General features: G+C 36.9%; 2 protein-coding genes and 2 non-coding genes across 4 annotated transcripts; 2 read left to right on the forward strand and 2 right to left on the reverse strand.

Moving 5' to 3' along the window:
- Positions 1 to 12,792: 12,792 nt before the first annotated feature.
- On the reverse strand, positions 12,793 to 12,899 carry LOC120577789 (small nucleolar RNA R71). Its single transcript, XR_005643771.1, has one exon. It is a non-coding gene; the product is annotated as a small nucleolar RNA R71 (small nucleolar RNA).
- An 8,696-nt stretch (positions 12,900 to 21,595) lies between these two features.
- On the reverse strand, positions 21,596 to 21,702 carry LOC112422257 (small nucleolar RNA R71). The gene has a single exon (XR_003012624.1). It is a non-coding gene; the product is annotated as a small nucleolar RNA R71 (small nucleolar RNA).
- An 11,911-nt stretch (positions 21,703 to 33,613) lies between these two features.
- Positions 33,614 to 40,434, forward strand: LOC120577280 (glucose-6-phosphate 1-dehydrogenase, chloroplastic-like). Its single transcript, XM_039828383.1, is given in 10 exon segments — positions 33,614 to 33,767; positions 34,472 to 35,144; positions 36,884 to 36,998; positions 37,821 to 38,025; positions 38,121 to 38,271; positions 38,362 to 38,482; positions 39,074 to 39,303; positions 39,410 to 39,427; positions 39,429 to 39,605; positions 39,922 to 40,434. Coding segments are annotated over 8 exon segments (1,248 nt in total). The 5' UTR covers positions 33,614 to 33,767; positions 34,472 to 35,144; positions 36,884 to 36,902; the 3' UTR covers positions 40,172 to 40,434.
- Positions 40,435 to 43,493: 3,059 nt separating this feature from the next.
- LOC25480788 (uncharacterized) lies at positions 43,494 to 45,081 on the forward strand. Its single transcript, XM_013586738.3, has 4 exons — positions 43,494 to 43,603; positions 43,938 to 44,019; positions 44,253 to 44,308; positions 44,430 to 45,081. Exons 2-4 carry the CDS (start codon positions 43,980 to 43,982, stop codon positions 44,820 to 44,822), a joined length of 489 nt encoding a protein of 162 aa, XP_013442192.3. The 5' UTR covers positions 43,494 to 43,603; positions 43,938 to 43,979; the 3' UTR covers positions 44,823 to 45,081.
- Positions 45,082 to 72,089: the final 27,008 nt, after the last annotated feature.

Consider the following 72,089-nt stretch of genomic DNA (forward strand, 5'->3'; position numbering starts at 1 on the left):
TTTTATAATTTTGCAAACTTCATCGGCTTAAATTGCAACAATACAATGATCTCTAATGTTGAGTATTATTTGAAATTTGGTGGTACTTACTACAACAAGTTTTGAACCAGGGTTGGTGGGGAGCTTTGAACCAACAAAAGAAATCCAATCTGGGTGATATATATAGCCCTGATGGGATAAAACTGCAAGTGCACGGTCTTACCGAAGTAGTAATAAAAGAGTATCGTTCCGATAGGGAGTTGGTTAATTCAATTAACTTTTGTTGGTGATTAGGAGAGAATCAAGATGTAAAGTTGGGGTTTTGAAACAGTTAAAAGATAATAATATAAAAGAGCCTTGGGATCATTGGTTCATCTTCATGACAAGTCCTTCTCAAACCAAACTATTAAACTTATAACCTTATGTTAGACCTAACTTCTAAAGTCAGTTTCTCTTTTGTTCCTCTAGCCACCAAGCCTATTTCGCTGACTTGATGACTATTAGATTTTGGTTCCTTTAATAACCAAGCCTATTTCGCTGACTTGATTACTATTAGTTCCCTTGAAGATCGAAACTATATGTCTCAAGGATTGCAAAGACTATTTCACTGCCTTTGCAATCCTTGTCTAAATTCACTTGTTCGAATATCAATGCTCCACTTTCGTTTTATGAATTGATATTTGAGATGATGGACGAACAATTATCAAACCCTCCACTTTCGTTTCCACAGTTTGATAATGGTTAATCCATGTTAAGGCGGTGAATTTAGATTAGAGATTAGGGTTACATAAGATTAAGGTTTAAAGCTTGGTTTGATTAGGATTATGTCATTTAGACTTATCCAACAATCCCAAGACAAAGAGAAGTCAACTCACTCATGTTCATCGTAGACATCGGGAAGAAGAGAGAAAGCATAAAAGTAAATGACAAGAAAGTAAAGGAAAAGAAAAGAACTTTTATTAGAAAGACAATTGTCACTTATTGAATTCCAAGAAAAGATGAATATTTGTGATGGCTAGCTACTCTATTTATAGTTTATATTCGACTTAAAATCTAAGCAATTACAAAGGGTTCTTTTGTAAACTAAAACAGAGTAGCTTAGAATCTAAGCAAAAGCAGCAAAAGTGAGTCTTGGAGGCGGCACGGCCGTGCCACCCTTAGCACGGGCCGTGCCAAGCTTATGACTTGGGGGAGATATATTTTTGTCTCCGAATCTTCGTAGTTTTGCTCCAAATCAGCTCCAAACCCCTTTCTTTTGCTCTAAGACTCAATCCATCAAATATTTGTTCTTGAAATATAACAATACGCAATTAAAGTAAAATAATTCAAAAAGGAAATAATACTAATATAAAATAAACTTAAATCTAATTAAAACGAAACTAAATAACATATTAAAATAGATAATAAATGACTCATCAAACTCCCCCATACTTGTATCTTTGCTTGTCCTCAAGCAAAAAACATAAACATGGTAGCACAAAACAATATTATCATATGACAATTTAATTAAAACACATGTCTCCTCAAGGGCTTTAATTTCAAGCGTACATTAATCACAAACTCAAGCATTTCTTGTAAACCTTATTCAACCCAACAATCAAATTTCAAGTGAGTGTGTGTGTGTAGTCCAACCCTTTTCTTGCTCCTGTATAAGATAGATATTATGAGGAAACATGTTCTAATCCTAGTGCTAAACCAACCAAGAAAAACTCTTTCTTCATTTCATATAAGAGAGATGAGAGTATTTGCGATCCTTTGATCTTTGCCGTTTACACATTTCAACATACTTTATTTAAGGAAACAACACCTTCACGTAGGAAGTCGGAGGGCCTACCCCCTTCCCCAATCTAGATTCAATGGTGCCCCTTAAAACATCATCTTCACATAGGAAGTCGGAGGGCCTACCCCCTTCCCCAATCTAGAGTCAATGACGCTTTTTAAAGTTTCTCAAGATAACATCACCTTCACGTAGGAAGTCGAAGGGCCTACCCCCTTCCCCAATCTAGATCCAACGATGCAACCTTGAAATCAATTTTGGCTTTCTAAAAAACTCCCTTATACTAACTTATACTACTTTTACTTTGAGAATTTTTAAAGGTCAACGTACCACTAAAATTAGAACGCATTTTCTTAAAATACCTATTCATACATTTACTCAAGGGAAGAAACTTGTGCATTTCTCATTGGAGAATTTATTCACTTTAAAACAAGATGTGGGTATATCAGGAAAACTTAAAACACAAGAGTTTACTTTCATGTACAAGAAATAACGAATTAAGAGGAGACAATAAAAAATTATGTCATGATATTTTTTTCAACAAAAACAAGCTACTTACCCATGCCTTTTACAATAAAACAAAACAAAAGAATAAAGTTCAAGGGAGTTTGGAAACACTACGACTCAAGACACTTTATTAGGCTTCCCCCCCCCCCCCCCCCCCCCACACTTAGGAGAAGCATTGTCCTCAATGATTCAAAAGAAGAAAAATAAAAGAGAAGAAGGAGAAGAAGAACAAGAAGAAGAAAAAGGGAAGAAAGAGAGGAAGAGGAAGGCTCACATTTTTCATTGAGGTCCATAGGGAGGACCTTGGAGGTTGAGGTGTTGCATCATGGTCCGAAGCATTTGATTATTCTCTTCGGCGATGTGGTTGCCCCTTAGGACATCATTTCGGAGCCTGGATAATTCAACATCTTGCCTTTGTTGCTCGGTGCTTATCCTTTCAACCTCGGTTTGCATCCATGTCCATCTTTCTTTATCATTATTTCCTCCGATATCATGGTCATGGTGCTCCTCCTCATAGTGCAAGTGTGCACCTTCCGCTTCTTTAACAATATGCTCTTCATGTACCTGCGAATCATCACCAACATACAACAAATTTTCTTCCACCTCGGTGTTAGTCCGAGATGGGTTAGGAAGTATAATCAAAACAGGCACATTGAGTTTGAGTGTATAAGCCATGGGGGGTCGAGCTTTCATGAAGTTCATAGACAAGGGTCTCTATGTGAAGCCTATTGTTTCCCTCAATCTTGTTTATCCCTTGGTCTTCACCCACTCCCAATTGCCTAGCTATGTATGTGATGATACCACCTACTACTATCTCTCCCTTACCATTAGACCTATTACCTATATGGGAAAGGTAGTCAAGCAAGTAAAAGCAAGTGTTAACGGGGTGGTTGTTCAGCATAGCCCACAACATGAAGCGTTCATCTGTCCTAGTGTTCCCCAATTCAGTCCTACCCCAAATGGTGCAAGTCATAACCCTTTGAAGGTATCTAAGCACAGGGTTGTGAATGTTGCTAGCTTTGTTGGCACGTGTTATAAATTGCCTAAGGCCGGTAATGCGTTCCCAATAGAACTTAAAAACTCATAGGTGAAATTCTCATACCCTCTCATAGGTCTCAACATAGCAACCCACCCTAATCTTCCTACTAATTGAAACACATTGTCTCTAAGGCCTAGCGTAATCAAGTCATAATTATCATGTGTCGCGTCATTTTTTGGAGATCAAGGCTATTTGATTAACTTTTGACTCACTAATTTATTTCACGACTGAACATTTAATTTTTAAGAAAAAGGGGAAAAAAGTTCAAACTACCCCATTTTGAAAAGATTAAGGGTTCGGGGGTTAGTTACATAAAGGGAAGGTATTAGCACCCTTTATGTTCGTAGTACTCTACGGGAACCTCTTGATTTTATTTAATTAATGTGCTATAAATTTGCTTGCTTAAAAAGAAATTAAAGTGATGATTAAAACAAAAAGAAAGTGAGACCTAATTTATCTACATTTTTTATGATTTGGAAGGACGAGTGTCCTTTGCCTACGTACCCGTAAGGTGTAACACCCCATTAACCCAAAGCAATTAAATAATAAATAATTCATCAGAGTATTGACCCCAACGGGCATGTCACACTTCATTTTCAAAATTTCTTAAATAGAAATATAAAACTGTTTAATAAAACCTCCATAAAAAATATCATTAATCTGCAGCGGAATATTTGTATCGAAACAACAACATTAACCGTTTAAAACTCCATAAAATATCTTGGCATAAAAGCCTAATCGAAATAAATTCAACAAATCAAGCATAGGGCTACATCAGCAACTTCCAACAATTGATACATAAGGAAATGAAAAATAAATAAGAATTCCCCATCCCGTACGTATCAGAGCCCTAGACACTTGAGCCACCACCTACTACTGAGGATCACCTGCAAGTTACCCATAGGAAGGGCAACATTTTCAAGCAGAAGGGGTGAGATTCTTGATGAGATAAAACCGCAAGTGCACGGTCTTACCGAAGTAGTATGAAAAGAGTATCGTTCCGACAGGGAGTAGTTCAATTTAATTAACCTTTAAAGATGATTAGAAGAGAAGAGAATTGTAAGTTGGGGGTTTTCAAACGGTTGAAAATTAATATAATAAAAGGAGCCTTGGGATCGTTGGTTTCATCTAAATAACAAGTCCTTCTCAAACCAAAACTATAAGCTTATAATGTTATGTTAGACCTAATTCCTCAAGACAGTTTCTCTTATGTTCTTCTAGCAACCAAGCCTATTTCGCTGACTTGATTACTATCAGATTTTGGTTCCTCTAACAACCAAGCCTATTTCGCTGACTTGATTGTTATTAGTTCCCTTGAAGATCGAAACTATATGTCTCAAAGATTGCAAAGCCTATTTCGCTGACTTTGCAATCCTTGTCTAAATTCACTTGTTCGAATATCAAAGCTCCACTTTCGTTTTATGAATTGATATTTGGAATAATGGATAAACAATTATCAAACCCTCCACTTTCGTTTCCACAGTTTGATAATGGTTGATCCATGTTAAAACGGTGAATTTAGATAAGAAATTAAGGTTACATAAGATTAAGGCTTAGAGCTTGGTTCGATTAAGATTATGTCATTTAGACTTATCCAACAATCCCAAGACAAGGAGAAGTCTACTCACTCATGTTCATCGTAGACATGGGGGAGAAGAGAGAAAGCATAAAAGTAAATGACAAGAAAATAAAGGAAAAGAAAAGAACTTTAATTAGAAAAGCAATTGTCACTTATTGAATTCCAAGTAAAGATGAATATTTGTGATGGATGGCTACTCTATTTATAGCATTCGATCGACTTAAAATCTAAGCTATTACATTTGGGCTAAAAATAGAGTAGCTTAAAATCTAAGCAAAAGCAGTAAAAGGCACTCTGGAGGGTGGCACGGTTGTGCCAAGGCTAGCATGGGCCGTGGCAAGCTTCTGACTTGTGGGAGACATATTTTTGCCTCTCAATCTTCGTATTTTTGCATCCAATCAGCTCCAAGTCCCTTTCTTTTGCTCCAAGATTCAATCCATCCAATATTCTTTCATGAAATATAATAAAATGCAATTTAAAGTAAACTATCCTAAAAAGGAAATAATACTAATATAAAATCATATAAAATCTAAATAAAACTAAACTAAAAAGCATATTAAAATAGTCAATAAATGACTCATCAATTCTCAGTCAATAAAAATAATATATAATAACTTCAATTGAATCTAACACCCTACAATAACAATGATTATTCAATAAGCATAAGTATTTCATAATCAACAACAATCATCCAGATATAGCATTTCAATCAACAATATTAACTCATGAAATGACATGACACCCCACTAAGACTCCTCGATAAATGCAACTATGCATGTGGTACCATAATCAGGGCTGTGACCCACACCGCTGTCGAATGGTTAAAGCATTCTCATCAGGACATAAGTCCTCACCGCTCAACTCCGCTTTGAACAACTAGTGTTCCACCGCTTTGAACGACAAGGCGTTCCAGAGCCGAAGCTCTCCCACTTTGATGCTTATGCAACTAACCCAACCTGTGTATATCTACATACAACTCAACCATACATATGTTTCATATGACTTACAACCCCACACTTCCAACAATCCAGAACATGCCCAATTAATTATAATTATGCACATACATCAATTTCATTCAATGTAATATATAATCACTTGATTTCATACCCAGTCATCTCCAAAATTTACTAACATCAACCAAATTCGATCATCAGAGCATTTAGGAGGGTTCTGCTACCTATACAAGGATTATATAAGTTGAAAGAGATATTTTAGAATGCTCAAAAGGTCCCCTCAATGCACAAAGCAAAGTTCAGAAAGTGGCTGACTAAGGTCCACTTCGCTTAAGCGACGGCTAGTTCGCTTGAGCGACCGGCTTACAGTAAGTCTGGGTTCAGCTCGCTTACGGTTCGCTCACGATTCGCTTGAGCGAACTTCTGACATAATCAAAATGGTTTTTCGCTCACAGGGTCGCTTACAGTTCGCTTGAGCGAATCCTTGGCAGAATCAAATTTAATTTTCGCTTACCAGTTCGCTCATTGTTCGCTTAAGCGAACGGGTAAAATCGCATTCTGGTCAACTTGCTTGAATGCTCGCTTAAGCGACGGCTACTTCGCTTAAGCGACCAATCATCTGGGCAGTGCAAAAACCTACGGTTTCAGACCTCTTCTCACTCCAAAAACCCAATTTTAATCCCCTGATCACCCAAAATGTTTTCCAGCAGATGTTTACAGGTCCTATATACAACTAGGCATCTAAAGGAACACAAAACAGCCATCAACAACAACAATTACAGCTCATTCCACCATCATACACAAATTCATCAATTCATCCAATCACTCATAATTCTCAATCAATTTATGATCACAGCAACAACATAGATTAAGTTTTCATTCTGAACATTATATTACAACAGAATTAACATGATTATTACCCATTTCCCTTCAGAATCATCATCAAACCCTAACCCTCAATTTATCTTCCAAAACTATGCAATTAGGTCAATTTTCAGAAATTATAGATTATGATTATCGAGAGATAGTCTCACCCTTACCTTAGTTTTGCAGAATGATTACACAGCACAATCGGTTCCTAGGCTCTCCTCTCTTGTTCTTGCTCTTCTTCTCCCTTTTCTCCCAAAAGCTAGTTTTCTTACGTAAAAACGTTCGGACTGTTTTTCTTTCTTTTTCTAACTCCCAAAACTATAACTTCCCCTATTTTATTAAACTCCCTTAATTTTTATTAAATCCCAATTAACTCCCTAATTTCTAAAATAATAATAATTCCTCTTATTTTAGTTATTATTATAATAAACTATATAATAAAATGCACACACCACATAAATCACCAAAAATCATATAAAATCACATATGAGACTCCAAATAAATCAAAATCAAATAAAATAACAACTAGGGCGTTACATAAGGGATCAAAACCTCGTAGTTCGGGGTAGAAATTGATGTTTGATTGGTTGTGTGTTTTTTATTAGTTTTGAAAAAGATTTTAAAATGAAAAGCCAAGTGGCAAATAATAATTTGTTTGTGTTTTTTAATTTAAATGAAAATAGAGTCGAAGTAGAATTAAATTGATTAATGTTTGACTTAAGAAAATAAAATAAAATGACAGTCACTTGATTTAAGATCAAGGTTTATTGTAAAAAGTTTTTATTTTTATTTTTTGTTATTTGCATGTTTTTGTTGTTTTTGAATAATAAATAAAAATAACGTAGCAATGAAATAAAAGCATGAGAATTTTGTAGTGAGAGAATTCTGTAGTGACGTTGGATCACCACAAAATATATTTTTTTTTTTTTTGCATTTTTTATGACATAAAGGAAAAAAAAAACCTTGAAACCGAAAGGGACAGAAAGGAGTAGAAAAAGAAGAAAGACTCGTCAACACAAGTCAAAAGAGGGAGATGAGAACTTTATACCTATCCTTTTGATTGTTGTCATTGAATATTATGCCATGGTTCTTTGCCTGCACTTTCTTCTTTGGGGGAGGTCCTCCCAAAGAGCTTGCAACTTATTTTCCACTTCTCTTTGAAGCCATTGCCTTGACCTTGGTTGGATTTGGTGTGGTTTTGGTGAAGGTTGGATTTTGGGGATGTTTATTTTTGTAACACTCCTATTTCTATTAAAGCAATTAAACATGTGAATACTACATTTATTCAAGAAATAAAGGCTATGCCACATTCAAAATCCAAAAATCAATAAACATGTATATAAACCTCAACAGTTGCAGCGGAATATAAACAAGAGTAATCAACATATACATGTTATGAATAAATAATTACATCAACATAGATGCATCTCAAAAATCCCAAACATACGGGTAATCTCCAAACATAATAAAATCCAAAATAAACTAATCTAGACCGACACAACAAGCCTAGATCAGAGCCGACTAAACTCAACACCGATATCAGAGAAAGCTCCCGATATCACCAAACACAAACTCATCAAGCACTACTCCTGCACAACGTCTACCCATCCATACAGACAGGTAGGCGGTTAAAACCACTGGGGGTAAGTATTACATCATCATAATCAAAATAACAGTTAACATGAATATTTCAATATAAACATCATGCATTTGATCAATAGTAAACACAAATTAATACTTACATCACACCCCAATATCTTACATCAATAATCATCAATCACATGTATCATGAACATATATCAATTCACAATTATTCATTCACAATCACCAAATCACATATATCAATGGACGATCATTAATCACATTTCATGAACAATATCAATTTCCAATTATTCACACACAATCACCAAACACAAATATCAATAAGACTCATGTCATGATATGCACCTATTGACACATATATGCATGTGGTACAAAATCACCTCAGGGTCGTCACCCATATCCAGATCTCAAAAGATCTCTGCCATGCCGAAGCCCAATAACGAATAAAACTTCGTATCCAGATCTCAAAAGATCTCTGCCAGGCCGAAGCCCTAAAACTAGACATCAAAAGATCTCTGCTAGGCCAGAGCCCAATAATGAATAAAACATCATCTCAACACGACTATGATGCATGGACATGTATAAGGACTCGATAATGCGACAACAATCACAATTTTCTCCACAATATATAGGACAACACCCAATTATATTGTTCATCTCCACATCATTTGCATTATCAAGAAAACATGGCCATACACAATTAAATCATAGTATTCATCATCACACAACAACATGATTATCAACAATGTTATTCAACATCAACTATCACATATAGTTTCACTCATTCAAGCATTTCCTACATCATAAGTATGATAGCATATACATCTCATGATAAATATCATATCATTCATTCATACAACTTCACTTAGTTATACAGACATAGTCACCACAATTCTTAAGACAATTGGTTCAAGAAACGTTTTTGACCAAAAACCATATCAAGTGGCCACCGGCCAACATGGATAAATCTCAAGACAAAACGACACAAAGATCCACTAGACCCCTTTTACACAAGGTTAAATCTTTCATAAAAACACCCCTAGATGATTAGGATAAAGTCCCTATACTTAGAAATAAGTTTGGAAACAATTGGATCAAAGAAAATTGCATTTTTAAGGTTTTTGAAAAGACAGCATCGTGGCACGTTGGTTTCCCATCGTGGCACGATTTTTCCAGCATCAGAAGGACTGAAATTCTGGTCAAAATTGTGGCACGATGGCCCCGAATCGTGGCACGATCCTGGTGTGACAGACAACACCAGATATTTTGCTTTCACGTTTTCGCGCATAAAAATCAAACCGTTAATCTGTTTTCGATGCCGTTTTCACCTACGTGTTCATGACACTTAGCCCCATCTTAATGTACAAAAAATTCAAGTTTCAACATTCCCAAATTCATTTTCCAAAGCCTTACACAACACTAATTTTTTTCAAAACAGTTAACAATTGGATTTTCACCCGAAACCCCCAATTTTCCCCAAACGACTCGACTATCACAACTACAACATAAAAACAGAAATTCCATCAAGTTTAACTCATCCAACCACATAGACAACTCAGTCAACAACTTTGTATATCAAATTTCACTTTGGTCCTTCACATGATCATCTGGCACAACTTCACCAATACAAACAACTTATTTCATAAAATGGAATACCCATGATATTATTCAACAACAACAACATATCTACTTCAACAACACTTCATTTAGACATGAATTCAACCATAATTCAACAACACAATATCCCAATCCAACAATTTAGCAAAACACATAAGTATCCATTTTCACCAAACCAACAACAATAACAACTTATTTCACAAAAACAAAATTATGAATCATGCATACCCAAGCCATGAATTAGCATCCATAACATCACTTAACAACAACAACATCTATTGATCATGAAACTTGTCACAATTCATCAACAACCATGCATAATTCACCAATTGAGCATAATTTACAAACTACCCATTGAGCATAATCTTACTAACCACTAAAAGTAACTCTCACCAAAACTTATAATTTTACCCGTTCTCACAAAATGACCAAAATACCCCTAAGTCCAAAATGACTAAAATACCCTTCTAACACGGAAACCCATGAAAATGCACCCAATGATGAATAATCACACACAAACACATATAAACACATAATAAAAATAATTAAAATAAATCTAGCTAAAAATCGGGCTGTTACATTTTTGGTGGAAAAGGTTGGTTTAGTGATGTGGTGAAGGTTTAATTGAGTTTTAAGAGTTGGGGTGTGGAATTTGGTGATGAATTTGTGGTTTTAGGGTTAGGTTAATGGGGGCTACGAATTTGGTTGATTTTAGTTTTGATGGAGGAAAGTTGTTTTTGATTGGAGGGTTATGATTGGAGGGTTTTGAATTTGAGGGAGATATGAAGGTTTGAGGTTTTGTGGTTATGGAGGTTTTAGAGAGAAGTTTGAAGGTAGAGAGATGTTTATGGTTGAGAATGAAGGAAGAAGAAGGTCAAAAGTGTGGTTATACCTACCTGTTGATCGGGCACGACCGTGCCAACCCTAGCACGGGTCGTGCCAACTTCCAGGAATTTTGATTGTTTTTGGAATGGCAAGGTCTGGCACGGCCGTGCCAAGGTTCTGGGCTACAGGGCTTCAAATTTTTTCATTTTTTCGAATATTGCTTGGACAATTACCTACAAAACAACTTAAAACAACGAAAAACAAACAAAACAAAAGAACTTAAATGCGTGGGTTGCCTCCCACGAAGCGTGATGAGTCATTTATTGCTTACTTTTATATGCTTTTTAGTTTAGTTTTAATTAGATTTTATTTTATTTTATATTAGCATTATTTCCTTTTTAGGATAGTTTACTACAAATTGCATTTTATTTTATTTCAGGAATGAATATTGGATGGATTCAGTCTTGGAGTAAAAGAAAGGGACTTGGAGCCGATTGGATGCAAAAATATGAAGATTGAGAGACAAAAATATGTCTCCCCACAGTCAGAAGCTTGGCACGGCCCGTGCTAGCCTTGGCACGGCCGTGCCACCATCCAGAGTGCCTTTTGCTGCTTTTGCTTAGATTTTAAGCTACTCTATTTTTAGCCCGAATGTAATAGCTTAGATTTTAAGTCGAATGAATGCTATAAATAGAGTAGCCATCCATCACAAATATTCATCTTTACTTGGAATTCAATAAGTGACAATTGCTTTTCTAATTAAAGTTCTTTTCTTTTCCTTTATTTTCTTGTCATTTACCTTTATGCTTTCTCTCTTCTCCCTCATGTCTACGATGAACATGAGTGAGTAGACTTCTTCTTGTCTTGGGATTGTTGGATAAGTCTAAATGACATAATCCTAATCAAACCAAGCTCTAAGCCTTAATCTTATGTAACCCTAATTTCTTATCTAAATTCACCGTTTTAACATGGATCAACCATTATCAAACTGTGGAAACGAAAGTGGAGGGTTTGATAATTGTTTATCCATCATTCCAAATATCAATTCATAAAACGAAAGTGGAGTTTTGATATTCGAACAAGTGAATTTAGACAAGGATTGCAAAGTCAGGGAAATAGGCTTTGCAATCTTTGAGACATATAGTTTCCATCTTCAAGGGAACTAATAACAATCAAGTCAGCGAAATAGGCTTGGTTGTTAGAGGAACCAAAATCTAATAGTAATCAAGTCAGCGAAATAGGCTTGGTTGCTAGAGGAACATAAGAGAAACTGTCTTGAGAAATTAGGTCTAACATAACATTATAAGCTTATGGTTTTGGTTTGAGAAGGACTTGTTATTTAGATGAAACCAACGATCCCAAGGCTCTTTTTATATTATTAATTTTCAATCGCTTGAAAACCCCCAACATACAATTCTTTTCTCTTCTAATCATTTCCAATGGTTAATTTAATTGAACTACTCCCTGTCGGAACGATACTCTTTTCATACTACTTCGGTAAGACCGTGCACTTGCGGTTTTATCTCATTAAGTTTTTGGCGCCGCTGCCGGGGAGTAAACTAATTTGATTAACTCTTTCTTTGTGATTAGAACTCTTTTCTCTCCCCCTCTTCTTCCCTTCTTCTTTCTTTCTTTTCCTACACTTGACTTCTTGGGTAGCATAAAAATAATAGATAACATGGCTGAGGAACGCACTCTTAAGGAGTATTCAATCCCTTCTTCGGATGAGCCATGCACTATTATAGTTTACCCAACGGTTGAAGGTAGCAACTTCAAAATAAAACCTGCGCTACTAATTCTGGTACAACAAAACCAGTTTTCTGGATCACCCTCTGAAGATCCAAATTTACATATCTCAACCTTTTGGAGACTTAGTGTAACTTGCAAAGACGACCAAGAAGTCGTTAGGCTACATCTCTTCCCCTTTTCTCTAAAAGATAGGGACAGCAATTGGTTCAATTCTTTAAAGCCCGGTTCCATCACCTCATGGGACCAACTGAGACGAGAATTCCTTTGCCGCTTCTTTCCCCCATCAAAAACCGCCCAACTTAGGGGAAAGCTTTACCAATTTACTCAAAAAAACGGGGAATCTCTTTTCGATGTGTGGGAGCGTTTTAAAGAATTACTTAGACGTTGTCCACATCACGGTTTGGAGAAATGGTTAATCATCCACACCTTTTATAACGGTCTAACATCTAACACTAAATTGACTGTTGATGCAGCTGCAGGTGGTGCCCTAATGAACAAGGATTTCACAACAGCTTATGCCTTGATTGAGGACATGGCTCTAAACCTTTTTCAATGGACGGAAGAGAAAGCAATCATCAATCCTTCACCCTCTAAAAAAGAGGCAGGTATGGACGAAACCTCTTCCTTTGACTATCTATCTACCAGGGTGAATGCATTATCTCAAAGACTTGATCGCATGAGTACTTATGTTATCACACCTACCTTCTCACCTCCATGTGAAGCATGTGGCCTATCTAGTCACTCTAGCATCGATTGCAAACTAAGTAGTATTGAGCAGTTAAACTTTGTTCAGAATGGCCAAAGAGTTGTTCAAAAATCTCACATTGAACTTTTAATGGAAAACTATTTTCTTAAACAATCCGAACAGCTCCAAGAGCTTAAGGACCAAACTAGACTTTTGAGCAACTCTCTTGCTACTCTCACAACAAAGATAGACTCCATCTCCTCTCACAACAAAACTTCTGAAACTCAGCTCTCCCAAGTAGTTCATAAGGTTGACCACCCCAACAAAATGAATGCTGTTACACTTAGGAGTGGTAAGCCACTCGAAGACCCCATAAGGAGAACCAAATCCAATGACAGTGAGAAAGAGATCTGTGAACCACCATCTAGGGAAACTAGGGCAGAAAGAGAGGAACCACGAGTTGAGGAAAACACACCACCTCCCTTTAAGCCAAAAATTCCCTTCCCACAAAGGTTTGCCAAATCTAAGCTAGATGAGCAATTTAAAAAGTTCATAGAAATGATGAACAAAATATACATTGATGTGCCTTTCACCGAAGTCTTAACCCAAATGCCTACCTATGCTAAATTTTTGAAAGAAATCCTTTCTAAAAAGAGAAAAATTGAGGAAGGTGAGACGGTTAACCTTACAGAAGAATGCAGTGCCATCATCCAAAATAAATTGCCACCAAAGCTTAAAGACCCAGGCAGTTTTTCCATACCTTGTGTCATAGGGTCAGAAGTAGTGAAGAAAGCTATGTGTGATCTAGGAGCCAGTGTCAGCCTAATGCCTTTATCCCTTTACGAGAGGTTAGGAATAGGGGAACCTAAATCGACAAGGATGACCCTACAACTAGCGGACCGTTCTGTTAAGTATCCAGCTGGAATCATAGAAGATGTCCCCGTTAAGGTAGGAGAGGTATACATCCCCGCTGATTTTGTTGTAATGGAAATGGAGGAAGACAACCAAGTACCAATTCTTTTAGGAAGACCTTTTCTTGCTACTGCAGGAGCCATCATTGATGTAAAAAAGGGTAAGCTTGCTTTTAATGTCGGTAAAGAGACTGTTGAATTTGAACTTGCTAAACTAATGAAAAGTTCTTCCATTAAAGACTCTTGTTGCATGATAGATATAGTCGACCATTGCGTGAAAGAGTGCTCTTTAGCATCAACTACACATGATGGTTTGGAAGTATGCTTGGTAAACAATGCAGGTACAAAACTGGAAGGTGAGGCAAAAGCTTATGAAGAGCTGTTGAATAGAACTCCTCCAATGGAAGGTCTAAGTGTGGAGGAGTTAGTAAAAGAAGAACCAGCACTTCTACCCAAGGAGGCACCGAAAGTAGAGCTTAAACCGCTTCCATCAAATCTAAGGTATGAATTCTTGGGCCCTAACTCTACCTACCCTGTTATTGTAAATGCAAGCCTCGATGAAGTAGAAACTGAAAAGTTACTTTATGTCCTCAAGAAGTATCCTAAAGCTATAGGGTACACCATTGACGACATTAAAGGAATAAATCCTTCATTATGCATGCATAGGATACTTCTTGAAGAAGACTATAAACCCTCCATTGAACATCAAAGAAGGCTAAATCCTAATATGAAAGAAGTTGTGAAAAAAGAAGTTTTAAAACTCCTAGATGCAGGTGTTATTTATCCAATTTCTGATTCCAAATGGGTTAGCCCCGTGCAAGTTGTACCTAAAAAGGGTGGTCTCACAGTTATTAAAAATGATAAAAATGAATCCATTGCCACTAGGACCGTCACCGGTTGGAGAATGTGTATTGATTATTGGAAGCTTAATAAAGCAACCCGTAAAGATCACTTCCCTCTCCCTTTTATAGATCAAATGTTAGAAAGGTTAGCTAAGCATTCACATTTTTGCTACTTAGATGGTTATTCCGGATTTTTCCAAATACCCATTCACCCTAATGACCAAGAAAAGACGACTTTTACATGCCCCTTTGGGACCTTTGCCTATAGAAGGATGCCTTTTGGTCTTTGTAATGCCCCTGCTACTTTTCAAAGATGCATGATGTCAATTTTTTCTGACTTTGTTGAAAAAATAATGGAAGTTTTTATGGATGATTTTTCTGTGCATGGATCTAGTTTTGATGATTGTCTGACTAACCTTGAAAAAGTTTTGGAAAGATGTGAACAGTTGAACCTAGTCTTAAATTGGGAGAAATGTCACTTCATGGTAAGAGAAGGAATTGTCCTAGGACACTTGGTCTTCGACAGAGGTATAGAGGTAGATAAAGCAAAAATCGAAATTATTGAAAAAATGCTACCTCCTACCTCAGTCAAAGAAATTAGAAGTTTCCTAGGACATGCAGGGTTCTACTGCCGTTTCATTAAAGATTTTTCATCAATCACTAAACCACTAACAAGCCTCCTTCTTAAGGACACAGACTTTGTGTTCGATGATGCTTGTTTGCAGGCATTATGCAGGTTGAAAGAAGCACTAATCACTGCCCCAATCATACAACCACCATATTGGAGTTTGCCCTTTGAAATAATGTGTGACGCAAGTGACTATGCGGTTGGAGCGGTGTTAGGTCAGAGAAAGGAAAAAAAGATGCATGCCATATACTACGCCAGTAAGACCCTAGATGGGGCACAGGTAAATTATGCCACAACAGAAAAATTATGCCAAAAATCATTGTTTACACAGATCACTCGGCCATAAAATACTTGCTAAACAAAAAAGATGCCAAACCGAGATTGATCCGATGGATTTTGCTCCTCCAAGAATTTGACCTTGAAATAAAAGATAAAAAAGGTATAGAAAATGTTGTCGCTGACCACTTGTCCCGACTTCGGGAGACCAATGATGATGAGTTACCCTTGGATGATTCCTTCCCGGATGACCAACTCTTCTTATTGGCACAAACTGACGCACCTTGGTATGCAAATTTTGTTAATTTTCTTGCAGCAGGAGTGCTACCGCCTGAGTTAAGCTACCAACAAAAGAAGAAGTTCTTCAATGATCTCAAGCACTACTATTGGGATGAGCCCTACCTCTTCAGAAGAGGCTCAGATGGGATTTTCAGGAGATGAATTCCTGAAAACGAGGTAAGTAGTATTCTAACTCATTGCCACTCCTCTTCTTATGGTGGCCACACCAGTACACAAAAGACTTCTTTCAAAATTCTTCATTCTGGTTTCTGGTGGCCATCACTTTTCAAAGATGTGCATTCCTTTATTTCTAAATGTGACAAATGTCAACGCACCGGTAGTATTACTAAAAGAAATGAAATGCCTTTGAACAACATCCTTGAAGTCGAAATTTTTGATGTTTGGGGTATTGACTTTATGGGACCATTCCCCTCCTCTTTTGGGAATCAATACATATTAGTAGCAGTTGACTATGTGTCCAAATGGGTTGAGGCCATTGCTTCCCCCACTAATGATGCACAAATTGTTATAAAACTGTTTAAAAAAGTCATCTTTCCTAGGTTCGGAGTGCCAAGGGTTGTAATAAGCGATGGAGGGTCTCACTTCATTTCAAGACATTTTGAAAAACTTTTGCAAAAACTTGGAGTGAGGCACAAAATTGCGACACCTTATCACCCCCAAACTAGCGGACAAGTGGAGGTCTCAAATAGACAAATCAAAGCTATCCTTGAAAAAACTGTTTCAACCTCTAGGAAAGATTGGTCAAGTAAGCTTGACGATGCCCTTTGGGCCTATCGAATGGCTTATAAAACTCCCATTGGAATGACCCCTTTTAAACTTGTCTATGGGAAATCTTGTCACCTTCCCGTTGAGCTCGAGCATAAGGCCTATTGGGCAATTAGAAACCTCAACTTAGACTCCAATTTAGCCGGTGAAAAAAGAAAGCTTCAATTAAACGAGCTAGAAGAACTTAGGATAGATGCATATGAGAATGCCCGCATTTATAAGGAAAGAACTAAGAATTGGCATGACAAGAAAATCGTCAAGAATCACTTCAAAAGCGGTGACCTTGTGCTACTCTTTAATTCTAGGCTAAAGCTCTTTCCCGGTAAACTAAGGTCACGATGGTCCGGTCCTTTTCAAGTTCGCACGGTCTACCCTTATGGGGCGATTGAAATATTTTCTGAAGAAACAGGATCCTTCACGGTTAATGGGCAAAGGCTTAAAATCTATAATACCGGAGAAGTAAATGAAGTAGTGGCTGATTTCACTCTGAGTGACCCACCTTAAGGATTTTTATCCTTATTTTCGTCAAGCTAGTGACGATAAAAGAGCGCTTCGTGGGAGGCAACCCACTAATTTAATTGCTTTCTTTGTTTTCTGTTATTTTTTCCTTGTTTTGTAGGTAAATGTCCGAGATTGACTAGGAAACGCAAGAAAAATCAAAGTTACAAGAACCAGAAAGGTGGCACGGCCCGTGCTTAAGTTGGCACGGCCGTGCCAGGAATCACAACACCACCTCAACCAAAATTGGCAGAATGATGGCACGGCCCGTGCTAAAGCTGGCACGGCCGTGCCAACCTAACAGGCCTCCGGGGTTCAAAATTTTCGGCAAATTGTGAGCTTTCCGCATCCTTTCTCACTTTTTCCTTGTTTCTTTCGTTTTTAATCTTAAATCATTGAGGACAATGCTTCTCCTAAGTGTGGGGGGAGCCTAATAAAGTGTCATTAGTCGTAGTGTTTCCAAACTCCCTTGAACTTTATTCTTTTGTTTTGTTTTATTGTAAAAGGCATGAATAAGCAGCTTGTTTTTATTGTTTTATTATGACATAAATTTTTTGTTGTCTCTTCAATGGTCGTTACTTGTACATGAAAGTGATTTCTTGTGTTATAAGTATTCTTGCTATACCCACATCAAGTTTTATTGTGAAATAAATTCTCCAATGAGAAAAGCACCTAGTTGCAATCCTTGAGTAAGTGTATGAGTAGGTATTTTAAGGAACATGTTCTAGCTTTAATGGTAACCTGGACCCTTAAAAAATCTTCAGAGTAAAAGTAGTATAAGTTTATGTGGGAATAATTCTAATGTGATGAAATGTGTAAACCGAAATGGGGCGGAAGGATATCACCACACGTGGAGGAAAGGATACCCTCTCACTGACTTCCTAAATGTGGTGATGACTTCTCAAACAAATTGTGCTTGAATTAAACCCTCTAAAAAGAGGAACTTCCTAAGTGAAGTAAACAAGTTGTAGCACTACTTAGGGTGATCATAGAAACTTGGAGGAAAGGATACCCTCTCACGGACTTCCAATGTGAAATGATAGCCCCTAGGCATCTACAAGCCCCCAAATGTATAAATTCATCAAGTCTATCTTAACTCTCCCACTTCTCTTATATGAAATGAAGAAAAGATTTTTCTCGGTCATTTTAGTGTTAAGGTTAGAACCTGTTCCTCATAATATCTATCTTATACTGGAGCAAGAAAAGGGTTGGACTACACACACACACTCACTTGAGATTTGTTGTCGGGTTGAATAAGTTTACAAGGAATGCTTGAAGTTATGATTAGTGTACATTGAAATGAAACATCGAGGGAGACATAAGCTTTTATTTAAAGTGTCATATATTAATCCTTTTGTTGCTGCCATGTCTATGCCTTTTGCTTGAGGACAAGCAAAGATTCAAGTGTGGGGGAGTTTGATGAGTCATTTATTGCTTACTTTTATAAGCTTTTTAGTTTAGTTTTAATTAGATTTTATTTTATTTTATATTAGCATTATTTCCTTTTTAGGATAGTTTACTACAAATTGCATTTTATTTTATTTCAGGAATGAATATTGGATGGATTGAGTCTTGGAGCAAAAGAAAGGGACTTGGAACCGATTGGATGCAAAAATATGAAGATTGAGAGACAAAAATATGTCTCCCCACAGTCAGAAGCTTGGCACGGCCCGTGCTAGCCTTGGCACGACCGTGCCACCATCCAGAGTGCCTTTTGCTGCTTTTGCTTAGATTTTAAGCTACTCTATTTTTAGCCCGAATGTAATAGCTTAGATTTTAAGTCGAATGAATGCTATAAATAGAGTAGCCATCCATCACAAATATTCATCTTTACTTGGAATTCAATAAGTGACAATTGCTTTTCTAATTAAAGTTCTTTTCTTTTCCTTTATTTTCTTGTCATTTACCTTTATGCTTTCTCTCTTCTCCCCCATGTCTACGATGAACATGAGTGAGTAGACTTCTTCTTGTCTTGGGATTGTTGGATAAGTCTAAATGACATAATCCTAATCAAACCAAGCTCTAAGCCTTAATCTTATGTAACCCTAATTTCTTATCTAAATTCACCGTTTTAACATGGATCAACCATTATCAAACTGTGGAAACGAAAGTGGAGGGTTTGATAATTGTTTATCCATCATTCCAAATATCAATTCATAAAACGAAAGTGGAGTTTTGATATTCGAACAAGTGAATTTAGACAAGGATTGCAAAGTCAGGGAAATAGGCTTTGCAATCTTTGAGACATATAGTTTCCATCTTCAAGGGAACTAATAACAATCAAGTCAGCGAAATAGGCTTGGTTGTTAGAGGAACCAAAATCTAATAGTAATCAAGTCAGCGAAATAGGCTTGGTTGCTAGAGGAACATAAGAGAAACTGTCTTGAGAAATTAGGTCTAACATAACATTATAAGCTTATGGTTTTGGTTTGAGAAGGACTTGTTATTTAGATGAAACCAACGATCCCAAGGCTCTTTTTATATTATTAATTTTCAATCGCTTGAAAACCCCCAACTTACAATTCTTTTCTCTTCTAATCATTTCTAAAGGTTAATTTAATTGAACTACTCTCTGTCGGAACGATACTCTTTTCATACTACTTCGGTAAGACCGTGCACTTTGCGGTTTTATCTCATCAATTACATTGTTGAGATTTGAAGGATAATTATTTAATTATTCCATTTATGATTTTAAGAAAATAAGTGTAACATTCCATTTAAGGTGTTTTACTCTGATTAATTTATGAAATTTTTATGTTGGGAAAACGGAGTGTTACACATTACTTAAGATATTATTGAATGATTAAGATGTTGTTGAAATGAATTTAATATTATGAAGTCATGCTGCTGTTGTGATCTGCCTATGTTGCTATTGTTATTTAACTAAGTTGCATGAGTCGATATAAGATGAATAAGATGATGTTGAACCTCCAAATATTGGATACATAAGAGATGATGATTAAGATGTTTTAAGAGATCGAGTCCATGCATTAGCATACATATGTTGGGGGCTCATGCCCTGGAGCTTAGTACTCAACACGATGGAGCATTAACTCAAATTAGCGATGGGGGCTTATGCCCTGGAAGTATATTAATACTCAATAACGATGGGGGCTCATGCCCTGTATTGGTACCACATGCATATAAGAGGTCTAAGTTGCATTGTCCCATAGTCGAGTCAAATAATGAAAGATGTTAAGATGCATGTGAATTACGATGCTTTAATGAAGTGTTTACTTGATATATTATTATCTAGGCTAAACTTCACTTTTCGCCCCCTATGTTTCAAAATGTTGCAATTTTGGCCCCTTATTAAAAAAAATAGCAATTTTGGCCCCTTTCATCCAAAAATTGCTGAGAAGACGCGATGTGTCCCAAAAAAGGGGCCATCATCGCAACTTTTTGTAAAGATAAGGGGTCAAAAAACATATTTTTCTTATGTTAGGAGGTCAAAAGAGCATATTTCCCTAAACATAGGGGTCACTTTTGCCAGTTTTTTTTAATAGGGGGCCAAAATCGTAACATTTTGAAACTTAGAGGGCGAAAAGTGAAGTTTAGCCTATTATCTATGACACTATGATGTTTAAGATGCTTTTGTTGAAGATTTATGATGTTAATTACGATTGTTGAATTATATTGATTAATAATGTTGTTTTGTGAAATCTCACCCCTTCTGCTTGAAAATGTTGCTCTTTGTATGAGTAACTTGCAGGTAATCAAGAGTAGGTTGTTGTTGTGCTGTCGTGAGAGGCCTTGCCTCAGTGAGTCTTAAGTTGCTCTGATACGTAATGGGAGGGGATCTTTAGTGGTTGTTTCTCTTTCCTTTACGTATTCGATATGTTTTCATGTTGTTTAACTAAATTTTTGAGATGACATTTATGAGGCCTGCGTGCCAAGACTTTATTAATGATGATGAACTTATCCGCTGCGAGTTTGAAATAATTATGTTGAAAGATAATTTGTTAATTATCTCATTTATGATTTTAAGAAGTGTAATATCCCGTTTCATGATGTTTTACTCTGATAATTGAAATGAAATTTTTATATTGGGAAATCGGGGTGTTACACTTTCCCTTTTCCTTAAGGGATAGAGCAAGCGCTTGGTTCCATTTCGTAGAAGTCAGTTCCATCACTTCATGGGATCATATGAGGCAAGCATTCCTTGCCCGATTCTTTCCCCATTTAAAACCGCTAAACTAAGAGATCAAATCACGCGGTTCAACCAAAAAGATGGGGAATCTCTATATGATGCATGTGAACATTTCAAGGAAATGCTTAGACTTTGTCCCCACCATGGTTTAGAAAAGTGGCTCATAGTACACACTTTTTATAATGACCTAACATATACCACTAAGATGTCTGTTGATGCAGCTGCAGGTGGAGCCTTGATGAACAATAACTATACGGAGGCTTATGCATTGATTGAAGACATGGCTCAAAATCACTACCAATGGACCAACGAAAGAGCCATCACCGCCTCTACACCCTCCAAAAAGGAGGCAGGTATTTACGAGGTCTCTAATTGTGACCACCTTACTGCTAAGGTTGATGCCTTAACTCAAAAATTTGAAAAACTTAATGTTAATGTTGTCATACCTTCTACTACATCTCCTCCTTGTGAAATTTGTGGTGTTTTTGGTCATATAGGTGTTGATTGTCACTTAGGTAGTGCTGCCAATGGTATTGAACAAATAAACTACGCTCAATACAACCAAGGAACTAGACCCAACCAAAATTTTTATAAAAATCCTCAAGGTTCCTATGGACAAGTAGCACCGCCAGGCTATACAAACAACCAGAGAATGGCTCAGAAATCAAGTTTGGAAATTTTGTTAGAAAATTGCATGATGAATCAAAATAAACAACTTCAAGAACTCAAAAACCAAACGGGATTTCTAAACGATTCTCTCTCCAAACTCAATACCAAGGTAGATTCTATCGCCACACACACCAAAATGCTTGAGACCCAAATCTCCCAAGTGGCCCAACAAGTGGCCACCTCTTCTCAAACATCGGGAGTCTTTCCCGGTCAAACCGAAACAAACCCCAAAGCTCATGTCAATTATATTTCTTTTGGGGGTAGTAAGTTAGAAAAGACCGTTGCTGAAGCCAAAAGTATTAAGGGAGAGAGTGTTATGCTTTTAGGTAAGAGATGTGATAGAAAGTGAGAAACCACTTGATAAGAACAAAGCTCCTTCCCCATTAAGGTTTACTAAGCTTAACTTGGAGGCACAATTCAATAAATTTATTAACATCCTTAAGAAGATTTGCATTAAAATTCCCTTTGCGGAAGCTTTGTCTCGAATGCCTCTATATGCCAAGTTTTTAAAAGAAATTTTTTCAAAGAAAAAGGCTATAGATTTCAAAGAGACAATAGCTTTGACTAGGGAGAGTAGTGCAATTATCAAGAAGCAACCCCCAAAGCTTAGAGACCCAGGTAGTTTTGCCATCCCTTGTGTCATAGGGAAAGAAACCATAGACAAAGCCTTGTGTGACTTAGGAGCTAGTGTTAGTTTGCTTCCTCTATCCCTCTTTACAAAGATGAGAATAGGAGAGTTAAAACCTACCGAGATGACATTGAAGTTAGCCGATCAAACCCAATAGTTGGATATGTTGAAGACATTCCCGTTAAGATAGAAGGGATATACATCCCGACTGATTTTGTAGTAGTTGACATAGAAGAGGATCGTGATTGCCCTATGATTCTAGGAAGACCTTTTCTCGCTATTGCGGGTGCTATCGTTGATGTTAAATATGGTAGGATTGCTTTTCAAGTGAGTGATGATATGGTAGGATTTGAGTTAGAGAATGTTATGAAAGGTCCTGCTCTTTATTATTGCAACATGATTAAAGATCACGATGTGAAAGAACGCTTCTTAGCGTCATCTACACAATATGATCTCTTTGATCCTTTCTAAGGACACTTTCTAACGGTCAAGCTAATGACTATAAAGGAGCGCTTCGTGGGAGGCAACCCACGCATTTAACTTCTTTTGTTTTGTTTGTTTTTCGTTGTTTTAAGTTGTTTTGTAGGTAATTGTCCAAGCAATATTCGAAAAAATTAAAAATTTTGAAGCCCCGTAGCCCAGAACCTTGGCACGGCCCGTGCTCACACTGGCACGACCGTGCCAGACCTTACCATTACAAAAACAATCAAAATTCCAGGAAGTTTGCACGACCCGTGCTAGGGTTGGCACGGCCGTGCCCGATCAACAGGTAGGTATAACCACACTTTTGGCCTGCTTCTTCCTTCATTCTCAACCACAAACATCTCTCTACCTTCAAACTTCTCTCTAAAACCTCCATAACCACAAAACCTCAAACCTTCATATCTCCCTCAAAACTTCACCAATTCAAACAATTTCTCCACCCAATGCATCACAAACACCATTCCAATCATAACCCTCCAATCAAAAACAACTTTCCTCCATCCAAACTAAAATCAACCAAATTCGTAGCCCCCATTAACCTAACCCTAAAGCCACAAATTCATCACCAAATTCCACACCCCAACTCTTAAAACTCAATTAAACCTTCACCACATCACTAAACCAACCTTTTCCACCAAAAATGTAACAGCCCGATTTTTAGCTAGATTTATTTTAATTACTTTTATTACGTGTTTATATGTGTTTGTGTGTGATTATTCATCATTGGGTGCATTTTCATGGGTTTCCGTGTTAGAAGGGTATTTTAGTCATTTTGGACTTAGGGGTATTTTGGTCATTTTGTGAGAATGGGTAAAATTATAAGTTTTGGTGAGAGTTACTTTTAGTGGTTAGTAAGAATAGTTGTTTTACTAATTTACTAGAGTAAAACTAAGATTTTACTATTATTAGTTAATTACCTTTTTGAGTGTAGAAACATTTTGGTTTGAATAGAAAATGGGTTAAGTCCATTAGGTTTTGGGTTAGGCCCATTAGAGGGTTATACCACAAAACAATTGTTTTAGAGGAAAACCTCATTCATTTCATAAGATATTTTCTAGAGAGAGGTAGAGAGAGAAAGTGGAAGAAGAGAAGAACAAGGGTTAGAGGGAAGAGGAACTTGAAGAATTCAAGGGTTTGAAGAATCATAGGAGCAAAAGTGAAACTTGAGCTAATAGTTGGAGATAATTAAGGTAAGGGGGTTAGTTTTTATCATAATCATTTAGTTAATTCTTTTTCTCTTGTTCTATGCATAATTGATTATGGGAATAAGTGATTATCATGAACCCAATCTTTGAAATTCGTGCTTATGTTGTAGAGATATGTTTGAATATGTTAATTTGATGTTAAATGAATTGTTCATGATGAAATTGCAAGTTCATGATCTATGAAAATGGATAGTTTGTAAATTATGCTCAATTGGTGAATTATGCATGGTTGTTGATGAATTGTGACAAGTTTTATGATCAATAGATGTTGTTGTTGTTAAGTGATGTTATGGATGCTAATTCATGGCTTGGGTATGCATGATTCATAATTTTGTTGTTGTGAAATAAGTTGTTGTTGTTGTTGGTTTGGTGAAAATGGATACTTATGTGTTTTGCTCAATTGTTGGATTGGGATATTGTGTTGTTGAATTATGGTTGAATTCATGTCTAAATAAAATGTTGTTGAAGTAGATATGCTGTTGTTGTTGTTGAATGATATCATGGGTATTCCATTTTATAAAATAAGTTGTTTGTATTGGTGAAGTTGTGCTAGATGATCATGTGAAGGACCAAAGTAAAATTTGATATACAAAGTTGTTGACTGAGTTGTCTATGTGGTTGGATGAGTTAAACTTGATGAAATTTCTGTTTTTATGTTGTAGTTGTGATAGTCGAGTCGTTTGGGGGAAATTGGGGGTTTCGGGTGAAAATCCAATTGTTAACCGTTTTGAAAAAAATGAGTGTTGTGTAAGGATTTGGAAAATGAATTTGGGAATGTTGAAACTTGAATTTTTTTGTACATTAAGATAGGGCTAAGTGTCATGAACACGTAGGTGAAAACGGCATCGAAAACAGATTAACGGTTTGACTTTTATGCGTGAAAACGTGAAAGCAAAAAATCTGGTGTTGTCTGTCACACCAGGACCGTGCCACGATTCGGGGCCATCGTGCCACGATTTTGACCAGAATTTCAGTCCTTCTGATGCTGGAAAAATCGTGCCACGATGCTGTCTTTTAAAAAACCTTAAAAATGCAATTTTCTTTGATCCAATTGTTTCCAAACTTATTTCTAAGTATAGGGACTTTATCCTAATCATCTAGGGGTATTTTTATGAAAGATTTAACCTTTTGTAAAAGGGGTCTAGTGGATCTTTGTGTCGTTTTGTCTTGAGATTTATCCATGTTGGCCGGTGGCCACTTGATATGGTTTTTGGTCAAAAACGTTTCTTGAACCAATTGTCTTAAGAATTGTGGTGACTATGTCTCTATAACTAAGTGAAGTTGTATGAATGAATGATATGATATTTATCATGAGATGTATATGCTATCTTACTTATGATGTAGGAAATGCTTGAATGAGTGAAACTATATGTGATAGTTGATGTTGAATAACATTCTTCATAATCATGTTGTTGTGTGATGATGAATACTATGATTTAATTGTGTATCGCCATGTTTTCTTGATAATGCAAATGATGTGGAGATGAACAATATAATTGGGTGTTGTCCTATATATTGTGGAGAAAATTGTGATTGTTGTCGCATTATCGAGTCCTTATACATGTCCATGCATCATAGTCGTGTTGAGATGATGTTTTATTCATTATTGGGCTCTGGCCTAGCAGAGATCTTTTGAGGTCTAGTTTTAGGGCTTCGGCCTGGCAGAGATCTTTTGAGATCTGGATACGATGTTTTATTCGTTATTGGGCTTCGGCATGGTAGAGATCTTTTGAGATCTGGATATGGGTGACGACCCTGAGGTGATTTGGTACCACATGCATATATGTGTCAATAGGTGCATATCATGACATGAGTCTTATTGATATTTGTGTTTGGTGATTGTGTGTGAATAATTGGAAATTGATATTGTTCATGAAATGTGATTAATGATCGTCCGTTGATATATGTGATTTGGTGATTGTGAATGAATAATTGTGAATTGATAATTGTTCATGATACATGTGATTGATGATTATTGATGTGAGATATTGCGGTGTGATGCAAGTATTAATTTGTGTTTACTATTGATCAAATGCATGATGTTTATATTGAAATATTCATGTTAACTGTTATTTTGATTATGATGATGTAATACTTACACCCAGTGGTTTTAACCGCCTACCTGTCTGTATGAATGGGTAGACGTTTTGCAGGAGTAGTGCTTGATGAGTTTGTGCTTGGTGATATCGGGAGCTTTCTCCGATATCGGTGTTGAGTTTAGTCGGCTCTGATCTAGGCTCGTTGTGTCGGTCTAGATTAGTTTATTTTGGATTTTATTATGTTTGGAGATTACCCGTATGTTTGGGATTTTTGAGATGCATCTATGTTGATGTAATTATTTATTCATAACATGTATATGTTGATTACTCTGGTTTATATTCCGCTGCAACTGTTGAGGTTTATATACATGTTTATATGTTTTTGGATTATGAATGTGGCGTAGCCTCTATTTCTTGAATAAAGGTAGTATTCACATGTTTAATTGTTTTAATAGAAATAGGAGTGTTACAAAAAAAAAAAAAAAACATCCCCAAAATCCAACCTTCACCAAAACCACACCAAATCCAACCAAGGTCAAGGCAATGGCTTTAAAGAGAAGTGGAAAATAAGTTGCAAGCTCTTCGGGAGGACCTCCCCCAAAGAAGAAAGTGCAGGCAAAGAACCATGACATAATATTCAAGGACAACAAGCAAAAGGATAGGTATAAAGTTCTCATCTCCCTCTTTTTACTTGTGTTGACGAGTCTTTCTTCTTTTTCTACTCCTTTCTGTCCCTTTCGGTTTCAAGGTATTTTTTTTTCCTTTATGTCATAAAAAATGCAAAAAAAAAAAAAAAAGATTTTGTGGTGATCCAACGTCACTACAGAATTCTCTCACTACAAAATTCTCATGTTTTTATTTCATTGCTACGTTAGTTTTATTTATTATTCAAAAACATGCAAATAACAAAAAATAAAAATAAAAACTTTTTACAATAAACCTTGATCTTAAATCAAGTGACCGTCATTTTATTTTATTTTCTTAAATCAAACATTAATCAATTTAATTCTACTTCGAGTCTATTTTCATTTAAATTAAAAAACACAAACAAATTATTATTTGCCACTTGGCTTTTCATTTTAAAATCTTTTTCAAAACTAATAAAAAACACACAACCAATCAAACGTCAATTTCTACCCCAAACTACGAGGTTTTGATCCCTTACGGGTACGTAGGCAAAGGACAATCGTCCTTCCAAATCATAAAAAATGTAGATAAATTAGGTCTCACTTTCTTTTTCTTTTAATCATCACTTTAATTTCTTTTCAAGCAAGCAAATTTATAGCACATTAATTAAATAAAATCAAGAGGTTCTCAAAGAGTACTACGGACATAAAGGGTGATGATACCTTCCCTTTATGTAACTAAGCCCCGAACCCTAAATCTTTTCAAAATGGGGTAGTTTGAACTTTTTTCCCCTTTTTCTTAAAAATTAAATGTTCAGTCGTGAAATAAATTAGTGAGTCAAAAGCTAATCAAATAGCCTTGATCTCCAAAAAATGACGCGACACCTGATAATTATGACTTGATTACGCTAGGCCTTAGAGACAATGTGTTTCAATTGCTAGGAAGATTAGGGTGGGTTGCTATGTTGAGACCTATGAGAGGGTATGAGAATTTCACCTATGAGTTTTTAAGTTCTATTGGGAACGCATTACCGGCCTTAGGCAATTTAACACACGTGCCAACAAAGCTAGCAACATTCACAACCCTGTGCTTAGATACCTTCAAAGGGTTATGGCTTGCACCATTTGGGGTAGGACTGAATTGGGGAACACTAGGACAGATGAACTCTTCATGTTATGGGCTATGCTGAACAACCACCCTGTTAACATTTTCTTTTACTTGCTTGACTACCTTTCCCATATAGGTAATAGGTCTAATGATAAGGGAGAGATAGTAGTAGGTGGTATCATCACATACATAGCTAGGCAATTGGGAGTGGGTGAGGACCAAGGGATAAACAAGATTGAGGGAAACAATAGGCTTAACATAGAGACCCTTGTCTATGAACTTCATAAAACCTCGACCCCCCATGGCTTATACACTCAAACTCAATGTGTCTGTTTTGATTATACTTCCTAACCCATCTCGGACTAACACCGAGGTGGAAGAAAATTTGTTGTATGTTGGTGATGATTCGCAGGTACATGAAGAGCATATTGTTGAAGAAGCGGAAGGTGCACACTTGCACTATGAGAAGGAGCACCACGACCATGATACCGGAGGAAATAATGATAAAGAAAGATGGACATGGATGCAAACCGAGGTTGAAAGGATAAGCACCGAGCAACAAAGGCAAGATGTTGAATTATCCGGGCTCCGAAATGATGTCCTAAGGGGCAACCACATCGCCGAAGAGAATAATCAAATGATTTGGAACATGATGCAACACCTCAACCTCCAAGGTCCTCCCTATGGACCTCAATGAAAAATGTGAGCCTTCCTCTTCCTCTCTTCCCTCTTTCTTCTTCTTCTTCTTCTTCTTCTTCTTCTTCTTCTTCTTCTTCTTCTTCTTCTTCTTCTTCTTCTTCTTCTTCTTCTCCTTCTTCTCTTTTAAGGTTGCATTGTTGGATCTAGATTGGGGAAGGGGGTAGGCCCTTCGACTTCCTACGTGAAGGTGATGTTATCTTGAGAAACTTTAAAAAGCGTCATTGACTCTAGATTGGGGAAGGGGGTAGGCCCTCCGACTTCCTATGTGAAGATGATATTTTAAGGGGAACCATTGAATCAAGATTGGGGAAGGGGGTAGGCCCTCAGACTTCCTACGTGAAGGTGTTGTTTCCTTAAATAAAGTATGTTGAAATGTGTAAACGGAAAAGATCAAAGGATCGCAAATACTCCCATCTCTCTTATATGAAATGAAGAAAGAGTTTTTTCTTGGTTGGTTTAGCACTAGGATTAGAACATGTTTTCTTATAATATCTATCTTATACAGGAGCAAGAAAAGGGTTGACTACACACACACACTCACTTGAAACTTGATTGTTGGGTTGAATAAGGTTTACAAGAAATGCTTGAGTTTGTAATTAATGTACGCTTGAAATTAAAGCCCTTGAGGAGACATGTGTTTTAATTAAATTGTCATATGATAATATTGTTTTGTGCTACCATGTTTATGCTTTTTGCTTGAGGACAAGCAAAGATTCAAGTGTGGGGGAGTTTGATGAGTCATTTATTATCTATTTTAATATGTTATTTAGTTTCGTTTTAATTAGATTTAAGTTTATTTTATATTAGTATTATTTCCTTTTTGAATTATTTTACTTTAATTGCGTATTGTTATATTTCAAGAACGAATATTTGATGGATTGAGTCTTGGAGCAAAAGAAAGGGGTTTGGAGCTGATTTGGAGCAAAACTACGAAGATTCGGAGACAAAAATATATCTCCCCCAAGTCATAAGATTAGCATGGCCCGTGCTAAGGGTGGCACGGCCGTGCCGCCTCCAAGACCCAGTTTTGCTGCTTTTGCTTAGATTCTAAGCTACTCTGTTTTAGTTTACAAAAGAACCCTTTGTAATTGCTTAGATTTTAAGTCGAATGTAAACTATAAATAGAGTAGCTAGCCATCACAAATATTCATCTATTCTTGGAATTCAATAAGTGACAATTGTCTTTCTAATAAAATTTCTTTTCTTTTCCTTTACTTTCTTGTCATTTACTTTTATGCTTTCTCTCTTCTTCCCCATGTCTACGATGAACATGAGTGAGTAGACTTCTCTTTGTCTTGGGATTTTTGGATAAGACTAAATGACATAATCCTAATCAAACCAAGCTTTAAACCTTAATCTTATGTAACCCTAATCTCTAATCTAAATTCACCGCCTTAACATGGATTAACCATTATCAAAATGTGGAAACGAAAGTGGAGGGTTTGATAATTGTTCGTCCATCATCTCAAATATCAATTCATAAAACGAAAGTGGAGCTTTGATATTCGAACAAGTGAATTTAGACAAGGATTGCAAAGGCAACGAAATAGTCTTTGCAATCCTTGAGACATATAGTTTCGATCTTCAAGGGAACTAATAGTAATCAAGTCAGCGAAATAGGCTTGGTTATTAGAGGAACCAAAATCTAATAGTCATCAAGTCAGCGAAATAGGCTTGATGGCTAGAGGAACAAAAGAGAAACTGACTTTAGAAGTTAGGTCTAACATAAGGTTATAAGTTTAATAGTTTGGTTTAAGAAGGACTTGTCATGAAGATGAACCAATGATCCCAAGGCTCTTTTATATTATTATCTTTTAACCGTTTCAAAACCCCAACTTTACATCTTGATTCTCTCCTAATCACCAACAAAAGTTAATTGAATTAACCAACTCCCTATCGGAACGATACTCTTTTATTACTACTTCGGTAAGACCGTGCACTTGCAGTTTTATCCCATCAGGGCTATATATATCACCCAGATTGGATTTCTTTTGTTGGTTCAAAGCTCCCCACCAACCCTGGTTCAAAACTTGTTGTAGTAAGTACCACCAAATTTCAAATAATACTCAACATTAGAGATCATTGTATTGTTGCAATTTAAGCCGATGAAGTTTGCAAAATTATAAAATTACAAATCTTTATAACTTTGGCCTTAACATCCTTGATAAACAAAATTCTAATAAACATTAATGACCTTTTCAATGAATACAAAGTTCAAAATACACTTCTATAAAAAGAAAAAATAAAAATTTAAAACATTCTTAAATGAACTAATTGACACACATTCTGCTTCCAAACAATGCCCTTCACTTCTGTCCAAAAAAAAAAAACAATGTCCTTGAGAAACCCTAAACTAAGAATATTAGTTTTGCAAAGATACAAAGAAGGAAAGTGAAGGAAATTGTGAAGTTAAAAATTTGTTGACATGCGATCAAAATCATTGAGTATTTACCATGATTTACAAATTATTAACTCAACAATAGCTTGTATACAATGTCTTAAAATTTGACAAAAAGAAACAAACCTGTTTTACCAAAGACAACCCCAAACAATTTCTCAATCTAATGAGGAATGTTATTTATAAGATCTGAAAAAGAAAAAAAAAACAAATCAGCAAGAACAGACAAAACCAAACAAACATCAATGATTCGGCTGCTCTCAAGAATAATATGATACGATATAAGGAGCAGATCTAAGTGTTACCTCAACTTTCGAATTTGAATCGTCGCCGAAATTCTCTGCAATTACATCATTCATTGGATTAGAGTAACCCATCATAACAGGTTTGCCTCGTAGTGGCTGCCGCAACTCATAACTATGGACCAACCGCTGAGTTCACCACCGCCACCTTGGAGAAAACGGAACAAACACATCTAAAAACACAAAAATTTAGTATTTATTTGGTATTAGTTAATCAAATCAATTAAATAAAATAGTGATATTGAGTAAAAGAGCGATAACAAGGGAATCGTCGCGGCGAGTGCGAGGGAAAGAGCGACCAGCACGACGACGATCGGCAACATTGGACTCATCAGAGAGTTCATCGTACTGGCACATGGTGTTGGTGTTGAATGAACGGGAAGCGGAAGAGGCAACGGGACAGGGAGATCTAGAGAGGAGGCCGCAAGAGAAAATTCACCGCTGACGGAACTCAGTAAAATTTCCTAAAAAAAAAAAAACTCAGGAAAATATCAAACCGGATGTCGATAATTTTTTTCTCTTTTTTGTTTTTGTTTGAAAAGGAACAATACTACACCAACGCTCATTTGAGATAGGAATAACAACGTAATGTATGAAAGGAAAAGGTTCAGAAAGTTTGATGTAACTTGTGAATATGGAATGTCAACTGTGATTAAATATCTCACATGAAAAGAAGAATATTAAATATCATATATGTGAGATCATTCATATACTTAATGTCTTGATATTTGAGTAGAAATATGGTGTCAAAATCAATTATATAATTGCTCATAACCCCAATGTATTGATCCCATAGTGTTTTATACTTCTCTCATGATGCAACACTAACTTTGTGCAACTCCATGTATGTTTATGAGTTTTTTTTTTCCACCCTCTAAATCTAGTTCAAATTTTGAAATATGAATTGTTAGTGTTGGAGGTTTTTTTAATATGTTTTTTTACAATTATATTCAGATATTATCCAAATGTTGTAAGGCGCGCGAGAAGCCCGGATGGTGGGAAAAGAAAATCTCCATCTTTTTGGGTGTTGAGAGTGACGCCTCATTGAACTCTTAAATTATAATGGTAAATTTTTGAAGTGTTATTCCTCGAACTCGAATTCCTTCCTTCTTTGTAGTCCCTTTTTAAGAAAACATACAATTATTTACGTTTAATGCAAAGATTGGACGACAATTTTTTTTATAAAGATTAACTCTCCAACCATTTGAGTGCAGGGAATTCAAATCCTTTATTTCACTACTAAAATGACCCAACCACTGTATCCGGAAGAGGCAACGAGACAGAGAGATCTAGAGAGGAGGCCGTATGAGAAAATTCACCGCTGACGGTGGCGGTCGAGTCGACGACGACCAGGGATGAGAGGAGAAATACGACTGTGGAGACACTCTACCCCTGCCATGCATTCCTTTGCGTCCTTCTGATGAGTCAATAATTAGTCGTTTTAGTATAATATTTAGTTTCGTTTTAGTAATGAAACATTATTGAATTACATTAGGATGGAGGTTTTGTTAGTTCAAAGCTACAAATTTGAGAATATCAACTACGTTCTATATAGTTGAATGTATAGTGTACAATTCTATGATTTTTATTGGTGACTACGTACTTAAATAAGAACATAATACTCTATACTAGAGATTTAGATTGAAGAAGAAATCATTGTTTTGTTGCATTCATATGTATATTTAAACAAATGAAGTTTCAAAATTACAATTTTTTATAACTTAGCCTTAAAAACCTTGATAAACATTTATCTCTTTTAATTTCAGGTCACAGCGGTAATTAATTACCACCAGTTTTATGCAGCGGTATTTAACTACGGCTAGAGGTATTTCAATAATTTTCATGTGTGTTTAGAAAAGAATTGATGTGAGAAAAGTAATTTTCCTTGGCAATAGCAGTTACATGGGCCAATGAAGCATATATCCGGAATTTGGCTGGGCCGGGTGACCAACCGGTTTTGTTATATTTATTTAGATACTCGCTGATCGCGTTTTCAGAGTTCATTTTCTATCCCTTCCCTTGTTTTTCACAGTCCTCTCGTCTTGCTTTTGCTTGCTGGTATTTATTTTTATTCTTTTGCAATTCTACTTCATTCATAGCTTTTCATCATTCTCTTCTGTTCATTTCAATTCAATTGTTGCTTCTTTTTTATAAATTATATTATTCGAATCTGTTCTATATTTTTTTTGGGGGTATTATTAGGGTTTAAAACCTTAAATTAGGCTGTCAGAAATTTTCATGAAATTAAAACCCTCAATCACACTATATTATTATTTTAATCTGTTCTGGATTTTTTTTTTTGAGGGATTTGGGATTAGGTTTAAAACCTTAAATTCGATTTTTTTTTTTTTTTTTTTTAAGGATGTCGGAGATTTTCATGAAATTAAAACCTCTTGCTGTGCTCGAGTAGGGCCAGAATCTGGATTTATTTATTTATTAATTGATAAATCGTTCCACTATATTTAAATACCATGTTTTTTTATACAAAAATACACCCTGTTCTGTTTTCTCTTTCTTTCTTTTTTTTTTTTTTTTTTTTTTTTTTTTTTTTTTTTTCCACTCACTTGTTCTGCAACCTTTCCCTTTGGGGGTTTAGATATTTTTAGTTGTGATTTGCTAATATTTCAGGGGTTTTAAAATGTTTTTTTATTATTATTATTTTTTTGTGTTATGCTACTGTTTTGAATGTTTGAGTTGTTCTATGATCCTGATTTCAGTGTTAAGTTAAACCCTCACTCACATATCAATCTTTAAATTTGCAGGTGAATCTCCAGACATGCTGTCACAGACGCCTTTTGTCATGAGGCCGGTCAGGCCAAGGCCGCCTTTTGCTGAAACACTGAGCCTGGTCACGGAAACGCCACCTTATGAAAGGTTCATGAGCCCGACCATGGGAACGATACAGATTGCTGTCTTGGCTGCATTTCATAAATCTCATAAGCCTTTAGCGGCTGAGCCTTTAGCTTTAAAAGAGTTGGAGGCTGCTATTTTGGCTGCCATTCAAAAAGGTCGAGACGAGGCTTTAGCTTTACAGAAGAAGGAAAAGTTGGAAGCTGATATGGCTGAGGCTTCCATTCAGAAGGGTCGAGACGAGGCTTTAGCTTTACAGAAGAAGGAAGAGTCGGAAGCTGATAGGGCTTTGCCTACTGATATGGTCCGAGGAGCTGATGAAAGAAGAAAGAAAAAGAATGGGATGAGGAAAAGAAAGAGAAAGAAGTGGATGATGTATCATGAAAGAAGAGGGAAAAAGAATGTGATGAACGGGGTAAAGAGAAAGGAGCGCAGCCCAGGAGCTGATGAAAGAAGAGGGAAAAAGAATGCAATGAACGGGAGAAAGAGAAAGAAGCGCAGCCCAGAAGCTGATGAAAGAAGAGGGAGAAAGAATGTGATGGCCGAGAGAAAGAGAAAGAAGCTCAGTGACTGATGTTGGAGCAGGTACTGAAGTAATTAATTAGTTATAGGTTTGAAATTTGAGGAGTGCTAAAAACACTCAAATTGTGTAAAATTGATGTGAGTCTTGGACTTTAGAAATTGATTCCATATAAAGTGGTAGAACCTATGCATTGATTGTAGCCAATGAAAGAGCGACTGTTAGAGAGTATATCACTGTTAGAGAGTATATCATAAAGAGAGTCTTCATAGGATTTTTCTTGAAATTTACGTTAGTGGGTTATTTGTAGTGTGTAGCTTATGTTGGCTATTGAAGAGAATTGTATTGTAGAACTAATGTATGCATGTTTATTATTGTGGACCTGCTTGTGTTGTTGGCTATAAGAGAACTGTATTGAAGGACTAATTTATGCATGCTTATTATTGTCGACCTGCTTAGTTGATATTTAGCATGCACAGATCACAAATTTATGCACCATGCACAAGTTGTTTTATTTGGATTCCAGTTATGTATTATCACCATGAATCCCATCTTTTTTCTTCCCCTTAAATTAAAAAATTGATCATCATAATAAATTTGTTAAATTTCTTTCCCTTTCCTGAAGTTTGAAGATTTGTCACACTTTGTTCTGTAGATCTGGATTTATGAACCCATGTTGGTTAATTTCTGCAATTTTTAATCTGAAGAGTATGCATATAAAATCATAAATCAAAAATTTCTTCTACTCAATAGCATCGTCCACTTGGTAAGTATAATCGTTCTGTTCTGAAAGATCTGGATTTTTGAGACTTTACTTAAGCTAATGGAGGACTTGGATTTAATGTTGTATTAGATATTCAAATTACGTTCAGTTACGGCAATACGGCAGTATAATTCACAATTTTTTGTTCCATAAATCTCCGATTTTCTTGGTTGCTATGATTTCGCACAGTAGAAAAACACTTCATTATCTGCTACTTTTTATTATTAAAAATGCATCGACAAAAATACAAACGATTTTTTATTGCATAAAGATATCATTGCTAACCATAAAATTTCCTAAAAAAAAACTTAGTAAAATATCAAACCAGATGTCGATAATTTTTTTTCTCTTTTTTGTTTTTGTTTGAAAAGGAACAATACTACACCAACGCTCATTTGAGATAGGAATAACAGCGTAATGTATGAAAGGAAAAGGTTGAGAAAGTTTGATGTAACTTGTAAATATGGTATGTCAACTGTGATTAAATATCTAACATGAAAAGAAGAATATTAAATATCATATATGTGAGATCATTCATATTCTTAATGTCTTGATATTTGAGTAGAAATATGGTGTCAAAATCAATTATATAATTGCTCATAACCCCAATGTATTGATCGCATAGTGTTTTATACTTCTCTCATGATGCAACACTAAAAAGGTCATATAACTAACAATTCATGATAGTAGAGGGAAAAAAGATTTCAGGTTTGAAAATAAGAGTTGTTATTTTGACACAATCTTGACACCAAATTGTAATATTCATGAACCATGCACAGAACATGATTGATCACATATTTGAACATTGCTAACCATCCAAATTGATGTCGAAATTTGATATTAAATTTGTGTGTCATAATGTCATTTCATGAAAAATTAATAGGTAATTGGCAAATATTTAACGAAATTCTTTCACCTTTTCTTAAGTCATTAGTAAAACTCATCGCTATCAATTCACATTTTTCATGTTATTGTGGCAGCATGATGTAAAACCTTTTTTCTTACTTTTCCCCTATACTGATGAGTTCTTTTGAATTGTAGGGCAAATTGTGCAGATATAATGGATTATTTCTTGAAAAGATGCTTTTACCATTCTGGTTTGTACAACTCTGAGGAAGACTTTCTAGATTTGGATTCCAAGTTAAAAGAGAAAGAGGTAATGCTCGAGGAAAAAAAAAACATATTTGATCTTTTATGCTATTTGATCCACAAATTTGACATAAATGATAAAAAAAACTGAGATAACACTAAACAATAATTGCTTTCTCAAAATAGTCCCTGTATGTAATATTCTTTCAAAAAGTGCTGGACCATGTAGATCTTTTAGCATAAGGTGAAAAAGGCTCTAGAGCATATGATAATATGTAAATCAAAACTGGCTGTTACAAAAGCATTCTATTATCAACAGAAAAAGTAGGTGTATGCCCGAGCATTGGTCTTGATACATATTTTGTGAATGGCTCATGGCAGGGTGAGTACATATTTTGTTTTTGGTGGGTATGGTCCTAATAAGTGGACAAGTTGCTCGAGCAGGGTGAGTACGGTTCAGGGGTAACTTGATTAATAGAAAGGTATTGCAACTGCTCTGCAGTTGGAGATGTTGGCACAATTGACCGAACTACATGATCAAATATCATGTGCTCTCTCATTGGTTTTTTTTGTATAATTTACTTTTTGTTGAGATAACTAGAGTTAGTGTTGAGATAATTAGAGTTAGTTAAGGCAGTTAGAGTTGGTTAAATGTTAGTTAGAACTATAGTTAGTAACACATGTGGTTAAGTGTAATCGAGGTCTATAAAAGACCATCCATGTACTCATTACTCTTAATCTTTTTCAATATAGGGTTTTCCCTATGTTTCTTACTATCAATCATACTTCTCCTATGAAGCTAATCTACATCTATTCGATCCTATTATTCTAATACTTTCTAACCAACATTGCTGTTCTAAAAGTTTCAGTTGACAATGGTCTCTTATAGGGTGGAAGACTTTCAAACAGGTTGTTTTATTTGTCAATACCTCCAAACATATTTGTGGATGTGGTGAGATGTGCTAGCCTCAAAGCTTCTTCAAAAAATGGCTGGACAAGGGTAATTGTCGAAAAGCCGTTTGGTCGTGATTCTGAATCCTCTAGTGAGCTAACAAGAAGGTTGAAGCAATACCTCACTGAAGACCAAATATTCAGGTTTATTTTTTATTTTTTATTTTTTATTTTATGTTTTCTTCACAACAAGCTAGAGAAGAAAGTTTGAAATTATTGAAACTCGTTTACTATCTAGGATTTGACCATTACTTGGGTAAGGAGCTTGTGGAGAATCTCTCCGTGCTTCGTTTTTCAAATCTTGTTTTTGAGCCTCTATGGTCCCGGAATTACATTCGTAATGTGCAGCTAATATTTTCTGAAGATTTTGGAACAGAAGCAAGAGGAGGGTGAGTCATATTTTCTTAGATCTTTCTTTATGATATTAAAGAAAAGTGGTAATTCACAAACTAATCAAAATGATTTCTTTCTTTTATTAGTTATTTTGATAACTACGGAATCATTCGTGATATAATGCAAAATCACCTTGTACAAATACTAGCATTGTTTGCAATAGAGCCACCTGTCAGCTTGGATGCCGAGGACATCAGAAATGAGAAGGTATATCTCTTCCGGCTATCAGTTGTGTTATGATCGATATTATCGGGCTACCTGTAATTATCCACTCTTCAGATGTCCAATCTTGGACATGATGGGATGTATTGAGATTTCATATCGACTAGAGCTATGACCGAATTAGAGTCTGTTTGGATTGACTTATGTTAGCTTATCTATTGTCATAAATACATGTGAGTCTGTTTGGAAGAGCTTATGAAAACAGTGTACATGTTCATAAGTTGTTTTTAGCTTACTCTCATGACCTCTCCAGGATAGCTTATAAAGCATTTTTATGGCTTATATGAGAATAGTTTGACTTTATTTTATCTTTTGTTATAGAAATAGCTTATACATAAGCACTTATATGATAGACGTTTATGCTATAAGTACTTAATTAAGTTGTTTATCCACACAGAGACTTAGTCCTTAATTAAGCTTTGCTTCTAGGGTTGAAGTAGGTCTAACAAAATTTTCAAAATATAGTGTACCTTACCCAGGATATTTTATTTTTTAATTGGTCCTTGTAAATGTCGTTTAATCTTAACAAATCATCATGGACTGGATTGCTGAAAATAGTTTTAAGTTTTAACTCAGGTGAAGGTTCTGAGATCAATGAGACCAATACAGCTTGAAGATGTTGTAGTTGGTCAATATAAGGGCCACAGTAAGGGTGGTAGATCATATCCTGCTTATATAGACGACTCAACTGTTCCAATGGGTAGTCTTACTCCAACATTTGCTGCAGCAGCTCTGTTTATTGGCAATGCCAGATGGGACGGAGTTCCTTTTCTCATGAAAGCTGGCAAGGCCCTTCATACTAAACGGTATGGAACATTTAGTCTTTGTTTAGAAAAACTGCGACTTTTGAATTAGCTTTGCATTCTTTGGAATCATGAATTAAAAAACACTCCACACACAAAAATGTATCAGTGCAGAAATCAGAGTACAAACATGTCCCAGGTAACTTGTACAAACGGAACTTTGGAACTGATTTGGACAAAGCTACAAATGAGGTTGTGCTTCGTGTACAACCTGATGAAGCTATATATTTGAAGATCAATAACAAAGTTCCTGGTCTGGGAATGAGATTAGACAGAAGTGACCTCAATTTGCTTTACAGATCAAGGTATTAAGATCTTCTAGATATATTCTTCATGGAATTGGCTAATTAATCTAAATTCAAATGTGAAAGTTAACACAGTAGTCTTGTTAATTCAGTGGAAGCAAGGAATTTTTTTTTCTTCATTATAATGTATGTATGCTAGAAAATACTATATGCAAATGATGTTACACTTACTGCAATATGGAGTGATAGTTTTCCATAAAAGTCACTGTGTTGACCCTAGTTAATCTCTTTGTCTTTGTTGTTTTGACATTTTACTCTTCATAATTATAATTGAACATAAAATAACATGTTTTGGTGACTTTCAATTTCTGTGAAGGTATGCAAGAGAAATACCAGATGCATATGAGAGGTTACTCTTAGATGCTATTGAAGGCGAACGAAGACTGTTTATCAGAAGTGATGAACTTGATGCAGCTTGGGCACTATTCACTCCATTGCTAAAAGAAATTGAAAACAAGAAGATTGCTCCAGAGCTTTATCCTTATGGTAGCAGAGGACCGGTTGGAGCATACTACCTTGCTGCAAAGCACAATGTAAGATGGGGAGATCTTGGTGGCGCTGACTGATAAATAATTGAGCCGGCTTATGATTATAAGCATATACATTATCAATTTCGTATTTAGTCTTATAGGATAGTTTTGTGTTTCTCTCTATTCATTGTAAGAAGAAAATTTCGTGTAGAATAATAGCATACATTATTATGTTCTATGTCTTGCACTTGTTGTGCTTTGAGTTTGAGGGCATCTAGTTGATTTAGAATTTTGACAAAATCATCTATACCTATATTTAAAGAGGATGCCAACTTTTTGTATATCAATTTTTCTTCTAATTTAAACTTTTTCAAGTGAAGTAATAATGAATAACAAGTGAAGTAAATGAAGCAGCATATGTACAGCTCAATCTCAAAATATGTTTCTTTTGTGGCTAATTCAATGTAACATTCTTAACAGTGAATCCTTTAATTAACAGCTTCAAAAATCATACAACACACAGGCAAGCAAAGCAGCCTAACAAGTCAAATTGTTTGTCTCATTTTCGGAACTAGCAATGACTTATTTCTCTCTGTCAAAACCTTGTGGCAACAAACGCTTAGCTTCTATCTCACTACACAACATCAATGCATATTGTTTTCTCCCACACCTGCAAAGTCTACTTCAAACCTCAGATAAAATCCACAGGCACGCGAGTAAAATGTCAAATTATCGAAGTCTTTGATTAATTCTAACACCTCCACGACATTCATGGACCTCAACAGACTTGAGAAAGAGTCCTTAACGTTGATTTACAAAACAATATTTAAAAACAAAAATTTCTAAAACATCATAAGGTGGTGGCGTAGGGTTGACAAACAAAGTGTTCCTTGGCGAATTTGGGATTAGATTAGAGATTTCCATGACTGTATCCGGAAGAGGCAACGGGACAGAGAGATCTAGAGAGGAGGCCGCAGGAGAAAATTCACCGCTGACGGTGGCGGTCGAGTCAACGACGACTAGGGATGAGAGGAGAAATACGATTGTGGAGACGCTCTACCCCTGCCATGCATTCCTTTGCATCCTTCTGATGAGTCAATAATTAGTCGTTTTAGTATAATATTTAGTTTCGTTTTAGTAATGAATTGTTTGCACATGAAACATTATTGAATTACATTAGGATGGAGGTTTTGTTAGTTCAAAGCTACAAATTTGAGAATATCAACTACGTTCTATATAGTTGAATGTATAGTGTATAATTCTGTGATTTTTATTGGTGACTACGTACTTAAATAAGAACATAATACTCTATACTAGAGATTAAGATTGAAGAAGAAATCATTGTTTTGTTGCATTCATATGTATATTTAAACTAATGAAGTTTCAAAATTATAATTTACGTTAGTGGGTTATTTGTAGTGTGTAGCTTATGTTGGCTATTGAAGAGAATTGTATTGTAGAACTAATGTATGCATGTTTATTATTGTGGACCTGCTTGTGTTGTTGGCTATAAGAGAACTGTATTGAAGGACTAATTTATGCATGCTTATTATTGTCGACCTGCTTAGTTGATATTTAGCATGCACAGATCACAAATTTATGCACCATGCACAAGTTGTTTTATTTGGATTCCAGTTATGTATTATCACCATGAATCCCATCTTTTTTCTTCCCCTTAAATTAAAAAATTGATCATCATAATAAATTTGTTAAATTTCTTTCCCTTTCCTGAAGTTTGAAGATTTGTCACACTTTGTTCTGTAGATCTGGATTTATGAACCCATGTTGGTTAATTTCTGCAATTTTTAATCTGAAGAGTATGCATATAAAATCATAAATCAAAAATTTCTTCTACTCAATAGCATCATCATCCACTTGGTAAGTATAATCGTTCTTTTTTATTGCATAAAAATATCATTGCTAACCATAAAATTTCCTAAAAAAAAAAACTCAGTAAAATATCAAACCGGATGTCGATAATTTTTTTCTCTTTTTTGTTTTTGTTTGAAAAGGAACAATACTACACCAACGCTCATTTGAGATAGGAATAACAACGTAATGTATGAAAGGAAAAGGTTGAAAAAGTTTGATGTAACTTGTAAATATGGTATGTCAACTGTGATTAAATATCTAACATGAAAAGAAGAATATTAAATATCATATATGTGAGATCATTCATATACTTAATGTCTTGATATTTGAGTAGAAATATGGTGTCAAAATCAATTATATAATTGCTCATAACCCCAATGTATTGATCCCATAGTGTTTTATACTTCTCTCATGATGCAACACTAACTTTGTGCAACTCCATATATGTTTATGAGTTTTTTTTTTCCACCCTCTAAATCTAGTTCAAATTTTGAAATATGAATTGTTAGTGTTGGAGGTTTTTTTAATATGTTTTTTTACAATTATATTCAGATATTATCCAAATGTTGTAAGGCGCGCGAGAAGCCCGGATGGTGGGAAAAGAAAATCTCCATCTTTTTGGGTGTTGAGAGTGACGCCTCATTGAACTCTTAAATTATAATGGTAAATTTTTGAAGTGTTATTCCTCGAACTCGAATTCCTTCCTTCTTTGTAGTCCCTTTTTAAGAAAACATACAATTATTTACGTTTAATGCAAAGATTGGACGACAATTTTTTTTATAAAGATTAACTCTCCAACCATTTGAGTGCAGGGAATTCAAATCCTTTATTTCACTACTAAAATGACCCAACCACTGTATCCGGAAGAGGCAACGAGACAGAGAGATCTAGAGAGGAGGCCGTATGAGAAAATTCACCGCTGACGGTGGCGGTCGAGTCGACGACGACCAGGGATGAGAGGAGAAATACGACTGTGGAGACACTCTACCCCTGCCATGCATTCCTTTGCGTCCTTCTGATGAGTCAATAATTAGTCGTTTTAGTATAATATTTAGTTTCGTTTTAGTAATGAAACATTATTGAATTACATTAGGATGGAGGTTTTGTTAGTTCAAAGCTACAAATTTGAGAATATCAACTACGTTCTATATAGTTGAATGTATAGTGTACAATTCTATGATTTTTATTGGTGACTACGTACTTAAATAAGAACATAATACTCTATACTAGAGATTTAGATTGAAGAAGAAATCATTGTTTTGTTGCATTCATATGTATATTTAAACAAATGAAGTTTCAAAATTACAATTTTTTATAACTTAGCCTTAAAAACCTTGATAAACATTTATCTCTTTTAATTTCAGGTCACAGCGGTAATTAATTACCACCAGTTTTATGCAGCGGTATTTAACTACGGCTAGAGGTATTTCAATAATTTTCATGTGTGTTTAGAAAAGAATTGATGTGAGAAAAGTAATTTTCCTTGGCAATAGCAGTTACATGGGCCAATGAAGCATATATCCGGAATTTGGCTGGGCCGGGTGACCAACCGGTTTTGTTATATTTATTTAGATACTCGCTGATCGCGTTTTCAGAGTTCATTTTCTATCCCTTCCCTTGTTTTTCACAGTCCTCTCGTCTTGCTTTTGCTTGCTGGTATTTATTTTTATTCTTTTGCAATTCTACTTCATTCATAGCTTTTCATCATTCTCTTCTGTTCATTTCAATTCAATTGTTGCTTCTTTTTTATAAATTATATTATTCGAATCTGTTCTATATTTTTTTTGGGGGTATTATTAGGGTTTAAAACCTTAAATTAGGCTGTCAGAAATTTTCATGAAATTAAAACCCTCAATCACACTATATTATTATTTTAATTGTTCTGGATATTATCTGCCATCTCTCCTTTGTTATTCTCTCTTCTCTATGAAACCCAATGTTTATTAACATTTATATATAGCTTTTTAAGAGTTTTGTTCTTTGATATCAGTTGTGCTCTTTGTTGAAATTTAAACCAACCTTGCCAGCAGCAATGGTCCTCACCATCCCTTTCGCAGAAGGATTCAGATTCGGTAAACTCAAATGATCTCTTTTTGCATTTTTATGTATTTTTTGATTCTTGGTTGTCTTTGTTTAATATTGGGAAACTGATTTGAAACCACGGTGCTTTGGGTTAGTGGCACCGGTGAACTGACATTGTATTTGTTTTAAGTGATTCTCTTTTGCATATCTTCGAGATGAATTACTTATGGTAATTTAATTCAAAGTATAATATTGGGAAACTGAATTCAAAGTATATTTGCAGATAATAGGCGTTGTATTTGTCCTAATAGGCCGGGCGTTGATGACATACCTACTTCGGCAAGTTTTTCTTGACGACTCTAGCAAGATTATGGGCCCTTTGAAATTCTTTTGATACACGCTTAGTTTCTATGTGCATATTTGATTTATTTAATTAATGTATCAATCTCTAAACATGCAGGTTATGGTGGACCCGGTCAAGAAAAAGTTATGGTTTGCTTTCTATAATGCCTTTGAAAAGATCTGGTGGGCTCAAGACGAGGTTAAGGCTTTAGATGAGTTGAAGGTTGCTGCTGTGGCTGCCTTTCAAGAGGCTCAAAATGCTCTAGACAAGGCTTTAGCTTCAGAGAAGAAGGAAGAGTTGGAGGCTGTTAGGGCTATGCCTACTGATATGGTCCCAGGAGCTGTTGAAAGAAGAAGGAAAAAGAATGGGATGAGGAAAAGAAAGAGAGAGAAGAGGGAAGAGGTGGAGGCTGATAGGGCTGTGGCTGCTGATACCGGCTCAAGTGATGATGAAAGAAGAGGGAAAAAGAATGAGATGACTGAGAGAAAGAGAAAAAAGCTCAGTTATTAATGTTGGAGCAGTTACTGAAGTACTCAATTATAGGTTTGAAATTTATGTGTTAGTGAGTTATTTATGTGTTCGTGTGTGGCTTATGTTGTTGGCTAAAAGAGAATCGTATTGTAGAAGGACTAATTTATGCATGTTTGTTATTGTGTACCTGCTTATGTTGTTAGCTAGAAAAGAATTGTTGTATTGTAGAAGGGATAATGCAACACCCCATTTCCCAAAATCAATTTAATTAATAATAATACATCAATAATCAGAGTAATCATAACAGGCATGCTACATTTCTTCATTTAAAATTTACTAAATAGAGAGTATATAAAAATCTATTTAATCAAACGTCGTTCATAAAATTGTCATTAAACTCGCAGCGGATTGTTTGCAACATCATTCAGTCTACAATAATTATTCTTGGCATAAAGCCATTTCAACATAAAAGTCGATCACCAAAGGGCTACATCAGTAATGTTTCAAAATTGATACATAGGAAAGAATTCAAGCAATAAAATCTCATCCCACGTATCAGAGCCCTAGACACTGTGAGCCACCACCTACTACTTAAGATCACCTGCAAGTTACCCATTGGAAAGGCAACGTTTTCAAGCAGAAGGGGTGAGATTCTCAAACAATAATGATAATATATAATAACATAAATAAATCTAACACCCTATCATCATAATCATTCAGCAGTCATAATATAGCATCAGTAACAACTTCATCATCCAACAATAATGGCAACAGTAACAATGATTCATGCGACCACTTGACTTCACTTCTAAGACTCATGCAAGACATGACAACTCTACTAAGACTCCTCAACAATGAAACTATGCATGTGGTACCATAACAGAGCCGAAGCTCTCATCTTTATAGAATGGTTAAAGCATTCTTTTATCAGGACATGAGTCCTCATCATAACATCGTTTTGAACACATAGTGTTCCATCATTTTGAACGACAAGGCGTTCCAGGACCGAAGTCCTCATCATAACATCATTTTTATGCTTATGCAACTGACTCCTCTAGTGTATATCTACATACAACTCAACGACTAATGCATATGTACTCATATGACTCACCACTCCTCAATGCAACATGTTCATTCACTTGATTCAAGTATTCCAATATCTTCAAAATTTACAAAGTTAACCAACTAAATATCATCATGAAATAAGTAAGATTTTATGTCTACACAAAGGTCATACAAGCTAAAGGAAACACCTAGAAGTACTCACAAAGTTACCTTGTGCACGAAGCAAAATTCAGAAAAGGGCTGACTAACACTCAGTTCGCTTAAGCGACGAGTGGCTCGCTTAAGCGACCAGCTCACACAAGGTTGAGGTCCTCGCTCGCTCACGGTTCGCTCGCAGTTCGCTTAGGCGAACACAATGTCGTATCTAAATTAATTCTACGCTTACTGCTCGCTCACTGGTCGCTTAAGCGACCTGGCTTCAGCAAAATCTGGGTAGCGATCGTGATCGCTCGCTTAAGCGATGGGATGTTCGCTTAAGCGACCACTCATCTGGGCAGGGTAACAGCTACGATTTTCAGACTTCTCCTCACTCCAAAAACCCAATTTTAATCCCCTGATCACCCAAAATGTTTTCCTGAAATGTTTACGAGTCCTATATGCAACCAGACATCAAAGAAACAGCAAATTAGCATCAACAACAACAATTAACTCCAATCAAACATTCATTCAGAACTTCCAACATTCATCTATCATATTCTATTTTCACTTCAAATTATGATCAATATCAACATTATAGATTAGGAAATCATACTAATCATCAAATACAACATTATAAACCTGATTCTTACACATTTTCTTCAGAATCATCATTAACCCTAAATTTCCCAATTTTACCTTAAGAACAGTTAAATTGATTAATTTTTCAGAAATCATATATTAGAACTATTGAAAGATAATCCCACCCTTACCTTAGAATTGTAAAGATAAAGTGCAGCAAGTCAATTCCTAAGCTCTTCTCTCTTGGTCTTCTCCCTTGCCTAGCTTTTTCCTCTCCCACTTGTTTTCACGTTAAAACTGTTTCTGACTTTTCTTTCCTTAACTTCTCAAAACTATAACTTCCCCTTTTTCATTAAAACCTCCCTTATTATTATTAATTTCTAATTAATCCCTAACCTCTTAAATAATTCTATTATTTTTATTATTCTATTTATATTAAATAAGTTATACAAATAAATACTACACACTACATAAATCACATAAATTAATTAAAAACACCCAAAAGACTCTAAACAATTCTAAAAATAATAAAATAACAACTAGGGCGTTACAACTCTCCCCAACTTAGAGAATTTCGTCCTCGAAATCTTACCTCAAACAAACAACTCAGGGTATGACTCTTGCATCTTACTTTCTAGTTCCCAAGTTAAACTTTCACCAGTTGCTCCACCCCAAACAACTCTTACAAGAGGTATCTCTTTACCCCTCAAAGACTTCACCTTTCGATCATCAATCCTCAAAGGTAAGGTCTCCACCGTCAGGTTATCTCTAACTTGCACATCATCTCTCGGAATAACATGCGAAGGATCTAGTACATACTTCCGCAACTGTGACACATGAAACACGTCATGCAAATTCGAAAGATGAGGTGGTAATCCAACTCTATACGCCACAGTTCCAACTCTTTCTGAAATCTGATAAGGACCGATGAACTTTGGAGTCAACTTTCTCGACTTCAATGCACGTCCTACGCCCGTCATAGGAGTAACCCTCAGAAAAACATGGTCACCTTCCTGAAACTCAAGGTTTTTCCTACGCTTGTCATGATAGCTCTTTTGTCGACTCTGCGACGCTTTCATCTTCTCTCTAATCATCTTGACTTTCTCTGTAGTCTCATGAACCAATTCCGGTCCCAAAACAACACTTTCTCCCGACTCGAACCAACATAAAGGAGTCCTACACTTCCGACCATATAAAGCTTCGAATGGTGCCATACCAATACTCGAATGGTAACTGTTGTTGTATGTGAATTCTATCAATGGTAGATGACTATCCCAAGCTCCACCCTGCTCAAGTACACATACCCTTAGCAAATCCTCTAAAGATTGGATTGTCCTCTCCAACTGACCATCAGTCTGCGGATGATAAGCTGAACTCAATTTCAATTTCGAACCCAACGCATCTTGTAAACTTCTCCAAAATCTCGAAGTAAACCTTGGGTCTCTATCTGACACTATACTCGACGGAACCCCATGCAATTTCACAATATTCTGAATGTAGATCTCCGCCAACTGAGCTACTGGATAACTAATATTAATCGGAATGAAGTGCGCCGACTTCGTCAACCTATCTACTACAACCCATATCGAATCATGTCCTCTCGGAGTATTAGGTAAACTTGTCACAAAATCCATAGAAATGCTATCCCATTTCCACTCCGGTACATCCAACGGTGTCAACAAACCTGCGGGCCTCTGATGTTCAACTTTAGACTTCTGGCAAGTCAAACATGCATACACAAACCTAGCGACATCCCTCTTCAAACCAGACCACCAAAACAACTTCTTCAAGTCTTGATACATTTTTGTAGCTCCCGGGTGAATACTCAAGTTGCTCTTATGACTTTCTTCTAAAATCAACTTCTTCAATTCCTCATTGTCAGGGATACAAATTCTGCCTCTAAATCTCAACACACCTTGTTCATCCACTTTGAAATCACTCTCCTCGGCTTGATTACTCATAACCATCAAATCCACAAACTTAACATCAACTTGTTGTGCTTCTCTGATACTATCCAAGAAATCACTATTGATCTTCAACATACCCAACTGCACACTTTGAGATGATAATTCACACACGAGACTCAAGTCCCTAAACTGTTCTAGCAATTCGAATTCCTTTACCATCAAGGCCGACATGTGCAATGTCTTCCTACTCAACGCATCTACAACTACATTAGCTTTACCTGGATGGTAGTTCAAGCCAAAATCATAATCCTTTAATAACTCAAGCCATCTCCTCTGCCTCATGTTCAATTCTTTTTGGTCAAACAGATATTTCAAACTTTTGTGGTCACTAAACACTTCAAATCTTGAACCATACAAATAGTGTCTCCAAATCTTCAAAACAAATACCACTGCAGCCAACTCCAAATCATGCGTAGGATAATTCTTTTCATGAACTCTCAGATGCCTAGAAGCATAAGCTACCACCTTACCATCTTGCATCAACACACCTCCTAAACCAAACTTGGAAGCATCACAATAAACTACAAAAGGTTCTTCCGGCTTTGGCAAAATCAAAATAGGAGCAGTTGTCAATCTTTGCTTCAACTCATTGAAACTACTCTCACACTGAGCATCCCATACGAAAGATTTCCCTTTGCAAGTCAACTGAGTCAACGGAAGTGCCAACTTTGAAAATCCTTCTATGAATCTACGGTAATAACCAGCCAAACCCAAGAAACTTCTGATTTCGGTCACCGACTTCGGAGTTTCCCACTGAGATACTGCATCAACTTTCGAAGGATCAACCGCGATACCATTACCAGAAATAACGTGGCCTAGGAAACTCACTTCACTTAACCAGAACTCGCACTTCGACAACTTGGCATACAACTTTCTCTCTTTCAAAATTTGCAACACAATCTTCAGGTGTTCGGCGTGTTCCTCTTCAGTTTTAGAATAGATTAAAATATCATCTATAAACACCACCACAAATTTATCCAGGAAAGCATGAAAAATTCGGTTCATATACTCCATGAATACCCCAGGCGCGTTAGTAACACCGAAAGGCATCACTTTGTATTCATAATGTCCATATCGTGTCCTAAAGGCCGTCTTCTGCATATCCTCATCCTTCACTTTAATTTGATGGTAACCCGACCTCAAGTCAATTTTACTAAAAACTTTAGCACCTACCAACTGGTCCATCAAGTCGTCAATCCGCGGAAGTGGATACCTATTCTTTATTGTAACCTTGTTCAACTGACGATAGTCAATACACAACCTCATACTTCCATCTTTCTTCTTTACCAATAACACGGGCGCTCCCCACGGCGAAACACTGGGTCTCACAAACTTCTTATCAAGCAAGTCCTCCAACTGTTTCTTCAACTCGGCTAATTCAGAAGCTGACATGCGATACGGTGCCATCGACACTGGTTTCGTTCCCGGAACAAGATCAATCGAGAACTCAACTTCTCTTTCTGGTGGCACATCAGGAATCTCATCTGGAAAAACTTCGGGGAATTCATTCACCACTGGTAGCCTGTCAATTACAGCTTGATTCTCTAACGACAAAGATGCCATCAAAGAAAACATAAGAATCCCGTCTCGTTCCAGCTGCTTCAACTGTTTAGTAGTTAGAAACTCTGCCCCACTCTCTTCTTCCACAGAAGAAAAGTGCACCGTCTTGTTAAAACAATTAATACAGACTCGGTTATACTCTAACCAATTCATCCCGAAAATAACATCCATTCCCAACAACGGTAGACACACTAAGTCGACCTCAAAATCTCTACCAAACATAGACAACGGACACCTTAAACACACAAGAGAAGTAGTTACTGAACCCTTGGCTGGAGTTTCAACAACCATTTCCCCTTTCATATCAGATACAATTAGGCCCAACTTATATGCACATTCTAAAGCAATGAAACAATGTGTAGCACCAGTGTCTATAATAGCAATTAAAGGAGTACTATTAAAGAAACAAGTACCTCTGATCAGTCGATCCTCATTAGTAGTCTGAGTACCAGTCAAAGCGAATACCTTTCCTCCGGTTCTGACCTTCTTAGGTTGCGTGCACTGCGCACCAATGTGGCCCTCCTCGCCACAACTAAAACAAACGATGTCTCCACGCTTGCATTCAGCCAACACATGACCCTTCTGCCCGCATCTAAAACATTTCTTCTCATCTTGGGTGCACGCATTACTCTTGTGGCCCTTCACACCACATTTGTAACAAACAACATCAACAGGAGCATTTTTCCCTTTATGTGGCCTCTCATCATTCAATCTTTGTTTGCCTTTGTTAGCAGGAGCACTGTAGGGCTTCGGGCGGCTACTCTGACCCTTATTCCTCTTCTCGCTCATCACCTTATAGTGAGCCTTCGTATCCTCCTCATAAATTCTGCAACTACTCACCAATTCTGAGAAAATTCTGATCTTCTGATACCCAATGGCTCTTTTGATATCAGCCCTCAAACCATTTTCGAACTTGATGCATTTGGAGAACTCAGCTGTCTCCGCAGTATAGTGAGGGTAAAACTTTGCAAGTTCCGTGAACTTAGCTGCATACTCCGTGACCGACATGTCACCCTGTTTCAACTCTAGAAATTCTATTTCTTTCTTCCCTCGGACATCTTCCGGAAAGTATCTATTCAGGAATTCCCTCCTGAACACAGTCCATGTCACCACCGCTCCGTCTTGTTCCAACACAGGTAAAAGACCTACCCACCAATCATCCGCTTCTTCAGCCAGCATGTGCGTCCTGAACCGCACCTTTTGCACCTCAGAGCACTGCATGACTCTGAAGATCCTCTCTACTTCCTTCAACCAGATCTGAGCTCCATCGGGGTCATACCTTCCCTTGAATGCTGGTGGATGGTTTCTCAGAAAAGTCTCCAGCATCCTCACTTCACCATTAGCAGCAGCTGGTTGCTGTCCTACAGCTTGAGCAACAGCCTCAAGTGCAGCACCAATAGCAGCATCGTTACGACCAGCCATTTCGAGATTCTACATAAGAAATAGAAATCAGAAAACAGCAAAGACAACATTAGAGTTAACACTCTATCCTAGGTGGCTCAACACGACTCTTCTATACGGTCGGACGGACCAACCTGCTCTGATACCAATTGTAACACCCCGTTTCCCAAAATCAATTTAATTAATAATAATACATCAATAATCAGAGTAATCATAACAGGCATGCTACATTTCTTCATTTAAAATTTACTAAATAGAGAGTATATAAAAATCTATTTAATCAAACGTCGTTCATAAAATTGTCATTAAACTCGCAGCGGATTGTTTGCAACATCATTCAGTCTACAATAATTATTCTTGGCATAAAGCCATTTCAACATAAAAGTCGATCACCAAAGGGCTACATCAGTAATGTTTCAAAATTGATACATAGGAAAGAATTCAAGCAATAAAATCCCATCCCACGTATCAGAGCCCTAGACACTGTGAGCCACCACCTACTACTCAGGATCACCTGCAAGTTACCCATTGGAAGGGCAACGTTTTCAAGCAGAAGGGGTGAGATTCTCAAACAATAATGATAATATATAATAACATAAATAAATCTAACACCCTATCATCATAATCATTCAGCAGTCATAATATAGCATCAGTAACAACTTCATCATCCAACAATAATGGCAACAGTAACAATGATTCATGCGACCACTTGACTTCACTTCTAAGACTCATGCAAGACATGACAACTCTACTAAGACTCCTCAACAATGAAACTATGCATGTGGTACCATAACAGAGCCGAAGCTCTCATCTTTATAGAATGGTTAAAGCATTCTTTTATCAGGACATGAGTCCTCATCATAACATCGTTTTGAACACATAGTGTTCCATCATTTTGAACGACAAGGCGTTCCAGGACCGAAGTCCTCATCATAACATCATTTTTATGCTTATGCAACTGACTCCTGTAGTGTATATCTACATACAACTCAACGACTAATGCATATGTACTCATATGACTCACCACTCCTCAATGCAACATGTTCATTCACTTGATTCAAGTATTCCAATATCTTCAAAATTTACAAAGTTAACCAACTAAATATCATCATGAAATAAGTAAGATTTTATGTCTACACAAAGGTCATACAAGCTAAAGGAAACACCTAGAAGTACTCACAAAGTTACCTTGTGCACGAAGCAAAATTCAGAAAAGGGCTGACTAACACTCAGTTCGCTTAAGCGACGAGTGGCTCGCTTAAGCGACCAGCTCACACAAGGTTGAGGTCCTCGCTCGCTCACGGTTCGCTCGCAGTTCGCTTAAGCGAACACAATGTCGTATCTAAATTAATTCTACGCTTACGGCTCGCTCACTGGTCGCTTAAGCGACCTGGCTTCAGCAAAATCTGGGTAGCGATCGTGATCGCTCGCTTAAGCGATGGGATGTTCGCTTAAGCGACCACTCATCTGGGCAGGGTAACAGCTACGATTTTTAGACTTCTCCTCACTCCAAAAACCCAATTTTAATCCCCTGATCACCCAAAATGTTTTCCTGAAATGTTTACGAGTCCTATATGCAACCAGACATCAAAGAAACAGCAAATTAGCATCAACAACAACAATTAACTCCAATCAAACATTCATTCAAAACTTCCAACATTCATCTATCATATTCTATTTTCACTCCAAATTATGATCAATATCAACATTATAGATTAGGAAATCATACTAATCATCAAATACAACATTATAAACCTGATTCTTACACATTTTCTTCAGAATCATCATTAACCCTAAATTTCTCAATTTTACCTTAAGAACAGTTAAATTGATTAATTTTTCAGAAATCATATATTAGAACTATTGAAAGATAATCCCACCCTTACCTTAGAATTGTAAAGATAAAGTGCAGCAAGTCAATTCCTAAGCTCTTCTCTCTTGGTCTTCTCCCTTGCCTAGCTTTTTCCTCTCCCACTTGTTTTCACGTTAAAACTGTTTCTGACTTTTCTTTCCTTAACTTCTCAAAGCTATAACTTCTCCTTTTTCATTAAAACCTCCCTTATTATTATTAATTTCTAATTAATCCCTAACCTCTTAAATAATTCTATTATTTTTATTATTCTATTTATATTAAATAAGTTATACAAATAAATACTACACACTACATAAATCACATAAATTAATTAAAAACACCCAAAAGACTCTAAACAATTCTAAAAATAATAAAATAACAACTAGGGCGTTACAGATAATGTATGCATGTTTGTTATTATGCGTCTGCATATGCTGTTGGCCAGAAGAAAATTGTGTATTGTGTGAGATTTTTAAAATTTAATAGCCTTTAAATGTATTCCGGTGCCTTTTTCCTTTGAAGAACAGTACATAGTTTTTTTTTAAGCGACGACATTTCATAGTTTTTTTTTTTTTTTTTTTAATCGACGAACAGTTCATAGTTGTAATACCTATCAAGCTTTAAATGCTCATTATAAACAAAAAAAATGTTTATTAAAAAAAAATATAAACTAAAAAATTGTGAAAATATTACAAATAATAAAATCACATTAATGATAATGACAAGGTTAATGAGCCACGCGTTTTTTAATATATAATTGAAAAATATTTGTTAGTATGTTTAGCAATTTTTTTATATAAATTGATAATGACAAGGTTAACTCATTTTGGTCCCATGTATGAATTGTATAACAATATAATTTAATGACTAATTAATTAGGGACTAACATTTATACTGTGTTGGGAGAACGGATGTTTGAGGGTTAGGAGTTTAATTTATCTTTACTTGGTAAATGGGCGTGGAGAATGTTTGAGAAATGGAGAAGTTTGTGGTATAATGTGTTGTGTTCGAAATATGGTGGGGAAGGGGGCGGTTATGTCTTGGTGGGGGAGGGGGTTTCGTGTGGTGGCAAAATTTGAATCTTATTAGGATGGGGAGTGGTCTGTTAGATAATATTTTCAGGCAGGTGGAGGATGGGGCTTCTTCGTTATTCTGGATGGATCCTTGGTTGGATTGTGTATCTTTAGATGTTAGATATACTAGGTTGTTTGATCTTGCGGTTAATAAATTTGTCACTGTTGCGGAGATGTTCTCTTTGTATTGGGAGGTTAATGGTGAAGCGTGGAAGTGGGGAAGGAGATTGTTTGCATGGGATGAGGGGTTTGTAAGAGAGTGCATGGCGCAACTTCTACTTGTTGTTTTGCAGGTTGGTGTGACTGACGGGTGGATTTATAAGCTTCATTCTTCCAATAGGTACACGATCAAAAGCGCTTATAATTACCTGACTAGATTGGATGTGGCAATTGATGACCGCTGCAATCATGTTGAAGGTGAGAAAAACACAAGAGGGGGGGGGGGGGGGGGGGGGGGGGGGGGGGGGGGGGGGGGTTGAATTGTGTTTTTTTTTTCTCCTAAAAATTCTTCTTCTGATATCACTTCCTAAGCTGGTTAAGAGTGCTTCTGATGTGATGTTCAGAATCAGATATGCAGCGGAATAAAAACAGAGCAGAGAAAAGAAAGAGAGACACAAGCAATTATCCTGGTTCATTCCACAAACCGGAAGTAGTCCAGTCCCCCTTGCACTTCCAAGGAGATTTCCACTAAGAAATAATCACACAGATTACAACTGCTCAATACTATCTAGTATGAGACTTCCCAAATGCTCAAGCACGCAGGCGAGAGACTTCCAATGCTCAAGCACTAAAGCAAGAGACTTCTAATCAAACAGAATTACACAGAAAATTGTTTGACTTGAACACTTGATATACAATCAGTGGTATTCACAATACAATGCAATAACATACTATAGACTTAAGAATTTCTAAGATATATCAAATCAGTGCAGAAATTCAAAGTGCTTTTTAGAATCAAATTTTGGCTTAATAGGTCATTTGGTCCTCTAATTAATTTCCAGTTTTCATTTTGGTCCCATAACTAATAAAACTCATGTTTTGGTCCCTCAAGTTTGTCTCTGTCGGTCAAATAAATCCCTGATTGTCAAGTTTAACCTCAAATGTATATAATGGACCAACCTTAAGAGTGGTCCACCATAGACCTTATTAAATTTTTTAATTTAAACCGTTTGATCTGTTTTTTAAAAAGATGACCATTGGATTATGCGTTCTATCGTAACTTACGGAGTACCAACAACAACTAATTTTTTTCTTTATTTCTTCATCTTCTACCTTACTAATCTTCATCATCTTCAACTCACATTCATCAACATTCATGAGAAAAACCAAAAGGGGATTAAACAACAACAACAACATCATCAATTTTTCCAGAATCAAAAGAAGATTTTTTTCTTGTTCTAAAAGGGGATTTTTCCAAAATCAAAAGGGGATATTTTAAAAAGAATGAGATGACCTGAGAGAGAGAGGGAGGGAGGGAGGGAGCATTTTATACCAAATATAGCTGAATAGATAAAGTATTTGAAAATGATGTTCATTTAGAGTAGCTAAAGTTAGTTAGATAAGCCTAATCCGCAGGAGTTTTGGTTAGAAAATTTTAGTAAAGGCACTTGACTATCTGTCTCCAAAATAACAGCAATTGAAAATCAGAGTAAAGATCGCGTTTTAACATAAAACCAAATCACTTAATCTCCCCACCAATGAAATAAAGTACATGTGATAGCCAACATAATAAAGCAACATGGCAACAACAGAAGATGAAATCCGGTCTGATAAGGTTTAAAAGAAATGTTTGAGATTGTGATTAATGTAGGCTTGAAATTAAAGCCCTTGAGGAGACATGTGTTTTAATTAAATTGTCATATGATAATATTGTTTTGTGCTACCATGTTTATGCTTTTTGCTTGAGGACAAGCAAAGATTCAAGTGTGGGGGAGTTTGATGAGTCATTTATTATCTATTTTAATATGTTATTTAGTTTCGTTTTAATTAGATTTAAGTTTATTTTATATTAGTATTATTTCCTTTTTGAATTATTTTACTTTAATTGCGTATTGTTATATTTCAGGAACGAATATTTGATAGATTGAGTCTTGGAGCAAAAGAAAGGGGTTTGGAGCTGATTTGGAGCAAAACTACGAAAATTCGGAGACAAAAATATATCTCCCCCAAGTCATAAGCTTGGCACGGCCCGTGCTAAGGGTGGCACGACCGTGCCACCTCCAAGACTCACTTTTGCTGCTTTTGTTTAGATTCTAAGCTACTCTATTTTAGTTTACAAAAGAACCCTTTGTAATTGCTTAGATTTTAAGTCGAATGTAAATTATAAATAGAGTAGCTAGCCATCACAAATATTCATCTTTTCTTGGAATTCAATAAGTGACAATTGTCTTTCTAATAAAAGTTCTTTTCTTTTCCTTTACTTTCTTGTCATTTACTTTTATGCTTTCTCTCTTCTTCCCCATGTCTACGATGAACATGAGTGAGTAGACTTCTCTTTGTCTTGGGATTGTTGGATAAGTCTAAATGACATAATCCTAATCAAACCAAACTTTAAACCTTAATCTTATGTAACCCTAATCTCTAATCTAAATTCACCGCCTTAACATGGATTAACCATTATCAAACTGTGGAAACGAAAGTGGAGGGTTTGATAATTGTTCGTCAATTCATAAAAGGAAAGTGAAGCTTTGATATTCGAACAAGTGAATTTAGACAAGGATTGCAAAGGCAGCGAAATGGTCTTTGCATTCCTTGAGACATATAGTTTCGATCTTCAAGGGAACTAATAGTAATCAAGTTAGCGAAATAGGCTTGGTTGCTAGATGAACAAAAGAGAATCTGTCTTTAGAAGTTAGGTCTAACATAAGGTTATAAGTTTAATAGTTTGGTTTGAGAATGACTTGTCATGATGAAGAACCAATGATCCCAAGGCTCTTTGATATTATTATCTTTTAACCGTTTCAAAACCCCAACTTTACATCTTGATTCTCTCCTAATCACCAACAAAAGTTAATTGAATTAACTAACTCCCTGTCGGAACGATACTATTTTATTATTACTTCGGTAAGACCGTGCACTTGCGGTTTTATCCCATCATGTTTTTGGCGCCGCTGCCGGGGAGTTACCTAATTTGATTAACTATTTCTTTGTGATTAGAACGTTTTCTTTTCCCTTTCTTCTTCTTCCTTTCTTTGTTTACCATTAACTTCTTGGGTTCTCGATTTCTTATGCGAAGAAGCAAAAGTCTTGGAGAATTTATTCCTGAGATTGAAAGATATTTGCATAAGAAAAAGAGAGAGGCACAAAATAATATTGATATGGTTGAACGCACTCTCAAAGAGCATGCTACTTCTTCAACGGAAGAGCCACAAGCTATTATCGTGTACCCGACGGTTGAGGGTAACAACTTCGAGATCAAGCCTGCACTACTCAATTTGGTGCAGCAAAATCAGTTTTCTGGATCACCCACTGAGGATCCAAATCTCCATATTTCTTCCTTCTTAAGACTTAGTGGCACCATAAAAGAGAACCAAGAAGCCGTAAGACTTCATCTCTTTCTATAACGCCCACTTTTATTTAATTAATTATTTAATTGAGTCTAGACGAGTTATATTATACTTATATAATATATGTGTGATTTATGATGATTTAGATGATTTATGATGATTTTAGATGATTTATGTCATGTGATGATTTTATGAGAAGATGAGACTTATTTTGTTGTTAAATAAAATAAGATTTGAAAATAAAATAAAATATTTAGTTAGGGGCTGTTTTGAGATTTTAGAGAGTTTTGGGGGAGAAAGTGAAATAAGAGAAGTTGGGAGAAGGAAGGGATATAAAAAGGGAAGACCAAGGTTTTTAGAAAACATTTTGTACGTACGATCAAAACATTGGAAAAGGGAGAAAATGCCAAGAGAAGGGAGAATTGACCTAGGGGCTGCGGTTTTCTTCATACAAGGTAAGGGTGAGACTAACTCTGCAATTTTATTAATCATGTAATCCATCTGGTTGTAATTAGGAAGAAATAGGATTGAATTGGAGAAGTCGAGAATTAGGTCAAATTATTAGAATTGATGATTAAACGGTGAAAATTGGTTAGATTGATGTAGAAACTGTCCTTTGACCTTAGATTATAAATAGGATAAATTATGGAATTGAAATTAGGCTTAAAACTGCATTCTGCCCGAGCCTATATTCATCGCTTGCCCTCGCGAACGATGATCCTCGCCTCGCGAGTGATGAAGTTCATCGCTCGCCACGCGAGCCATTTCCCTTCGCCTCGCGAGTTGCATGTCGCAGCTCACCACCGCGAACAACCTTACTCGCCATAGCGAGCATGACCAGAGAGCATGTTGAATTCTGTATTTTTGACTTTTGAGTTGAACCTTAGATGTTTTTGAGTGCCTAAAGATGATTATTAAAGATTAAACGATAACTTAGAATGAGATTGAACCTGGTTTAGCTTAGAACAACTTTAGTTGGGAATCTGGCTTGTACTCGCTATCGCGAGCAGATGCTCTCGCCTCGCGAGCACTTTCAGAACTGAGTGCAAGCTAGGATATTGCGAATCTGTGTCGCATAATTTGGTTAGAGATGGACCCTTAGGTAGTAATGTGACCTATATAAGAAGTTAACTGCAATTTGTGAAGCTGTTATGAAATGTTGATGTTGAATATGATGTTATATAATGTTATGTGCATTACTTAAGATATTATTGAATGATTAAGATGTTGTTGAAATGAAATTGATATTATGAAGTCATGCTGCTGTTGTGATCTGCCTATGCTGCTATTGTTATTTAACTAAGTTGCATGAGTCAATATAAGATGAATAAGATGATGTTGAACCTCCAAATTATTGGATACATAAGAGATGATGATTGAGATGTTTTAAGAGATCGAGTCCATGCATTAGCATACATATGTTGGGGGCTCATGCCCTGGAGCTTAGTACTCAACACGATGGAGCATTAGCGATGGGGGCTTATGCCCTGGAAGTATATTAATACTCAATAACGATGGGGGCTCATGCCCTGTATTGGTACCACATGCATATAAGAGGTCTAAGTTGCATTGTCCCATAGTCGAGTCAAATAATGAAAGATGTTAAGATGTTATGTGAATTACGATGCTTTAATGAAGTGTTTACTTGATATATTATTATCTATGACACTATGATGTTTAAGATGCTTTTGTTGAAGATTTATGATGTTAATTACGATTGTTGAATTATATTGATTAATAATGTTGTTTTGTGAAATCTCACCCCTTCTGCTTGAAAATGTTGCTCTTCGTATGAGTAACTTGCAGGTAATCAAGAGTAGGTTGCTGTTGTGCTGTCGTGAGTGGCCTTGCCTCACTGAGTCTTAAGTTGCTCTGATACGTAACGGGAGGGGATCTTTAGTGGCTGTTTCTCTTTCCTTTACGTATTCGATATGTTTTCATGTTGTTTAACTGAATTTTTGAGATGACATTTATGAGGCCTGCATGCCAAGACTTTATTAGTGATGATGAACTTATCCGCTGCGAGTTTGAAATAATTATGTTGAAAGATAATTTGTTAATTATCTCATTTATGATTTTAAGAAGTGTAGTATCCAGTTTCATGATGTTTTACTCTGATAATTCAAATGAAAGTTTTATATTGGGAAATCGGGGTGTTACAATTGGTATAAGAGCAGATCGGTCCGTCCGGCCAATTAGAAGAGTCGTGTCGAGTCTTAGTAATATTTGTATTACTATCTTATGTTGTTGTTACCTGTTGTGTAGAATCTCAGAAATGGCTGGAAGAAACGACGCTGCGTTAGCTGCTGCACTACAAGCTGTAGCACAAGCTGTGGGGCAACAGCCTAATGCAAATGCTGGTGCGAATGCTGAGTCGAGGATGCTGGAAACCTTCCTGAGGAATCATCCTCCTACTTTCAAGGGAAGATATGACCCTGATGGAGCCCAGACGTGGCTTAAGGAGATTGAGAGAGTTTTCCGTGTGATGCAGTGCACCGAAATTCAGAAGGTGCGTTTTGGTACTCATCAGCTGGCTGAGGAAGCTGATGACTGGTGGATTAGTCTTCTACCTACTTTGGAGCAAGACGGTGCTGTTGTAACTCGGGCTTTGTTTAGGAGGGAGTTCCTAAACAGATACTTTCCAGAAGATGTTCGCGGGAAGAAAGAGATAGAGTTCCTTGAGCTGAAGCAAGGAAACATGTCCGTGACTGAGTATGCTGCCAAGTTTGTGGAGTTGGCATATTTTTACCCGCACTACACCCCTGAGACTGCTGAGTTTTCGAAGTGTATTAAGTTTGAGAATGGATTGCGGGCTGAGATTAAGAGGGAAATTGGTTACCAAAAGATTCGAGTTTTCTCTGAGTTGGTGAGCAGTTGCAGGATCTACTAGGAGGACACTAAGGCTCATTACAAGGTTGTGAATGAGCGGAAGACTAAGGGCCAGCAGAGTCGCCCTAAGACTTATAGTGCCCCTGCTGATAAGGGCAAACAGAGGATGGTCGATGATAGACGGCCTAAGAAGAAGGATGTTCCTGCTGAAATCGTCTGCTTTAATTGTGGTGAGAAAGGCCACAAGAGCAATGCTTGTCCGGGAGATGTAAAAAGATGTTTCCGATGTGGAAAGAAGGGTCATGCACTAGCTGAGTGCAAACGTAATGACATTGTGTGTTTTAACTGCGACGAAGAAGGTCACATTGGTTCATAGTGTACGCAGCCTAAGAAGGCTAAGACTACTGGTAGGGTTTTTGCTTTGACTGGTACTCGGACAGAGAACGAGGATCGCTTGATCAGAGGTACTTGTTATATTGATAATACTCCTTTAGTTGCTATTATTGATACTGGTGCTACGCATTATTTTATTGCTTTAGATTGTGCTTCTACTTTGGGTCTTGTTATGTCTGATATGCATGGAGAGATGGTTGTCGAAACTCCAGCTAAGGGTTTGGTGACTACTTCTCTCGTATGTTTGAGATGTCCTTTGTCTATGTTTGGTCGTGATTTTGAGATGGATTTAGTTTGTTTACCTTTGAGTGGCATGGATGTGATTCTGGGTATGAACTGGTTAGAATACAACCATGTTCACATTAATTGTTATAGCAAGTCAGTGTATTTCTCCTCCGTCGAAGAGGAAAGTGGTGCAGAGTTCTTGTCTACGAAGCAGCTGAATCAACTGGAATGCGATGGTATTTTGATGTTTTCCCTGATGGCTACTTTATCTATTGAGAATTAAGCAGTGATTGATAAGCTACAAGTGGTATGCGATTTTCTTGAAGTTTTTCCAGATGAAATTCCTAACGTGCCTCCAGAGAGAGAAGTTTAGTTTTCTATTGATCTTGTTCCTGGAACGAAGCCGGTGTCGATGGCACCTTATCGTATCTCAGCTGTCGAGTTAGTTAAGTTGAAGAAACAGTTATAAGATTTTCTTGAGAAGACGTTTGTTAGACCAAGTGTTTCGCCTTGGGGAGCGCCGGTTTTGTTAGTGAAGAAAAAAGATGGTAGTATGAGATTATGCATCGATTATCGTCAGTTGAACAAAGTAACTATCAAGAATAGGTATCCACTTCCGAGAATTGATGATTTGATGGATCAGTTAGTGCGTGCAAAAGTTTTCAGCAAGATTGATTTGAGATCAGGTTATCACCAGATTAAAGTAAAAGATGAAGATATGCAGAAGACAGCTTTCAGAACGTGTTATGGTCACTATGAATACAAAGTTATGCCTTTTGGTGTTACCAATGCAGCTAGAGTGTTTATGGAGTATATGAATCGCATCTTCCATGCATTTTTGGATCGGTTCGTGGTTGTTTTTATCGATGATATTTTAATTTACTCTAAGACTGAAGAAGAACATGCTGAGCATCTGAAGATTGTCTTGCAAGTGTTAAAAGAGAAGAAGCTTTATGCTAAACTATCTAAGTGTGAGTTCTGGTTGAAAGAGGTAAGTTTTCTTGGCCATGTTATTTCTGGTGATGGTATTGCTGTAGATCCCTCTAAAGTCGATGCAGTATCGCATTGGGAGACGCCTAAGTCAGTTACAGAGATTAGAAGCTTTTTGGGATTAGCTGATGTTATCGCGATTTTCGGGTGTCAAGTCATAAATTAGGCTTGAACCTTTCAATCTTTGATATTCTCTATTTTTTCTTGGGAAGGGCAAAATTGAGAAAAAACCCTTAGATTCGAAGTTCGGGGGTCGTTTTCACTACGGGAAGGTGTTAGGCACCCGTGGTGACTATAGTACTCTATAGGAGCCGTTTTCTTAGTTTATGTCTACGCTTTTTTAATGCTACTTATAAAAAAAGAAATTTACTTATGTTAAGAATGGGGGGGAGAAAGTGTTTGAGGTTTTATTTTAGTGGACTTGGAGAGGTTTTGACCTCATGCATACATACCCATTTAAGGGATCAAACTCCATGTAGTTCGTTCTCAAAAATGTTTTTTTTTTGTGTGTTTGGTTGATTTTAATTTTTGTTGGAAAATGGTTTTGGAGAAAAGAAAGAGGCCTTAAAGGCATAAGAGAGAAAAAATGGTGAATGGTTGGTTCAATTGTTATCAAAAAAAGCCTAAGTAGAAATTAGGATTCATTTGGATTTGTTTAAGAAAATAAAAGAAAAAATTCAATGGAGTTTTGACTCCAAGGTTTGTTTGGAAAAATTTGAGTGATGGAATTGGTTTATTATTTTTTTTGGAAAATTGGCATTTGTCTAAAGATCGCGTTTCCTAAGCATACATCTAAACGGTAATCATGCAACGTGTGTGCGTGTCGGTGCTTGTGTCGGTGTACATCCCTTATAGTGTCCATAGTCCTTTACATTGAGTCCTAAATACATGCTATGGTCTTGCAAGGAATTAAAAAAAAAGACTAATCTATCTAAAATTATTACAAACCCAATTGATATGGAAATGAATAAGAAATGATGCCAAAACTATGGGATGAAATATGAGATGAAATGGTTAGTGTCATAAGGCATAAAAATAGTAGAAAGGTAAGCAAAATTGAATAGAATAGCAAGAGAGGAAAAAGTAATGAAATGAAATAAAGTGGCAAAATATACCTAAACTTGGTTATGACACTTAGACATGCACATGACCTATAATCCTCTCATTATAGCAATGTTAAAGGGTTTGATTTTGAGCTATAATGTGGGAACAAATAGGACACATTCAAGCCAAGAATCATGACACATTTTTTAAGATGTTTTGCACTTTATTTCTTGATAAAAACACACATTGCTTGCAAAACAAGAAAGACATGAAAATCTACATCCACAATCAGCAAGATATACACATGATCAGCAACACATTCACCATGAAATTACACACCAATCATCCACATCACATGCCAACATTTTGTGAGAAAATATACCACAAAAATACACAAATTTAGATCGAACACAAAATTAATCAAGAAAAAAAAAATAACACACACGTTTTTATCATTTTTTAAACCACTGAAAAATATCACAAAAGTGTTAAAATGTGTTAAGAAACATATGACAATTTTTTTGGAATTTTTAGGAAAAAAATTAAGCACACAGAGGTTCAATCAGCAAAAAAGCAGGGTGCAAATAGCAGGAAAATAGCAAAAAACGGAAAAAAGCAAAGCCCAAACCAACCAAAAGATCTGGAGGCACAGGGAGCGTTGGATCAATCTAGAGGCTGAGAAAGGAAGGGAAGAACCGAAAATAAACCGGACCGGTTCAATGTTCTATATATATGCTTCAAATCCGGTTTTTTTTCATTTTTTCTTTCCCTTCTCTCTCTTCTCTCCTCTAGTGAGAGAAGCTCTCACTTCTCTCTAGAATTCCGGTTGTCTTCTCCGGCGTGGCTCCCCTTTCCGGCGCGGCGGACGGTGGTGGCGCCACCGCGCCGGAGCTCAAAACTTCTCTGATTCAAATTTTTTTTGCACTTTTAAACATCCTTTTCGTCTACTTCTCGAATCCGAGTTTAGATTTTTCAGAAAAGGTTCGAATCGGAGTAGATCTGAGTTTGGATCTTGACAAAATTTGTTAAAAGAAACGGAAGGAAAAGGAAGAGAAAAGCGAAGAGGATTACCTCTTCGTCGCTGAGGCTCTTGTTTCACGATCTGGACTCGCGACTTTCGCGATTCTGGTTCGGCCTTGTGCTTCGTCGCGTTCGAACTCTTTCTTTTTTGATTTCTTCTTCTTCTTTGGTTCGAGTCTTTCGTGCTTTCCCTCTTCTTCTCTGGTGCGAGCCTTTCGTGATCGTGCTTGAGTCTGTTGCTAACAGCGATGGATTCGCACTGGAATTGCGAAAGGAACAGTTCGATGATGACGATTCAAGGACGAATCGCTGAGAACTATAGAGAAATCCGAGAGATTTTTGTTGAATTCTGGTGAATTTGTGATGAATCTGTGAGTTAGGGTATGTGATTTTTTCTGTGTTCTTGATGATTTCTGTTTTGATCTGTAACTGAAAGGAGAGAGACTGTTACTTCTGTTTGTGATGTGGCGTGTATTCTGTGGCTTGACTCTGACACTTGGCTATTTATAACCTGCCACTTGTGATCTTGGGCCAGTGAAATGGTGACACCTGTTATTGGACCTGGTTGGCTCGGTCTTGTGCAAATTTGTGATTTAAGGACCTTTCTGCAAAAAAGTGAAATTGAGGACTAAACTGCAATATAAAAAAAAGGACTAAAAAGTAATTTTAAGAATTTTGGACTAAAATTGCAATTCTGGAAACTTTTTGAGGGACCAGAATGTAATAAAAATAAAATTGAATTAAAAATTGGTAAATTGATCAAAACGTAAAGCGAAACAAAAAAATAAAATCAACAAAAGGACTAAAATGAACCAATTACTGACATGAGGTATTTTAAAATACCTCCCTGCCGAAATTTTGACAGGAAAAGACCAAAATGCCCCTAGGGACTAAACTGACTCAGAGTCAATTTTTGAAATGATTTTTAAACAAAGACTCAACAATAATTCGTACAGACAAGTTGAAAAGACTCAGAGGCGAACACAGGGACTAAAAATGGGTTCCACTATGGGAAATGACCAAAATACCCTTTTGTATGATTTTTTGAAATAAAATGCAAGAAAAGTAACGCGACGTTTCAAAGAGTTCTTAAATGACTTGTAATGCAAGAAAAGACACTTTGAATAATTTTATGTAAGAAAATCGAGCTTGAACGTACTTTGAGACAGAGATAGTAAAATATGCAGATGAAAAAAAGAGCAAAGATTCAGAGTAAAACAACAGCGAATTGACAAGTATCAGTGTTAGAAAAGAAATTTGAACGAATATTTTTAGGTCCAAAATCAGGGTATAACAGCTGCCCCTATTTAAGTTTCTTTGTCTGGAGGGTCAAGAGACGGAGTCTTTGACTTGACGGGACGAAGATACTTAAATATTAACATTTGCACTGTGTTTGGACGTAAAAACACGCTTGTACATTTTCAAATATCATGAATGCCATGCAACATTTGGATTATGAGTGCGAGACAAACGAAAGCCGGTATTAACAAAAGATGTCGTATCCATTGCGGGATTGGTAGACATTGGTAAGATAACAGATAACAGGGTAGATAGGAGGCTAGGAACAAATTGACAGGTACAAGCTGCTCTTGGATTGAGCTGGGCACTTGACCGGGAATAAAAGCAGACAAACAGGTGCGAGTTGTTCTTGGATTCGAACTAGTCACTCGACCGGGGACATGGAAAAGGTAGACAGGTACGAGTTGTTCTTGGATTCGAACTAGTCACTCGACCGGGGACATGGAAAAGGTAGACAGGTACGAGTTGTTCTTGGATTCGAACTAGTCACTCGACTGAAAGCAAGGCAAATAGACAGGTGCGAGCTTGTTCTTGGATGCGAACTGGTTACTCCACCGGAGACAAAGACAAAATAGACAGGCGCAAGCTGCTCTTGGATTGAGCTAGCCACTTGACCAAAATCATAAACACATAGACAGGTACGAGCTGTTCTTGGATTTGAACTGGTAACTCGACCGATAACATTGAAAAGTAAAACGGGTACAAGTCGTTCTTGGATGTGAACTGGTAACTTGACCGGAAACATAGACAAATAGGTAGGTTCAAGCTGCTCTTGGATTGAGCTAGCCACTTGACCGAACAAAAACAGATTCACTGGGGATTGTTTTTTGACAAAGTATAGATTGAAATTGACTTGACGTCGATTTGATTTGAAAGGTAGAAATTGACCGATATTATTGGCTCACAAGGTTTTGACAGAGAACCCGACATGAGTATTGAATTGAGACTGATATTGACATTGGAAATGCAATATGCATGAATGATATAACAGTTTTATTAAATGCATGGGCACGTAATATGCATGATTATGCATGTATGAATGCTTGTAATGCATGACTGTTGGCGATTTGTAGACACAGTTTCGCAGAGACAGACAAGACATTGGAGTATTGGGCACGTAGTGGCTCGTGCTATATTACACATTCCTGGAAATCCTCTTTGGAGATGACGTCGTTGGGAGACGTATCGGGACCATGGCTGAGGGCAGGTAGCTATGCAACTTGCTGGGGATAGAATCTCGGGAGACTCTACTGGGAATAATGCCGGATGTATCGTGGACGTCGCATCTGTGGTCAATGCTTTTTGCATGTTATTTTCTCAATTTTCATTCATTCATTTTTGCATCCCATTTTTGCCTGGATCGCCCTTTCGGGTTTTCGATCCACCGGGGAAATAAATTCTTTTCAATGCCCCATTCTTGCCTGAAATGCCCTTTCGGGTTGTCAATCCAGCGGGGTGCTCATTTTTGCCTAAGCCGCCCTTCTGGGTTTTCAGCTTAGCGAGCCTATTCATTTTCATGCATTTTCATTCTGTTTTTTCATTCTTGCCATTGACCACAGACTATCCTGGAGGAGAACCTGCTAGTAACATATATTGAAATAGACACCAACATACACTCGCTCATGCATGTCTCGTTTGAATGTACCCTGTTGCTCAGGTTTGCTTTTCAAAAAAACTTTTTCAATTTTCAAGATGCTTGTTTCGAGCATTTGTCATTATTAAAAATAGGAGGAAAATGTTTTTGTACATAGCTTTGAAAGTAAAAAGAAAACAGAGTTTCAAACAAAAGCACAGGCTCAAATTGATGTATAAGAGTGGTGGTTAGCCGAAGGCGCGACTCCACGGATTTACAAAGCTTGGAAAATGGTAATTTTATTGGTTGGTGATACATTGAACACAGCAATCATTACATTTCCTAGAAACTTTGAATTCGCAAGCGTAGGAGCTTTTGATGAAGATAGTCATTAACAGCTGCAGATGCCCCAAGGGAGACGGTGGTTGGCCAGATATAGTTACTTGCCTTTCGTTTCAATCTCATTTTTGCATGAACCGCCCTTCCGGGTTTTCGGCTCATCGAGACGCTCATTCTTGCCTGAGTTGTGTACAATCTCAGCGAGCTTTTTCATATTATTATTTTTTTGTCCCTTATTTTTGCCTGGACCGCCCTTTCGGGTTTTCGATCCACCGGGAAGCGCATTTTTGCCTAGGCCGCCCTTTCGGGTTTTCGACCTACCACACTGTTCTTTTCACATTTCTAGGCAAAGTATTTCTTGACTATATCGGCATTCACTGGATTTGGAAGTTCTACACCATCCATGTGTGTAAGGATTAAAGTACCACCGGAGAAGGCCTTCTTGACAACATAAGGACCTTCGTAGTTATGCGTCCACTTGCCCCTTGGGTCGGGTTGCTGGCTTATCCTCCTTTTCAATACAAGTTCCCCTACCTTGAATTCTCGAGGATGGACTTTCTTGTCAAAGGCAGTCTTCATTCTTGCTTGATATGACTGTCCACGAGCCATGGCATCCATACGTTTTTCCTCAATCAAATTCAACTGATCATACCGGCTTTGGCACCATTCAGCCTCAGATAACTTTGCTTCCATGATCACACGGAGAGATGGGATCTCCACTTCCAAAGGAAGAACTGCTTCCATACCATATACAAGAGAGAAAGGGGTTGCCCCGGTTGAACTGCGCACTATAGTACGGTAGCCATGCAGAGCATAGGGTAACATCTCATGCCAGTCCTTGTAAGTGGTTACCATTTTCTGAACAATCCTCTTGATATTCTTGTTGGCGGCCTCAACTGCACCATTCATCTAAGGTCTATAGGGAGAAGAGTTATGATGCTCAATTTTGAATTCTTCACTAAGAGCTTGCACCACATTGTTATTCAGGTTTGTACCATTGTCGGTAATAATCTTGCTGGGAACACCATATCGACAGATGATGTTGTTCTTGATGAACTTAGCTACCACTTGCTTGGTCACATTGGTATAAGATGCTGCTTCAACCCACTTGGTGAAGTAGTCAATTGCCACTAAGATGAAACGATGACCATTTGAAGCCTTCGGTTCAATTCTCCCAATCATGTCGATGCCCCACATTGAAAACGGCCATGGGGATGAAATAACATTAAGAGCGTGCGGAGGCACATGAATCTTATCAGCATAGATTTGACATTTGTGGCACTTTCTGGCGTGCTGGTAGCAATCATGCTCCATGGTCATCCAGTAGTAACCTGCCCGTAACAACTTCCTTGACATAGTATGCCCTGTAGCATGGGTCCCGAAAGTACCGTCATGTACATCATGCATTAACTGCTCTGCTTCATGTTCATCAACACATCTTAACAATACCATGTCATAGTTTCTCTTGTACAGAATATCTCCATCTAACAGGAATCTACTGGCCAATCTTCTCAGGGTCTTCTTATCTTGTTTGGAAGCACCCAGCGGATACTCACGGCTCAGCAAGAACTGTTTGATGTCGTAGTACCAGGGTTTATAGTCAACCACATTTTCGCCAGCCTGATCGATCACATCCCCAATAGCAAACACATGTGAAGGTCTTTCAAGGCGTTGCACTTTGATTACTGGCACATCATTCCAATGGTTTACTCGAAACATGGAGGATAGAGTAGCAAGAGCATCAGCCATTTGGTTCTCATCACGAGGAATATGGTGCAGCTCAACCTTTGTAAAATATGTCAGCAAACGTCTCGCATAATCACGATAAGGAATCAACTTAGCATGGTGGGTCTCACATTCACCCTTTATCTGATTGATGACGAGCGCAGAATCTCCATAGATGTCGAGGTGTTTGATTCTTATGTCAATTGCTTCCTCGATCCCGAAGATACATGCTTCATACTCAGCCATATTGTTTGTACATTCGAACAGAATTCTGGCGGTAAAAGGGATGTGATGTCCCTGCGGGGATACAATGACTGCCCCAATTCCTTTACCATAAGCATTGACAGCACCATCAAAGACTAAACCCCACTTGCTATTGGGATCTGGACCTTCATCAATCAACGGTTCTTCGCAGTCTTTTGATTTTAAATACATGATCTCTTCATCGGGGAAATCGAACTCAATTGGTTGATAATCATCAAGAGGTTGGTAAGCAAGATGATCGGCAAGAATGCTACCTTTGATTGCCTTTTGAGTTTTGAACACAATATCATATTCAGACAAAAGCATCTGCCAGCGTGCAATCTTCCCAGTAACAGCAGCTTTCTCAAAGATATACTTTATCGGACCATTCTGGATATCAACCAAGTTGTATGATTCACCAAATAATGACGCAGGCGTTTAGCGGCCCAGGCCAAAGCACAACAAGTCTTCTCAAGCATTGTATACCGAGTTTCACAATCGGTGAACTTCTTGCTTAGATAGTAGATAGCATGTTCTTTCTTTCCAGTCTCATCTTGTTGACCAAGTACGCATCCCATGGATTCATCAAATACTGCCAAATACATAATGAAAGGCCTTCCTTCCACGGGTGGGACAAGGATAGGTGGTTCCAGCAGGTAATTCTTGATGCTATCAAAAGCTTCTTGACATTCATCATTCCATACAATAGGCTGATTCTTTCTGAGTAGCTTGAAGATCGGCCCGCAGGTTGCGGTCATGTGAGATATGAATCGGGAGATGTAATTCAAACGTCCGAGAAAACCTCTGACTTGCTTCTCGGTCTGTGGAGCTGGCATTTCTCGGATGGCCCGGACTTTATCAGGATCGACTTCAATGCCCTTTTGGCTGACAATGAAGCCTAATAACTTCCCGGATCTGACGCCGAATGTACATTTGTTAGGATTCAATCGAAGCTTGTACTTTCTCAACCTTTCAAACATCTTTGTCAAATATTCAACATGTTGCTCCTCATCTGTTGACTTCACAATCATGTCGTCCACATATACTTCGACTTCTTTGTGAATCATGTCATGAAACAGAGTAGTCATTCCTCTTTGGTAGGTAGCACCAGCATTTATTAGGCCGAACGACATCACTTTGTAGCAGAAAGTACCCCATGGAGTGATAAAAGACGTCTTTTCTCTATCTTCCGGAGACATTTTGATCTGATTGTAACCGGAGAAACCATCCATGAAGGAGAACACCTTAGACTGAGCAGTATTATCAACAAGCACATCAATATGAGGTAATGGAAAGTTGTCTTTTGGACTGGCTTTGTTTAGGTCTCTGAAGTCAACACACATCCGGACTTTACCATCCTTCTTTGGCACAGGTACAATATTGGCAACCCATTCAGGGTACTCAACTGTCATGAGGAAACCCGCATCAATCTGTTTTTGAACCTCGCTCTTAGTTTTGAGAGCCATATCTGGATGAGTCCTTCTCAATTTCTGCCTGACGGGAGGACATTCAGGCTTGGTGGGGATCCGATGTTCCACAATCATAGGATCTAGACCTGGCATATCTTCATACGACCATGCAAAAATATCCGGATATTCCCGGAAGAGTTGGATGATCTTCTTTTTAACCCCTTCCTCTAGAGCAGCACCGATCTTGATTTCTCGCTTGTTCTCCTCGGTACCTATGTTGATAAGCTCAATCTCTTCCTGGTGAGGCTGAATGGCTTTCTTTTCTTGCTCAAGTAGCCGAGTGATCTCATATGGTATGTCATCACCTTCCTCATCTTCGGCCTCATACACTGGGAACTCAAAATTCGGAGGGAATGCAGGGTTACTGTGCCCAACGGGTGTATTATAGTTCAATCTGCGTAAAATGGTTGGATGATTTTAGAAAGAGGTTTTTTATGCAGATTTTTGAAATTAATAAAAGAATACAGATGTTTTGGTTTTTTCTGGCATTACCATTATTTCCAAGAAAAAAAGCACTAAAAAAAGCAGTCGTGAAAGAAACGAAATTTTTTTTTATTAATCAACGGCAATGCCGAAACAAACATGCCCTTACAGAAAATATCACTCTCGCTTTGGGCAGAGCGAGATGATTGTTATTTTGAAAAAACAAGATACTTAAGCAACAAGGTATATTACTCAGAAACATGCATGATTGAGGGAATGTCAATGGCATCCCAATCTCTCGCAATGCCTCCTGGTATAACAAATACAGGCCTCGGGCCAAATCCAGTTGCTTCCTCTGTGATTGCGTTGACAAACCCAGCACTATAGAATGCCCCGGTGGAAACTCCTGAAGTTGGGGAGAAGCCAAGACCTTCCTTATGCTTGTTCTCACGAAGCTGTATTAACCTGCCCCAGCCGGCAGCTTGACCCTCTTGGACGGCTCTCTGTGCATCCTTCAAAGAAGCCATTGCAGTTCCATCCCTCTTGGGCTCCGTACCTTCGACAGTTAATCCTTGAAAAGCGGTCCCCTCTGC

The sequence above is a fragment of the Medicago truncatula genome, chromosome 8 (genome assembly GCF_003473485.1).
Source record: "Medicago truncatula cultivar Jemalong A17 chromosome 8, MtrunA17r5.0-ANR, whole genome shotgun sequence".
In the NCBI taxonomy this organism is placed as follows: Eukaryota; Viridiplantae; Streptophyta; class Magnoliopsida; order Fabales; family Fabaceae; genus Medicago; species Medicago truncatula.

Coding starts and splice junctions, on each gene's coding strand:
- LOC25480788 (XM_013586738.3), top strand. CDS start 43,980: ATGGTCCTCACCATCCCTTTCGCAGAAGGATTCAGATTCG. Junction 44,020..44,252: donor CGCAGAAGGATTCAGATTCG/GTAAACTCAAAT, acceptor GTATATTTGCAG/ATAATAGGCGTTGTATTTGT. Junction 44,309..44,429: donor TTGATGACATACCTACTTCG/GCAAGTTTTTCT, acceptor CTAAACATGCAG/GTTATGGTGGACCCGGTCAA.